At 50.1% G+C, this 69,531-nt stretch overlaps 3 protein-coding genes across 5 annotated transcripts in view; 2 read left to right on the top strand and 1 right to left on the bottom strand.

Moving 5' to 3' along the window:
- Nucleotides 1–8,587, top strand: part of NDRG3 (NDRG family member 3) — a 127,116-nt gene extending 118,529 nt beyond the window's left edge. Inside the window, exons 15-17 of the mRNA XM_033186334.1 lie at nucleotides 3,177–3,212; nucleotides 3,299–3,350; nucleotides 6,651–8,587. Of these exons, the coding sequence (XP_033042225.1) occupies nucleotides 3,177–3,212; nucleotides 3,299–3,350; nucleotides 6,651–6,832 (270 nt within the window). The 3' untranslated portion in view covers nucleotides 6,833–8,587. The remainder of the gene's footprint in view (nucleotides 1–3,176; nucleotides 3,213–3,298; nucleotides 3,351–6,650) is intronic.
- A 6,577-nt stretch (nucleotides 8,588–15,164) lies between these two features.
- Nucleotides 15,165–51,026, top strand: SLA2 (Src like adaptor 2). Its single transcript, XM_033186327.1, has 8 exons — nucleotides 15,165–15,558; nucleotides 21,048–21,181; nucleotides 28,553–28,652; nucleotides 29,616–29,702; nucleotides 30,856–30,959; nucleotides 48,529–48,678; nucleotides 49,452–49,584; nucleotides 49,901–51,026. Exons 2-8 carry the CDS (start codon nucleotides 21,091–21,093, stop codon nucleotides 50,019–50,021), a joined length of 786 nt encoding a protein of 261 aa, XP_033042218.1. The 5' UTR covers nucleotides 15,165–15,558; nucleotides 21,048–21,090; the 3' UTR covers nucleotides 50,022–51,026.
- Nucleotides 51,027–51,641: 615 nt separating this feature from the next.
- Nucleotides 51,642–59,075, bottom strand: RAB5IF (RAB5 interacting factor). 3 transcript variants are annotated; one of them, XM_033186332.1, is made up of 4 exons: nucleotides 58,689–59,075; nucleotides 57,218–57,321; nucleotides 55,066–55,195; nucleotides 51,642–52,204 (listed from the first exon to the last, which is right to left on the bottom strand). In XM_033186332.1, exons 1-4 carry the CDS (start codon nucleotides 58,800–58,802, stop codon nucleotides 52,187–52,189), a joined length of 366 nt encoding a protein of 121 aa, XP_033042223.1. In that variant the 5' UTR covers nucleotides 58,803–59,075; the 3' UTR covers nucleotides 51,642–52,186. The 3 variants fall into 3 exon arrangements, with proteins under 3 accessions (XP_033042223.1, XP_033042222.1, XP_033042224.1); XM_033186331.1 differs by having other exon boundaries at nucleotides 51,642–52,186; XM_033186333.1 differs by lacking the exon at nucleotides 55,066–55,195 and having other exon boundaries at nucleotides 51,642–52,186.
- Between the last annotated feature and the right edge of the window lie 10,456 nt (nucleotides 59,076–69,531).

Here is a 69,531-nt window from a genome sequence, read left to right as displayed (position 1 = left end):
ACGAGGTCAGGAGATCGAGACCATCCTGGCTAACACGGTGAAACCCCGTCTCTACTAAAAAATACAAAAAAAAAAAACTAGCCGGGCGAGGTGGCGGGCGCCTGCAGTCCCAGCTACTCGGGAGGCTGAGGCAGGAGAATGGCGTGAACCCGGGAGGCGGAGCTTGCAGTGAGCTGAGATCCGGCCACTGCACTCCAGCCTGGGCGACAGAGCGAGACTCCGTCTCAAAAAAAAAAAAAAAAAAAATTTTTAAGTTTGTAGTTTCAAACTAGTTTCTCACTTCAGGTTTGAATCAATATTCAAACGCAGAAAACTAAACCCTACAATAACCATAGACATAGTTATTTTTGGGCAAAAATGCCCATCTATAACACCATAGAATAGAGTGGATAACTCCTATGGCAGATTGAACTGATTCTCAAACCATTTTTGATATAGTTTGATATAGAAACTTGGAAATAGTTTCTTCCAGTATTCTCTCTGCATGTGTGAACCGTTCTATATTCCAATCAGGTTTCAGCTCCTAAACTTCATGAAAATACAGCCTGTGCTGGTTTGGTTTTTTGTATGTTTGTTAGATTAAATGTTTGTTTGTAATCTTATGCTTAGAATTTTCAGAGGCCTCTCCCTCGTTAATCTCAAACTTCTGTGTCTTCTGTGGCAGTCTCCTCACTTGTAGTCCCTCCTCATAATAAGTTTTGATGCTAGTGAATTGAAACCATGGGGTTCATGTTCCTTTTTAAAAAAAGCCAGTCGGCCGGGCGCAGTGGCTCAAGCCTGTAATCCCAGCACTTTGGGAGGCTGAGACGGGCGGATCACGAGGTCAGGAGATTGAGACCATCCTGGCTAATACGGTGAAACCCTGTCTCTACTTAAAAATACAAAAAACGCCGGGCGCGGTGGCTCAAGCCTGTAATCCCAGCACTTTGGGAGGCCGAGACGGGCGGATCACGAGGTCAGGAGATCGAGACCATCCTGGCTAATACGGTGAAACCCCGTCTCTACTAAAACACAAAAAACTAGCCGGGCGACGAGGCGGGCGCCTGTAGTCCCAGCTACTCGGAGGCTGAGACAGGAGAATGGCGTGAACCCGGAGGCGGAGCTTGCAGTGAGCTGAGAGCCGGCCACTGCACTCCAGCCTGGGCGGCAGAGCAAGACTCCGTCTCAAAAAAAAAAAAAAATAAAAAAAAAAAAATAAAAAAAAAATAAAAAATAAAAAAAAAAAAAAAAAAAAAAAAAAAAATACAAAAAACTAGCCGGGCGACGAGGCGGGCGCCTGTGGTCCCAGCTACTCGGGAGGCTGAGGCAGGAGAATGGCGTAAACCCGGGAGGCGGAGCTTGCAGTGAGCTGAGATCCGGCCACTGCACTCCGGCCTGGGTGGCAGAGCAAGACTCCGTCTCAAAAAAAATAAAAAAAAATAAAAAATAAAAATTTAAAAAGCCAGTCAGCCTGAATAGGATATCATCTGAGCCCAGAGTGCGTAACAGTAGGAAAAAAGAGAGCAGGCCTGGGGCCAGCATGCCCTAAAAATGCTTTACTGTGGAAAGTAGATTCAGATCACCTGGGAGCTTATTAGAACTGTAAGTTCTATTTTTTTTTTTTTTTTTTTTTTTTTGGAGATGGACTCTCTGTTGCCCAGGTTGAAGTGCAGTGGCATGATCTTGGCTCACTGCAACCTCCGCCTCCTGAGTTCAAGCGATTGTTCTGTGTCAGCCTCCAGAGTAGCTGGGACTACAGGTGTGTGCCACCATGCCTGGTTAATTTTTGTTTTTTTGTTTGTTTGTTTTTGTTTTTTTGAGACAGAGTCTCGCTCTGTCACCCAGGCTGGAGTGCAGTGGCGCCATCTCGGCTCACCACAAGCTCCGCCTCCAGGGTTCTCGCCATTCTCCTGCCTCAGCCTCCCAAGTAGCTGGGACCACAGGCGCCTACCACCACACCTGGCTAATATTTTGTATTTTTAGTAGAGACAGAGTTTCACCGTGTTAGCCAGGATGGTCTCGATCTCCTGACCTCGTGATCCACCCGCCTCGGCCTCCCAAAGTGCTGGGATTACAGGTGTGAGCCACCACGCCCGGCCAATTTTTGTATTTTTAGTAGAGATGGAGTTTCACCATGTTGGCCAGGCTGGTCTGGAACTCTTGACCTCAGGTGATCCCCCTGCCTCGGCCTCCCAAAGTGCTGGGATTACAGATGTGAGCCACCACGCCCGTCCAGAAATGCATGATCATGAACCATACCCCAAACCTATCAAATCAGAATCTCTGGGACAGGAATCCAAGAATCTGAGTTTTAACAAGTCCTTCAGGTAATTCCAGCACACACTAATGAAGCCATATCCTAGAAATCCTTGGACGCATGAGAATAACCAGCTGTAAATGTTTATGAAGTGAAAAGCACGGTGGCTCAAGCCTGTAATCCCAGCACTTTGGGAGGCCGAGACGGGCGAATCACGAGGTCAGGAGATCGAGACCATCCTGGCTAACATGGTGAAACCCCGTCTCTACTAAAAATACAAAAAACTAGCCGGGCGAGGTGGCAGGCGCCTGTAGTCCCAGCTACTTGGGAGGCTGAGGCAGGAGAATGGCGTGAACCCGGGAGGCGGAGCTTGCAGTGAGCCGAGATTGCGCCACTGCACTCCAGCCTGGGCGACAGAGCGAGACTCCGCCTCAAAAAAAAAAAAAAAAAAAAAAAATGAAGTGAAAAGCAGCATTACCAAACCCAGCTATTAGAGGAAAGTAACTGACTGAGCGAGCCGGCTGAATCAGTATCAGCTCCTGATGGCTGAGTGTCCTTACTCATGGAGGAAAGATAATGTAGAGTTGAAATGGGACTTGGAAAGCACGATGCACAGAGAAGTTAGGGTCACACTGTTTGAGGGCTCTGAAAGGAACATTATTCAGGTGCTTTTCATGGTTGAGAATAGTGGTTAACTTCACTATCACCTCAACAGAAAATTCCCACCATGGGCCTGAAAGTCAGGGCTTCAGTCTTATTGATAAATAAGTATGTAATAATGATATCAGATTTTCATCCAAGGTTATAAATGTTTGTATGACTTGCAGTTAAACGTTAAAACCTAGAATTCGATCTTGTTCTGTTTGAAAGGACTTCGGGTGTTCAGAGCAATTCTCTTAAGGGTAAGTCCCAGCTGACTTGCATATTTTTCCTTTTCTAGATGGCAGACTGTGGGGGACTGCCCCAGGTAGTTCAGGTAAGGAAATTTTTTTTTTAAACACCCATTTAATTCTGCCTCTCTGTCTGTGTGAAGATTAATGCCCTCTTGTTTTATCCCCCCAGCCTGGGAAGCTCACCGAGGCCTTCAAGTACTTTTTGCAGGGAATGGGCTACAGTGAGTAGTATACAACTTTCTATCTAGCAACAATTTAGGATTATTGGGGGCCAGTTTCACATCTGGGAGCCCACAATTCCTGGATATAACCTCTGTGGCAGCTAGCCTTAAGCAAAGTAGAAACTGAAATGGTTATGGAACACTGATTTGTCCATATTTATGAGAAGCTAACACTCAGCACTTACTTTTATCAGGCACTATATATTCTTTTGTTTTTTGTTTTTTTGGTTTTTTTTTTTTTGAGACGGAATGTCACTCTGTCGCCAGGCTGGAGTGCAGTGGTGTGATCTCGGCTCACTGCAACCTCCGCCTCCTGGGTTCAAGCGATTCTCCTGCCTCAGCCTCCCAAGTAGCTGGAACTACAGGCACGTGCCACCATGCCCAGCTAATTTTTGTATTTTTAGGAGAGACAGAGTTTCACCATGTTGGCCAGGATGGTCTTGATCTCTTGACCTCGTGATCTGCCTTCCTCGGCCTCCCAAAGTGCTGGGATTACAGGCGTGAGCTACCACACCCAGCCTATATATTCTTAATCTAAGAGGTCATTCTGTTATTAGTGCCATTTTATAGAAGAAGAAACTGAGGCTCAGAGAGACTAAGCACATTACCAAGGGTAAAAATTCAGCTGCAGGGCCATGGTTCAAACCCTGGCAGTCTGACTCCAAAGCCCAATTTTGAACCCCTGCAGCTTAGGCTGTCCTAGGTGTGAATCTGAAATTAGGATTTGCATTTAAACTCAGCTGGTTAATAACTGCTGACCAAGAGAAATGAAACGGAGACGCAGGAGAAAAGGGCAGTATCCTTGGTAAAGTCTCCTCTACTCCAGGAAATGAAGTTGGAGAGTGTTTTAGAGCAAGTCCAAGGGTGTGTCCATATCACATTCCATTGTCCTGGTCTCTTGTATTGTAAGACCCCTGAGCTTTCTCATGGTCACAGAATTATCTACACTTGCTCCTTTCTTGGAGTTTTAAGAAAAACTCTTTCACCAAGGTACAGAGCTCCTTACCCAGTAGGGTGATTTTTCCTCTGTCTTTGGTATTAGTGTGGATAATGGTCATTGGAGAGCTGCCTGGTCAGCTGCTCTGTGCAGCTGGGCCCTGGGTGCAGCCCTGTACCTCCCAGGCAGACCATGTATGTCTTGTCTTAAGTGGCTGTGTCATCCTTGCCTGTGAGCCGCTACCAACCGAGCCCACACCCACAGCCCTGTGGCTCACTGGGAGGACCAGGAGCCCCTCTCCTATCCCATTCTTATCCTTTTCCTATGAAATAGCTGATCTTCCAGCCCACTTCTGATCCAAAGCAAGATGACTGTTGATAGGCAAGGGGAAAACAATTGCCTTTGTCTAGTTGAGGAAAGTAACATTTGAGATGTTATTGAAGTATCTTGTCAGCCTTACCTCCTCTCTGGGAGCTTAAGATAAAAGTTTAGGCCGGGCACGGTGGCTCAAGCCTGTAATCCCAGCACTTTGGGAGGCCGAGACGGGCGGATCACGAGGTCAGGAGATCCAGACCATCCTGGCTAACACGGTGAAACCACGTCTCTACTAAAAATACAAAAACTAGCCGGGCGAGGTGGCAGGTGCCTGTAGTCCCAGCTACTCGGGAGGCTGAGGCAGGAGAATGGCGTGAACCCGGGAGGCGGAGCTTGCAGTGAGCTGAGATCCGGCCACTGCACTCCAGTCCGGGCGACAGAGTGAGACTCCGCCTCAAAAAAAAAAAAAAAAAAAAAAAAATTTATCCCTGGCTTAGAGTATTCTGTCAGTGGCTACCAGGCAGCTGAGGTTGCCACTTGGCAGTCTCGGATCACTAACCTGCCTTTTCCTGTGTCCATCCTGCTTCCAGTCCCGTATGTGCAGCTCAGTCACCTGAGCACCGAGTCAGGTACCTTCCTCTGTGCTGGCCCCGCCCTGCCTTCCAGTCTCTCCTGGCTGCACTGGCTGCCTGCAGCATGTCCGCGGTCTTCCTGTGCAGTGAGAGCCCGATAGAATGTGGCTCAGTACGCCCCAAGAGATGTAGCCTACAGGGCCAGCCCTGGTCTCCCAGGAGGAAGAAAGGATCTAGTTGTAAGGGGCAGCATCCTCTTGTCATCCTAAATCCAGGGTCACAGCAGCAGCTGAAACTTGATAGGCAGGGCCTCTCTTCCACCGCCACCTACTGACCCTTGAATTAACCTCCAGACATAGGAATCCAAGGACAGCCTTGGCTCTAAATAGGAGGGTCAGAGCCTGTGCCCAGAGAACTCTGCAGATGACAGCACCTTTTGACCCCAGCATTGAAATACAGCTAGGGGAGTGGCTGCTGCCCAGGAGGATAGGCAGGGAGGCTATATGCCAGGTAAGGCCCAGTCCTAGCCAAGCTGGAAGGACCTTAGAGTCAAGCAGTGGCAGAACAGGAGTCTGAGTTTAACACCTACCCCCAGAGCTCCTCCATCCCTGGCAACCTGTATCTCATCCCTGTGTCGAGGTCAGCTCCAAGCCAACCCGCCCTCCCCTTCACCTGCACCGTCCTACACATCTCCTCCCTGGTAGCAAGGTAGCCTGTGGACACGGATGGTAGTCTCGTATCGGGCTTGCACTGTGTTTGTGAAACCCCTTCATACTTGTGTGTTTGTCTTTCTTTTCTTTTGGTTTAGTTTTGCATGCACTGTAGGTTTTGGTTACCTGTTTGGGTTCCCAAAGCCTCCATTCTGTCACTGTCTGAATGGTGTGGGCATAGCTAAGAGGCCATACTCTGGACTTAGGGTTTCCCCTTGTTCTGGGGTGACTACAATCAGCTGAGATTCCAACCAGATCTAAAGGATTAAAGTGGCCTCACATATCACCACTCACCTAGAGCAAATAATACAAAATGGGGATGGCAGCCGGGCGCGGTGGCTCAAGCCTGTAATCCCAGCACTTTGGGAGGCCGAGACGGGCGGATCACGAGGTCAGGAGATCGAGACCATCCTGGCTAATACGGTGAAACCCCGTCTCTACTACAAAAATACAAAAAACTAGCCGGGCGACGAGGCGGGCGCCTGTAGTCCCAGCTACTCGGGAGGCTGAGACAGGAGAATGGCGTGAACCCAGGAGGCGGAGCTTGCAGTGAGCTGAGAGCCGGCCACTGCACTCCAGCCCGGGTGGCAGAGCAAGACCCCGTCTCAAAAAAAAAAAAAAAAAAAAATGGGGATGGCTATATCTTGTCCTGGGTGTCATTGTAAATGAGTCGGAAAAGCTAAACATAAAGCCTTTGGTGAGACTCCTAGGTTAGCTGGGCTTAACTGGGGCTTCACCTTCTAGTCCCCTTGGTTCTCTGTTACAGTACCATCTGCCAGCATGACTCGGCTCGCCCGATCACGAACCCACTCAACCTCGAGTAGCCTCGGCTCTGGAGAAAGTCCCTTCAGCCGGTCTGTCACCAGCAATCAGTCAGATGGAACTCAAGAATCCTGTGAGTCCCCTGATGTCCTGGACAGACACCAGACCATGGAGGTGTCCTGCTAAGCAGATGCTCCTCCCCTGGACCATTGCAAGTCCATCCTTCTTCAAATGACCACTCCATAATATAACATTTCATCCATGTAAACTGGCCTCTACTATCTTTAACTCATGCATGGCCACTGACCCTCTCTCTAGTAGCCTGGATTTATCATTCTCTCTGCCTGCCCACCCCCTTTTTTGTATAGCCCAGGAACCACTCCATGCCGTACTGTAACATTCCAACATCTTTAGCCAATCAGATCTCTCCATCTCCCCTCTTGCCAGCTTTTTCCCGTGCTCCCCCAACTATGTATCGGATAAGATTCTTTGATCCCAACTCTGTGTGTGTGCGAGCACGTGTGTCTCTGTGTGTGTGTGCATAGTTCTGTGGTTTTAGACACGCTTTCTTGTAGTGCTTCTGCAAAAAGACAAAAAAGGGACTTACTTTGCATTCTCAATGGTGTTTTTAAGGGAATTAGGCAGAATAGATTTCTAGGTTGGGTAGGCCACTGCGTTCTCTTTTGTTTGCAAATTGGTCAACAAAATTTGCAGAGTGATTTCAGGAGAGAGCAGCTCAGAGGAATGTGGAAAATCATAATTGCCATCTGGACCATTGATTGATTGTGAGCAATAGTAGAAGGGTGCCTATTACATAGAGAGACTCCTTCTGTCCAAATGAATTCCTGTATACTCTTCTATAAATAAAAGGGAGGCATATATTCTGCTGAAAGCCCATGAACCATCGGTGAGGTTCCGATACAACATAGAGTTTTTTCCAAGGAGTGAATGTGGCTTAATTACTGGACTCTCTTAGCACAGGAAGGTGGAAAAAAAATTCCAGGCCTCTGCTCTGAAAAGCAAAACTCCTGTCGCTGCAGTATCTTATACTGGACATCCACATATCCACAAGAAGTGCCTCTTAGGTCTATGATGGAGAGTGTCTCCATTCCTCAGTTCCCAGAGAGGGGAGAGGTATGGCCTAAAAAGCATGTAGATGGTGGAGAAATGGGTAGGGGAAGAGGAACAGTCATTAACATAGTATCGTGTTTAATAAGTATGGCCTTGATTTCAGTAGATGTAATGGAAGCCAAAGTAAATTGATACAGAACCCATTTCTCAGAGTCTTTTTTTTTTTTTTTTTTTGAGACAGAGTCTCGTTCTGTCACCCAGGCTGGAGTGCAATGGCGCAAACTTGGCTTACCCTCTGCCCCCTGGGTTCAAGCGATTCTCTTGCCTCGGCCTCCCGAGTAGCTAGGACTACAGGCACCTGCCACCACGCCCAGCTAAGTTACGTATTTTCAGTAGAGATGGAGTTTCACCATGTTGGCCAGGCTGGTCTCAAACTCCTGACCTCAGGTGATCCGCCCGCCTCAACCTCCCAAAGTGCTGGGATTACAGGCATGAGTCATTTTGCCCAGCCATCAGAAAGACTGTTAATCCCGTGAACTCCCTTTTGCAGGAGGGAAAGGGCCACCCTGTAGGGGCAGCCCTGTCCAGGTAAAGCTGTTTTCAGCCTCCTGTCTACGGTTAAGTGAGGGAGTCACAGCAAGACAGAGAGTATTGCTGGAGGGTGAGAACTGTGGAGACCAACTGCCACATAGCAAGAGCCCAGCTCTTGGGAGCGTTGAGATGTAAGCTCAGGGTTACACAGTTCCAAATCTTGGGAAGGGGCTTTTCAGACACACTGCTTTCTGCCGAGATAAGGAATGCATCACTCTGCCAGAGTATGACTTTTTACAGATTATTAAATAAAGCTGTGTATGTCTCATTGTTACCTGATTGCTGGTGGTATTTCTTTCAAGCCATTCACTGGGGTTCAGGGCGGGACGAGTTGCTGTATGCTGGTTCTGTGTTGGCATTTTCACATGTGCTTGCTTATCCACCAAGCAACACTGTCCATTTATAGGAGGAAATGAAGCCTGATGATAAATCATTTGCCCAAGGTCATACAGTCAGTAACTCCAGCCAGGATCAAATCCTAGGGAATTATGCAGAATTCTATCTCATGTGTCTATATTTCCCTGAAGCCAAAAATCGTGAGAAGCCTGACAGTATTGTTTGTGATGGAGGAGAAGCTGAAGTCTTGAGAAAGTGGTCCACGTCACAGCTCTACCACCTGTGTGGGATTGCTGATTCTCACTTCTCATTTAATCATCTGCAACCACGTATCTGGGTTCCTCTAAGAGACCAGCCTGTGTTTCTCCAGAGATGGCTATATTTGTACCATCAAGAATAATTTCAGACCGGGTGCGGTGGCTCACACCTGTAATCCCAGCACTCTGGGAGGCCGAGGTGGGCGGATCACTTGAGGACAGGAGTTAAAAGACCAGCCAGGCCAACATGGTGAAGCCCTGTTTCTACTAAAAATACAAAAATTAGCCGGACATGGTGGTGGGAGCCTGTAATCCCAGCTACTTGGAAGGCTGAGGTAGGAGAATCACTTGAACCCAGGAGCTGGAGGTTGCCATGAGCTAAGATCACACCACTGCACTCTAGCCTGGGCTACAGAGCGAGACTGTGTCTCAAAAAAAAAAAAAAAAAAAACAGATTACTCCTGTAATCCCAGCACTTTGGGAGGCCGAGGCAGGCGGATCACCGGAGTTCAGGAGTTCAAGACCAGCCTGACCAATATCATGAAACCCCATCTCTACTAAAAGTACAAAAAAAAAAAAAATTAGCCAAGTGTTGTGGCATGTGCCTGTAATCCCATCTACTTGGGAGGCTGAGACAGGAGAATCACTTGAACCCGGGAGGTGGAGGTTGCAGTGAGCCAAGATTACACCATCGCACTCCAGCCTGGGCAACAAGAGTGAGACTCCTTCTCAAAAAAAAAAATAATTTCAGGAGACCACCATCTCAGATGAGTTTTCAATGACCCAGGGGCAAGTGCCAGCAAAAGTGCATGTGGATTGCTACATCTGTAAGAGGCACTCATAAAAAATGACATGGACCACAGAGTGCAGTGGCTCACGCCAGTAATCCCAGCACTTTGGGAGGCCGAGGCGGGTGAATCACAAGGTCAGGAGATTGAGACCATCCTGGCTAATACAATGAAACCCCATCTCTACTAAAAATACAAAAAATTAGTTGGCCGTGGTGGTGGGCACCTGTAGTCCCAGCTACTTGGGAGGCTGAGGCAGGAGAATGGCATGAACCCGGGAGTCAGCGCTTGCAGACAGCAGAGATAGCACCACTGCACTCCAGCCCGGGCAGCAGAGCGAGACTGTCTCCAAAAAAAAAAAAAAAAAAAAAAAAGATGACATGGACCCTGCCCATTCTGGCAGAGGAGTTGAAACAAATGTATGTGAACAGATAAAGTTTACCAAGCTGAAGCCTTACAATGCAGGCCAATGGTCCACAGAATGCTGACATGGGAAGGAATTGATCTGATGGCCTCAGTTGCCCTTTTTTTGTTTTTTGTTTTGTTATGTTTTGTTTTGACATGGAGTCTCGCTCTGTCGCCCAGGCTGGACTGCAGTGGCACGATATCCACTCACTGCAACCTCCACCTCCTAGGTTCAAGCAATTCTCCTGTCTCAGCCTCCCGAGTCCTGGGACTACAGGCATGTGCTACCACGCCCAGCTAATTTTTTGTAGAGATGGGGTTTCGCCATGTTGACCATGCTGGTCTGGAACTCCTGACTTTCAGTGATCTGCCCGCCTCAGCTTCCCAAAGTGCTGAGATTACAGGCATGAGCTACTGCACTGGGACTTTTTTTTTTTTTTTTTTAACGGTGTCTTGCTTTGTCACCCAAGCTGGATGGCGGTGGTGTAATCATAGCTCACTGCAGCCTCAAACTCCTGGGCTCAAGCCATCCTCCCACTTCAGCCTCTTGAGTAACAGACTATAGGCATGCACCACCATGCCTAGCTAATTTTTTATTTTTTGTAGAGACAGGGTATCACTTTGTTGCCCAGGCTGGACTTGAACTCCTGACCTCAAGTGATCTTGCCTTAGCCTCCCAAAATGCTAGGATTACAGGTGTGGGAATCAGCCCTTTATTGAGCATCTATATATAGGCCAGGCCCTTAATGCCTTCCTATAAATTTCCTTCTATTGATCCAGTGAGATACATGCTATTCCCATTTTATGGATGCAGAAACGGGTCCAGAGATAACTAGTTTATAAATGGTCACAAAACTAGTAAGTGGCTGTATGGGAAACAGTTTCCTCCACTACACTCAACAATTCCAACACTCTGTGACCAAATGTATGAGCTTTTTTCCCATACCAACCAATTCTCCAACACCCCAGACACGGAGTAGGTGTCCTAAATTATGACTCCAGCTTCCTGGCGTTAGCACAGACCCTGCAGGTTAAGGGTTCAGGCCCACAAGACCTGCTGCAGATGCCAGTTGCAAGCAGTGGATCCCCAGGTTATTCATACTTCTGTCTACCCTGGCTACAAATCGGACCCCCTCCCTCAGGTTTGATAGTTTGCTAGGATGGCTCACAGAACTCAGGGAAACACTGAATTTACTGATTTATTATTCAAAAGGATATGAGGCTGGATGTGGTGGCTCACACCAGTAATCCTAGCACTTTGGGAGGAGGAGGATCACTTGAACCCAGGAGTTCAAGACCAGCCTAGGCAATAGAGTGATCATGAGGTGATCACTTCTATCATCTTTCAGGAGATGAAAACCATCCTGGCTAACATGGTGAAACCCCATCTCTACTAAAAATACAAAAAATTAGCTGGGCGTGGTGGCAGGCACCTGTAGTCCCAGCTACTCAGGAGGCTGAGGCAGGAGAATGGCGTGAACCCGGAAGGCAGAGCTTGCAGTGAGCCAAGATCGTGCCACTGCACTCCAACCTGGGTGACAGAGCAAGACTCCGTCTCAAAAAAAAAAAGCAGGCCGGGCGCGGTGGCTCAAGCCTGTAATCCCAGCACTTCGGGAGGCCGAGACGGGCGGATCACGAGGTCAGGAGATCGAGACCATCCTGGCTAACACGGTGAAACCCCGTCTCTACTAAAAAATACAAAAAACTAGCCGGGCAACATGGCGGGCGCCTGTAGTCCCAGCTACTCGGGAGGCTGAGGCAGGAGAATGGCCTAAACCTAGGAGGCGGAGCTTGCAGTGAGCTGAGATCTGGCCACTGCACTCCAGCCTGGGTGGCAGAGCGAGACTCCGTCTCAAAAAAAAAAAAAGCATACGATAAAGGATACAACAGGTAAATGCCCAGATAAAGAAGTATATAGGGCCGGGTGTGGTGGCTCACACCTGTAATCCCAGCACTTTGGGAGGCCAAGGCAGGTGGGTGACAAGGTCAAGAGTTCGAGGCTGGTCAACATGGTGAAACCCCGTCTCTACTAAAAATACAAAAATTAGCCGGGCATGGTGGCAGATGCCTATAATCCCAGCTACTTGGGAGGCTGAGGCAGGAGAATCGCTTAAACCCGGGAGGCAGAAGTTGCCGAGATCATGCCATTGCACTCCAGCCTGGGCAACAAGAGCAAAACTCTGTCTCAAACAAAAAAAAATATGTAGGAGGCTGGACACAGTGGCTCAAGCCTGTAATCCCAGCAGTTTAGGAAGCCAACGTGGATGGATCCCCTGAGGTCAGGAGTTCGAGACCAGCCTGGCTAACATGATGAAACCCCGTCTCTACTGAAAATACAAAAATTAACTGGGCATGATGGTGGGCACCTGTAATCCCTGCTACTCGGGAGGCTGGGGCAAGAGGATCGCTTGAACCCAGGAAGCAAAGGATGCAGTGAGCCTAAATTGTGCCACTGCACTCCAGTCTGGGCAACATAGCAAGACTCCGTCTTTTTTTTTTTTTTTTTTTCTGAGATGGAGTCTGGCTCTGTCGCCCAGGCTGGAGTGCGGTGGCCGGATCTCAGCTCACTGCAAGCTCTGCCTCCCAGGTTTACGCCATTCTCCTGCCTCCGCCTCCCAGGTAGCTGGGACTACAGGCGCCCGCCTCGTCGCCCGGCTAGTTTTTTGTATTCTTTAGTAGAGACAGGGTTTCACCGTATTAGCCAGGATGGTCTCGATCTCCTGACCTTGTGATCCGCCCATCTCGGCCTCCCAAAGTGCTGGGATTACAGGCTTGAGCCACTGCGCCCGGCCAAGACTCCGTCTTTAAAAAAAAAAAAAAAAAACATAGAGCAAAATCTGGAGGGGTCTCAGGGAGTTGGAGTGTGCCATCCTTCTGGTGTGCTGGATGTGTTCACCAACCTGGAAGCTCTCTGAACCTTGTACTTTAGGAATTTTTATGGAAGCTTCATCACATAAGCATTATCAATTATTAACTCAATCTCCAGCTCCTCTCCCTACTCCAGAGGATGAGGGTGGGACTGAAAGCTCCAAGCTCATAATGATGGCTTTGTCTTTCTAGTGACCAGTCCCCATCCAGGAGCCCACCAAGTGTTGCCTCATTAGAACAGAAAACACTTCTGTCACCGAGGAAATTAGAAGGGTTTTAAGAGCTCTGGCCAGGAGCCAGGGAGGAACACCAGTGCATATTTCTTTTTTTTTTTTTTTTTTTTTTTTTTTTTTTTTTTTGAGATGGAGTCTCGCTCTGTCACCCAGGCTGGAGTGCAGTGGCGCGATCTCCGCTCACTGCAAGCTCCGCCTCCCGGGTTTATGCCATTCTCCTGCCTCAGCCTCCCGAGTAGCTGGGACTACAGGCGCCCGCCATCTCGCCCGGCTAATTTTTTTGTATTTTTTTAGTAGAGACGGGGTTTCACCGTGTTAGCCAGGATGGTCTCGATCTCCTGACCTCGTGATCCACCCGTCTCGGCCTCCCAAAGTGCTGGGATTACAGGCTTGAGCCACCGCGCCCGGCCCCAGTGCATATTTCTTAGTGGAAGACCTAGGATTTTAAATTTTGTAATTCTTAGGTGCTTCCCTAAGTAGAAAAGGAGAGTTATGTGGTGGGATTGTTTTAAGAAGAGACCAGAGATTCCCTACTTCCTGCCTCATTCATGAACTGCACCTTGAGGCTTGTTTTGGAAATTTGCCTGTCGTAAGAAGACGGGCATTAGAGTTGTATGGCAGCAGGAGTGGGAAGGTGGGCTCAAGCCAACGCCTACGTCCCTGAGTGGCTGTCACCCATTCTAACATCCTGATTAGAACTTTCGTGCAGAAGTGTGCCTCCACTCTGGCTCCTTCAGCTCGCTATGCCAAGTGCCTACAAAGATAAAAGTCAAACCAGCCTTCCCCAGGATCAAGGGAGAACCTGAGCAGGAGTGCTCTAGCTGGCAAGGCCCCAGAAAAGGCTGCATGGGCTGAGCTGGAGTCAGGAGTCATTTCAGTGCAGTGGGCCCTTTGTCTCCAGGAGTACTAATCCCCCTAATGGGGAAGCAGCAAGAGGGTGTGGTTAAATCTTAATGAAAGGTGGGACTGAAGGTAACACACTGATCAAAGACAATTCAGCCGGAGTCACATTCTTTATCCTAGACTCTCAAGCTTGGGCATGGACTGTGGCTCATGCTTGTAATCCCAACTTAGGGAGGCGGAGGCAGGAGGATCAATTGAAGCCAGGAGTTTGAGACCAGCCTAGGCAGCACAGTGAAACCTCATCTCTACAGAAAAATGTTAAAATTAGCCATGAGTGCTGGTGCACACCTGTAGTCCTAGCTACTCAAGGCTGAGAAGGGAGGATTACTTGAGCCTGGGTCAAGGCTGCACTGAGCTATGGTTGTGCCACTGCACTCTATCCTGGGTGACAAAGCAAGACCCTGTTAAAAAAGAAATCAAGCCTGGGCATGCATTGGAATCACCCGGAAGCATGAAAACAGATTGCCGGGCCTACCCCCAGAGTATGATTCCGTGGATCTAGGATGCAGCCTGAGAATTTGCATGTGTAACAAATTCCCGCTGAGGCTGCTGGTCTAGGGACCACACTTGGAGACCACTGTCCAGATACTGCTATTCAAAGTGTCCCCAGACTGGCAACATGGGGGTCACCTGGGAGCTTATTAGAAATGCAAAATATTGAACTCCGCCCCAGACCTTCTGAATCAGAGCCTGCAGTTTAACAAGATCTCCAGGTGATTTCTATGCACACTAAAGGTTGAGAAGGCACTGCTTCCCAAACTCGGCAGTCAAGGGAATCTCTTGGTTTAAAAGTTAGATTCCTGGGCTCCCTGTCTGGTGACTTGGACTTAGAAGGTTTGGGAGATCCCAGAAATTACTACAATTAAGCCCGGTTGAGTGATTGTTATGGTCAGGCCAGCATGGGAACTCCTGCTCATTTTCCTCAGTCCTGTGTTCCTTGGACAAGACCATGCCACAAAGCCAGAGAAAAACCTTTTGCTCCAGGATCATGACAAGGCAGCAGCTGCTCCCCTAGAAACAGGAACTCGGGGAAGGTGGCTCCTCCATGGTCTGTGATGCCGTCAGAGGAAACGGGTGGTTGTGAGAACCACAGAGTCTGCAGTCGGAGCTAGAGCTCCAAGGACCCCACGCCTGTGTCTCTGTGACAGAGCTCAAAGGGCCCTGGGCCTTCCTTCCCTGGCTCGGCTGTGCTTGGGAGGGTTCCCCAATCCAGAATCCCTCAGGAGCATGGGGCAGCTGATCCATCCCTGCTGTACAAACTGCTGACTGCAGACGGATGCTGAGCTACCCAAACCGACACCTAGCCTCTCCCTGAAGCTCCTTCCAGGCTGAGAGAGTTCTGGGTGTCCTAGGACCAAGGACACTGGCAGGCTTCCAGAAGGGGCCCCAAAGCCCTAACCTGTCCAGCCAGAGCATGCGTCTCAGCAGAGCCGTCTTCCCAAGCCTGTGATGACAAACCAGTAAGTATGCTTGCTTTTGTTCTCGGATGGCCTAGAGCCAGTGAGGAAGAATGGTCTCCCCGGCTCAGACTGGGTCTGGGCTTTATTTGCCATTGGGAAAAAAACAGCTGAAGGAGAAGGGAAAGTGGCTGTAAAGAGGGGTGTTTTCTGGGGGTCCCAGAAGAACCAAGACCCACCTGCTCCACCTTTGACTGCCTCTTGGAGCTTACGCTCTTCCCTGCAGCTTGTCTTCACCCCCGTCCTAGTCCCATCTCAGTTGCACATTTGCTGTGTGACTTTGGGCCCCTCTCTGCACTGCAGTGAGACTCCAAAGGCAGGAATGTGAGGGCTATCATCTCTCAAGACAGTTCAGCTAGAGAGCCTACAGTGAAATCTCACTCTCAAAAGGGTGATATTTCTCAGTGGAAAAAAAGGGAGAGATCTCCCTTTAACTCGATCCAAATTCATTATTATTTTTTGTTGAGTTGGGGTCTCGTTCTGTCACCCAGGCTGGAGTGCGGCGGCATAATCATGACTATAGACTTGAACCCCTGGGCTCAAGTGTAGTGGTGTAGTCCTAGCTCATTGCACCCTTGAACTCCTGGGTTCAGGGGATCCTCCCACCTTAGCCTCCCAAGTAGCTGAGACTACAGGCATGTACCACCATACCCAGCTAATTTGTTATACTTTTGTAGAGATGGCGGGGGCCGGAGGGAGGTCTCACTATGTTGCCCAGGCTGGTCTCAAACTCCTGGCCTCGAGCAATCCTCCTGTCTCAGCCTCCTGAATTGCTGGGATTATAGGCATGAGCCACCGTGCCTGGTCAAATTCATCACTCTTACACCCACTACTGAAAAATGATCTTCAGAAGCACAAAATACACATGACAGCAGGCCCAGCCCTGCACGAATGGGCTATGTGACCAGAAGCACAAGGTTGTCCTCTCAGGGAGTTGGTCACTGTATCTGAAATGGGGCCCAAATGAGACATTGAAAAAAAAAACAACAACCAATATTCTGGGCAGTGAGCTGATCTTGGCTGCCGTTGACTAACTTTTTCCTTTCACCTGATACCTCATGTCCTCCGGAAAGTGCCTGGCACACAGTAAGATTTTCAAAAATTTGTGTAGTTAATGATTAGATGCTGTCTTATAAAAGTTGTGGCTAATACTGCCTCCTCCTAGGCTGGCCTATCACATGGTCTTTATTTTGCCCCCAGGGGCTTATTGGCCTTGACCTGACCAAGTCCTTGACCAGGTGAAGGGAGCTGCAGAGACTGTGGGGAGGCTTCCAGCCTGAGTACAGCTCCCCTGTCTCTGTCTGCCTTTGGGCCCAGCCCCCAGCTCCACCTGCGGCAGGAAGGAGTCCCTCGGTCTATTGCAGGTGGTGACTGTGGTCTTCCTGAAGGAGGGGAAAGGAAACTAAGCCTTACTGAGCACCCACTCTGTGCCGGACTCCTGCAACTCTCCCCACAGCCCTGTGGCGCCTGTGGTGCACCTCATTCACAGATGAGATGCAGGAAGCTTGCATGCTTTGCCTGAGGCCACACAGCTCCAACCAGGTTCAAGTGGGTACTCACGCTACCCAAGCCAGAGGTTCTCTCCGTGGGGTTTCCTGGTCTTGGGTTTGTAAAATTCCTCCTCAGGAGGATCGCTTGAGCCCAGGAGTTCAAGACCAGCCTGGGCAACACAGCAAGACCCCAATAATGTAAAACAAAAACAAAAAACCTCCTCAAGAACAGCAGCAACATTTCAGTGTACCCAGGCTGCAGGATCCTAAAACTCTGAGCAGGAAGTGGCTGTCAGGACTCATTTCCATGCCATATGCCCATTCTGTGTTCAAGAGCTCCCTTCCAGATGAATGCTGGACTCCCCATAGGGAGGCAGCAGCAAGCAGGTATTGGGTGTTTGTTTGTTTGTTTGTTTGTTTTGAGGCAGGGCGGGTAGAGAGTCTCACTCTGTCACCCAGGCTGCAGTGCAGTGGCACAATCTCGGCTCACTGCAGCCCCTGCCTCCCAGGTTCAAGCAATTCTTTTGCCTCAGCCTCTCAAGTAGCTGGGATTACACGCACCCACCACCACACCCGGCTCATTTTTTTTGTTTGTTTGTTTGTTTTTTTTGAGGCGGGGTCTCGCTCTGTCGCCAGGGCTGGAGTGCAGTGGCCGGATCTCAGCTCACTGCAAGCTCCGCCTCCCGGGTTTACGCCATTCTCCTGCCTCAGCCTCCCGAGTTGCTGGGACTGCAGGCGCCCGCCACCTCGCCCGGCTAGTTTTTTTGTATTTTTAGTAGAGACGGGGTTTCACCGTGTTAGCCAGGATGGTCTCGATCTCCTGACCTCGTGATCCGCCCGTCTCGGCCTCCCAAAGTGCTGGGATTACAGGCTTGAGCCACCGCGCCCAGCCCATTTTTGTATTTTTAGTAAAGACAGGGTTTCACCATGTTGGCCAGGCTGGTCTCAAACTCCTGACCTCATGTGATCTGCTTGCCTCAGCCTCCCAAAGTGCTGGCGATTACAGGAGTGAGCCACCGCACCCGGCCCAGGTATTGTTATTCCCATATCAACGACATGAGGCTGAAGAACAGAGAGGCTGTTCCATCCGCTAAGGTAGGATCTTTACTCCCCAGACAGGACTGGCCCAGGAGGCCACAGAAGTCACTCCATGATATTGACAGACACCCAGCAAGGAGCCCACTCTGTCACCACCCCATTCACTGAGCTCCTCCAGAGTAAGGAGCATGGGTTCCCCTCCAGGGACTGCCAGCCCTTGGCAGGTGCCTGACACAGAGCAGGAACTCCATGAATACCAGCTGAACTGGGCCAAATGTGTAATTGTGCCTTGTCCCTACTGAAAAGAATGAAACCATCCGAAAAGAAATACAAAGCTCTGCCTCCCACTCCCCAAACACTTTAATACAGTGTTTGGAAAAATCAGCACTACCCTGGAAATCTGGGGATTTAAACTATTCTAAGGATAAGACACCTGTCCGAAGAGCTAACAGTCTCATTTAGTTAATGTGTGCTGAGTGCTTCCCTAAATGCTGAGTAATAGGCAAACAAAAGAAGTTCTTGTCCTCATGCAGTTACAGGATAGTGGCAGATTAAAGAAGTAAACTCTAAAATGAATGATGAAAACTTCCCAAGAGGCTGGGTCCCATGGCTCACACCTGTAATCCCAGGTCTTTGGGAAGCTGAGGTGGGAGGATTGATGGAGCCCAGGAGTTCAAGAACAGCCTAGGCAACATGGTGAGAGCCTATAACTTAAAAAAAAGGAAAAGGGCCGGGCGCGGTGGCTCAAGCCTGTAATCCCAGCACTTTGGGAGGCCGAGATGGGTGGATCACGAGGTCAGGAGATCGAGACCATCCTGGCTAACACAGTGAAACCCCGTCTCTACTAAAAAATACAAAAAACTAGCCGGGCGTGGTGGCGGGCGCCTGTAGTCCCAGCTAATCGGGAGGCTGAGGCAGGAGAATGGCGTAAACCTGGGAGGCGGAGCTTGCAGTGAGCTGAGATCTGGCCACTGCACTCCAGCCTGGGCGACAGAGCGAGACTCCATCTCAAAAAAAAAAAAAAAAAGTAAAAGGGCTGGGCGCAGTGGCTCGCACCTGTAATCCCAGCACTTTGGGAGGCTGAGGTGGGCAGATCGCCTGAGATCAGGAGTTCGAGACCACCCTGACCAATATGGAGAAACCCTGTCTCTACTGAAAATACAAAATTGGCCGGGCGTGGTGGCGCATGCCTGTAATCCCAGCTACTCGGGAGGCTGAGGAAGGAGAATCACTTGAAGCCAGGAGGTGGAGGTTGTGGTGAGCCGAGATCACGCTATTGTACTCCAGCTTGGGCAACAAGAGTAAAACTCTGCCTCAAAAAAAAAAAAAAAAACTTGCACAGAGGCTGGGTGTGGTGGCCAATGCCTGTGATCCCAGCTACTTGGGAGGCTGAGGTGGGAGGACCCCTGAACCCAGGAGTTCAAGGGTGCAATGAGCTAGGACTGCACCACTACAATCTAGCCTGGGTGACGGAGCGAGACCTCCTGGGGAGGCTCCCAGGAGAGGCCTCTGATGAAGTGACATTCAGGACGTGGTAAAGGAAACAGGGGGCTGGCCAGGGTTTTCATGTGCGTTATCTCTCGGACCTGTATGTTGAGTGTTGTTATCCCCATTTTTCAGATGAGGAAAAGGAGGCACAGAGAGGGGAAGTGGCTCAACAGTCAGTCCCCCAAAGCCTTGCAAGTCATCACTGCATCATACAACCCTGGTACTTTTTTTTTTTTTTTTTTTGAGACAGCATCTCACTCTGTTGCCCAGGCTGGAGTGCAATAGTATGATCTTGGCTCACTGTGAACTCCACCTCCCAAGCTCAAGCAATCCTCCCGCCCTCCCACCTCAGCCTCCCGAATAGCTGGGATTACAGGTGTGCACCACCACAGCTGGCTAATTTTTGTGGTTTCTTTTATAGAGACTAGATTTCGCCATGCTGGCCAGGCTGGCCTGGAACTCCTAAGCTCAAGCAATCTACCCTCCTCAGCCTCTTAAAGTGCTGGGATTAAGTACTTGGCCTCTTAAAGTACGGGCCCTGGTGGCTCAGGCCTATAATCCCAGCAACTCAGGAGGATGAGACAGGTACTCTTACTTGGCCCTGTGACACCAATAAGTGTATCCGTGTCACTGTGGCCTGCTGTGACACCATCTCTCAAGCCTGCTCAGATCCTCTTTGCAGACCTCTTTTTTTTTTTTTTTTTTGAGAGGGAGTCTCGCTCTGTCACCTAGGCTGGAGTGCAGTGACTTGATCTTGGCTCATTGCAACCTCTGTCTCCCAGGTTCAAGCAATTCTCCTATCTTAGCCTCCCTCCTGAGTAGCTGGGACTACAGGTACATGCCACCACGCCCAGCTCATCTTTGTATTTTTAGTAGAGATGAGGTTTCACCATATTGGTCAGGCTGGTCTTGAACTCCTGACCTCAGGTCATCCACCTGCCTCAGCCTCCCAAAGTGCTGGGATTACAGGCATGAACCACCACACCCAGCCCTCCTTGCAGACCTCTGATCCAAGCCACAGGTCCTGGTATGCCTGGAGGGAGCTCACTGTCCTGTCATTGTCCCCTCCCACCCATAGCAGAGTGTGATCCCTGGTCAGAGAAAGGGTTCTAAGTGAGCCATAGGAAGTCAAAGGAGTGATCAACAAAGGCTAGGGGCTGGGAAGGCTTCCTGGGGAACGAAGAATAGGATCCAAACAGGACTGAAGGAGAGGAGAGGGCATAACTGCCCATGGGAGGGACCTAAGCAGGGCCCCAGAAAGAAAAAGTTGAGCCTGTTGCGGCATAAAAAAGATGAGATGTGGAGAAAACAGTGTCCAATGTGCAGGAAGCCTTCAGAGGCTGGAGCCTGGCCCTACAGGAGGGAAGTCATTCACATGCTCTGTGAGGAGATAGCCAGGGCCGATCTGGGGAGGGAGAGTTATCTGAGATTGGGCCAGAAGCCTCGGCTCTGTCCCCATCACTGTGTCTCTTTCAGATTTCCCTCGATGATGTGCTTCTGAGTGCTCTGCTGAGGAATAATGGGAAGTCTGCCCAGCAGAAGAAAATCCCTGCCAAGCCCAAGCTTGAATCCCTCTGTCCAAGGCCAGGGACCTGTGACCATGGAAGCAGGTAGGCCTCGGGGCCTGTGACAGCCAGGCCCTTCCCACACAGTACTAGACTTCACTGCCTCTGTGGGCCTTCCTAGCCAACAGCTCCAACACAGCATAAGCACCACTGAGGGCCTACTGCATACCAGACCCTGCCTACTGAGCCATACAGCAGGGTCCCTGTTCCTATAGAGCCCACCTTAGCAGTAAGAATAGTAAACAATGGGGTAAATGAGAAAATAGGAGAAAGCAATAGGCACTGACTAGAATATTAAACCAGGAGGCATGATAGACCCCCAGGCATTTCCCAAGGCTTCCCTCCTTCTCAACAAGTTGTTTATCCAAACACCGAGCCGGCCAGCCCCACCTCTGCAGCCCCCTAGAGCTGCACTGTCCATTGCAGTAGCCACCAGCCACACGCAACTGCTTAAATTTAAAATTTTAGGCCGGGGTCAGTCACGGTAGTTCATGCCTGTAATCCCGCACTTTGGGAGGCCAAGGCAGGCAGATCACCTGAGGTCAGGAGTTCAAGATCAGCCTGGCCAACATGGTAAAACCCTGTCTCTGCTAAAAATACAAAAATTAGCCAGTCATGGTGGCAGGCACCTGTAATCCCAGCTACTTAGGAGGCTGAGGCAAGAGAATCCCTTGAACCTGGGAGACAGATGTTGCAGTGAGCCGAGATCATGCCACTGCACTCCAGCCTGGGCCACAGAGTGACAATCTGTCTCACCAAAAAAAAAAAAAAAAAAAGTCTTTCATCACCCCAGCCACATTTATTTATTTATTTATTTATTTATTTATTTTTTGAGACGGAGTCTCGCTCTGTCGACCAGGCTGGAGTGCAGTGGCGGGATCTCAGCTCACTGCAAGCTCCGCCTCCCGGGTTCCCGCCATTCTCCTGCCTCAGCCTCCCGAGTAGCTGGGACTACCGGCGCCCACCACCTTGCCCGGCTAGTTTTTTGTAATTTTTAGTAGAGACGGGGTTTCACCGTGTTAGCCAGGATGGTCTCGATCTCCTGACCTCGTGATCCGCCCGTCTCGGCCTCCCAAAGTGCTGGGATTACAGGCTTGAGCCACCGCGCCCGGCCCCCAGCCACATTTATTTTAAGTAAGTGCTTGATAGCACATGTAGCACGTGACCACCTTGTTAGGCAGCACAGCATTACGGAACATTTCTATTGTTGTAGAAAGCTCTGCTATGCTGCTCTAGTGGACCTGACAGGGCCTGCGAAATTGCCTGAAGTGACATTAGGGCTGTCTTTGTCATTTTTGTGCTTTTTTTTTTTTTTTTTTTTTTTAATGCATGATCTTGCTCTGTCACCCAGGCCAGAGTGCAGTGGCGTGATCATGGCTTACTGCATCTTGAACCTCTCAGGCTCAAGCGATCCTCCTACCTCAGCCTCTCAAGTAGCTGGGACTACGGGCACATGCCACCATGCCTGGCTACATTTTAAATGTTTTTGTAGAGATGGAGTCTCCCTATGTTGCCCAGGCTGGTCTTGAACTCTTGGGGTCAAGTGATCCTCCTGCCTTGGCCTCCCAAAGTGCTGAGATTTCAGGCATGAGCCACCATGCCTGGCCCTTGCCAGGACTGTCTTAATGGTAGAAAAATAGCATAGACAATGCATATGCTGAGTCTGTAACCATGAATTTCTAATATAGTCTTGACTAAAACTCCCAGTTTCTAGGACAGTTGAACAATAAAAATATCCTAGCAATTCTGGTATTTTGATGTTGGAACTATGGCCCCAGGTCTATTTCTTGTTCCCCCAAACAGGCCACAAATCCTTTCTCAAGTCACACCTTGATTGGGATTTCAATAATGTATTAGGGTTCTCCAGAGAAATAGAACCAATAGGTGGTGTGTGGGGGGATGTGTGTGGTGTGTGTGTGTGTGTGTGTGTGTCTGTATAGAGATTTTGTTTTGAGGAGCTGGCTCACACGATTGTGGAGGCTGTAAGTCTGAAATCGGCAGGGCAGACTGGAGACCCAGGGAAGAGCTGATGCTGTGGTCCTGAGTCCAACCACAGTCTGGAGGCAGAATTCCCTCTTCCTCAAAGGACGTCAGTCTTGTTCTTTTATGACCTTCAGCTGATTGCATGAGGCCCACTCACATTATGGAGGGTCATCTGCGTTACTTGGTCTACTGATTTAAATTCAATCTCGGCTGAGCGCAGTGGCTCACGCCTGTAATGCCAGCACTTTGGGAGACCGAGGTGGGTGGATCACCTGAGGTTGGGAGTTTGAGACTAGCCTGACCAACATGGTGAAACCCCATCTCTACTAAAAATACAAAATTAGCCAAGCATGGTGGCACACACCTGTAATCCCAGCTACTTGGGAGGCTGAGGCAGGAGAATCACTTGAACCTGGGAGGCAGAGGTTGCAGTGAGCCAAGATCGCACCACTGCACCTGCACTCCAGCCTGGGCAACAAGAGCGAAACTTCGTCTCAAAAAAATAAATAAATTCAATCTCATTCACAGCAACATCTAGACTGGTATTTGACCAAATATCTGGGTTGTGTGGCCTAGCCACAATGACACATAAAATCAACTAGCACAGATAACAAGATCACACTACTTCACGGTGTATTTCCTCGCTTCCCTGGACAGAGCCTAGGGACATGCGCCTTATATGGCTTTTGTGCAAGATTTGCTACTGGGACTTTGGTTAAATCACCTAAATTGGCTAGGGGTGGTGGTTCATGCCTGTAAATCCCAGCACTTTGGGAGGCTGAGGCAGGTGGATCACCTGAGCTCGGGAATTTGAGACCAGCTCGACCAATATGGTAAAACCCTGTCTCTACTAAAAATACAAAAGTTAGCCAGGCATGGTGGCATGCACCTGTAGTCCCAGCTACTCTGGAGGCTGAGACAGGAGAATTTCTTAAACCTGGGAATCGGAGGTTGCAGTGAGCCGAGATCGCACCACTGTGCTCCATCCTGGGGAACAGAGCAAGACTCTGTCTCAAAAACAAACACAAAAACAAAAAACAAAGCAAAACAATAAATCGCCTAAATTCCCCATCTCAAGTTTTTCTTTTTTTTTTTTTTTTTTTTTGAGGCGGAGTCTCGCTCTGTCGCCCGGACTGGAGTGCAGTGGCCGGATCTCAGCTCACTGCAAGCTCCGCCTCCCGGGTTCACGCCATTCTCCTGCCTCAGCCTCCCGAGTAGCTGGGACTACAGGCGCCCGCCACTTCGCCCGGCTAGTTTTTGTATTTTTAGTAGAGATGGGGTTTCACCGTGTTAGCCAGTGTGGTCTCGATCTCCTGACCTCGTGATCCGCCCGTCTCGGCCTCCCAAAGTGCTGGGATTACAGGCTTGAGCCACCGCGCCCGGCCAAGTTTTTCATTTGTAATGTAGAACTCTCCTCAACCATGTGATAATTAAAGATGTGAAAATCTTAGCACACTGTTTTATGGAGCTGACTAAAAAAGGCACACTTCAGGCCAGGCGTGGTGGCTCATGCCTGTAATCCCAGCACTTTAAGAGGCCAAGGAGGGCAGATCATGAGGTCAGGAATTCGAGACCAACCTGGCCAACATAGTGAAACCCCATCTCTACTAAAAATACAAAAAATTAGCCAGGCGTGGTAGGGGGTACCTGTAATCCCAGCTACTTGGGAGGCTGAGGCAGGAGAATCGCTTGAACCCAGGAGGTGGAGGTTGCAGTGAGCCAAGATCATGCCATTGCAGTCCAGGCTGGGTGTGAGACTCCGTGTCAAAAAAAAAAAAAAAAAAGAGGCCAAGGCAGGCAGACCTGAGGTCAAGAGTTTGAGACCAGGCGCGGTGGCTCAAGCCTGTAATCCTAGCACTTTGGGAGGCCGAGACGGGCGGATCACGAGGTCAGGAGATCGAGACCATCCTGGCTAACATAGTGAAAGCCCGTCTCTACTAAAAAATACAAAAAAAAACTAGCCGGGCGAGGTGGCGGGCGCCTGTAGTCCCAGCTACTCGAGAGGCTGAGGCAGGAGAATGGCATAAACCTGGGAGGCAGAGCTTGCAGTGAGCTGAGATCCGGCCACAGCACTCCAGCCCGGGCAACAGAGCGAGACTCCGTCTCAAAAAAAAAAAAAAAAAAAAAAAGAGTTTGAGACCAGCCTGGACAACATGGAGAAATCTGTCTCTACTAAAAGTACAAAAAAAATTAGCCAGGCATGGTGGTATGTGCCTGTAATCCCAGCTACTCAGGAGGCTGAGGTCCTCGAGGAGAATCGCTTGAACCTGGGAAGTCAAGATTGCAGTGAGCCTAGATCGTGCCACTGCACTCCAGCCTCGGCGACAGAGCGGGACTATCTCAAAAAAAAAAAAAAGCAAACTTCACAGTATATGAGCCTACATTGAAGAAATAACATCACTGTGCCTACAAATATGTAGCAAAGTTTACAGCTGGACATTTCAAACAAGAGTACTGGGCTCAGAACGATTAAAACCTTAGAGGTAGGCTGGGCGCAGTGGTTCACGTCTGTAATCCCAGCACTCTGGGAGGCCAAGGCAGGCAGATCACAAGGTCAGGAGTTCGAGACCAGCCTGACTAACATGGTGACACCTCATCTCTACTAAAAATACAAAAAGTAGGCCGGGCGCGGTGGCTCAAGCCTGTAATCCCAGCACTTTGGGAGGCCGAGACGGGCGGATCACGAGGTCAGAAGATCGAGACCATCCTGGCTAACACTGTGAAACCCCGTCTCTACTAAAAAATACAAAAAACTAGCCGGGCGAGGTGGCGGGCGCCTGTAGTCCCAGCTACTCGGGAGGCTGAGGCAGGAGAATGTAGTGAACCCGGGAGGCGGAGCTTGCAGTGAGCTGAGATCCGGCCACTGCACTCCAGCCCCGGCGACAGAGCGAGACTCCGTCTCAAAAAAAAAAAAAAAAAAAAAATACAAAAAGTAGCCGGGCGTGGACTCAGGAGGCTGAGGTAGGAGAATCGCTTGAACCTGGAAGGCAGAGGTTGCAGTGAACCAAGATTGCACCATTGCACTCCAGCCTGGGTGACAGAGCGAGACTCCATCTCAAAAAAAAAACCAAACAACAACAAAAAAAACACGCCTTAGAGGTAGATCTTGACTAATAGAACAAGGGTCACCTCACTCCTATTTCAGTTACAGAAAATGCTGACAAGCAAACACTGATGAGCCAAGACAATTCCAAGCAGATTTACTTACCTCAAAGAAAAATTATTTAAATTGTGAGTAAATTCTGCCAACCAAGCTATTAATCTGTCACTGCAGTAAAACAGATTGAAGCACATTTTCTTTTCTTTTTTTTTTGGAGACGGAACCTTGCTGTGTCGCCCACGCTGGAGTGCAGTGGTGCAATGTCGGCTCACTGCAACCTCCGCCTCTCCTGTCTCAGCCTCCTGAGTAGCTGGGATTACAGGCGCCCGCCACCATGCCCGGCTAATTTTTGTATTTTTATTAGAGACAGGGTTTCTCCATGTGGGCCAGGCTGGTCTGGAACTTCTGACCTCAGGCTATGTGCCCGCCTCGGCCTCCCAAAGTGCTGGAATTACAGGCGTGAGTCACCACAGCCGGTCAGTCTTGCAACCTTTTTTTTTTTTTTTTCTTTTTGAGATGGAGTTTAGCTCTTGTTGCCCAGGCTGGAGTGCAATGGTGTGATCTCGGCTCACTGCAACCTCTGTCTCCCAGGTCCAAGTGATTCTCCTGCCTCAGCCTCCAAAGTAGCTGGGATTACAGGCATGCGCCACCACACCGGGCTAATTTTGTATTTTTAGTAGAGATGAGGTTTTACCATGTTGGTCATGCTGGGCTCAAACTCCCAACGTCAGGTGATCCACGTGCCTCGGCCTCCCAAAGTGCTGAGATTGCAGGCGTGAGCTCCCACGCCCAGCCTCTCGCAACCACTTTATATCTACCACATGCCAGGCCTTGTGACAGGACCTGGGGACACAGGAGTAGACAAGACTGGCACAGTCCATGCCTTCAGGGACAGTTGAGCCCCAGGGACAGGTGCTAAACCAATAACCAACTAGAACTTAGATTTTGGTGGCAGTATGTTTTAAGGGATTCTGACCAAGAGTGTGTGGAGAAGTGGCTGGTCAGGGAAGGCTTCCTGGAAGAAGGGACGTTTCAGTTGGGAAATGGATGAAGGTAAGTCAGCCAGGCAGAGTGAGACCATTCAGGGGGACAATGTAGTGTATGCAGCTAGGTGGCTGCCCCCAGGGGTGCAAGGCCAGGGCTTCCAGGAGGGGAAGGGGCCCTCTCAGGCCACATTTTCCCATTCTCATCAGAGAGCACCTGTCATAAGATGTGCATCATTTGTCCAAGCATCAGACATTTCCCTGCACTGTGGAATGGCCAGGCCTTATGCTGCAAAGACCTCAGAGGAGAGACCCCTGGGGAGCTCTCCAGGCTGGGTTCACTGCAGGGGTCTCCACATGTATCTGGGAGGATGTGGAGGAACTAGTCCATTTCCACATTCAGCCTCACTCTTCCCATGCCCACCTGGAGCACAGGCCCTTCAGCCCACATGGTGCCCCCACCCAACCCCCACATCCTTGTCTGCTCATTTGCATCCCCTGCCCCACTTCCTGGGGTCCCAGCTCCATCTTACAGGACCAGAGTCCTCTAAGACCTTGCTTCCTACAGGGCGTCTAGGATGCAGATGGACCCTTCTTGCTGACCCTGGCTGCTTCTCATACTTAATGCGTTCATGTGCTACAAGTGTCTCAGGAATCCTTACAGAGAAAGGACGTCGGGGAAGAAGGGAGGGACACTAGGGTACAGTGAGGTGGCCTTCAGCAGCTGCTGAAAGCTGGATTTTCAGGCTACAAGGCTCGGCAGTCATACGGAGTCTGGCTGGCCTGAGCAGGCTGCCCTCTGGGGTGGGTGAGGGCATGGGTCCTGTGCTGAGGGTGCCCTTGCCGCCTGAGGCCCAACCTTGAAATTGGGCCTTATGGTCACCACATCCTGAGCCTCATGGCCATCATGTCCTGGGCAACAGAGCGAGACCTCATCTCTACTAAACAATTGTTTTAAATTAGCCGGGTGTAGTGGTGCACACCTGTAGTCCCAGCCACTCAGGAGGCTAAGGCTGGAGGATTTGCACCCAGGAGGTCAAGGCTGCATCGAGCCTAATTTTTAGAGATAGGATCTTGCCCTATCGCTCAGACTATGTGCGGTGCTGATGGAGCACAACCCAATTGCTAATTTTTTTCTTTCTTTCTCTCTGTCTGGGCACTGTCAGGGCCCTGCAAAGCTCTGCTGGAAAAGCTTGATTCCAGGGTGGCCCTCTTAGGAAGTGGATGGAACTCCGTCAGGGTGCTTGTGGAGGGCTGATGCTGGGAGCCAGACCCAGGCCAGACTCCACTAGACCTCACGCATGGAGCAGGGCTAGCTAAGTGAGTGACCATTTCTGTCCCTCCATCTAGAGAGAAGCAAGGCCACAGCCGTGGCCCTGGGCAGTTTCCCAGCAGGTTGCCCAGCCGAGCTGTCACTGAGACTCGGGGAGCCATTGACCATCATCTCTGAGTAAGTCCATGGGCACTGGGTACCTGAATATGCACTAATTGAGCCAGGCATAGTGGTGCATGCCTGTAGTCCCAGCTGTCACTAATAGAGCTAGGCATGGCGGTGCATGCCTGTAGTCCCAGGTGTCACTAATAGAGCCAGGCATGGTGGTGTGTGCCTGTAGTCCCAGCTGTCTGGAAGGCTTAGGTGGGAGAATCGCTTGAACTCGGGAGTTCAAGACTGCAGTGAGCTATGATCAAGCCAGTGCACTTCAGCTTGGGTGACAGCAAGACTCTCTCTTTAAAAATAAATGAATGGGCCAAGTGTGGTAGCTCACACCTGTAATCCCAGCACTTTGGGAGGCCGAGGTAGGCAGATCACCTGAGGTCAGGAGTTTGAGACCAGCCTGGCCAACATGGTGAAACCCTGTCTCTACTAAAAATACAGAAATTAGCCAGGTTTGGTGGCGGGCGCCTGTAATCCCAACTACTCGGGAGGCTGAGGCATGAGAATCGCTTGAACCTGGGAGGCGGAGGTCGCAGTGAGCTGAGATCACACCACTGTACTCCAGCCTGGGCGACAAGAGCAAAACTCTGTCTCAAAAAATAAAAATAAATGAAGGAAGGAAGGAATAGAGATGCTGTCCCGGGAGAAGGGGCCCTTCCCCAGGTAGAAAAGCACGAGCCTTTGCTCAAGTGCTCACAGAAACCCTGTGGTGGAATTTCAGGCGGCTGGACACCCCCACAGGGAGAAGCGTGGGTGGGCAGTGCCCTGTAGCAGGGAGCCTGGAGTCGTGCCATTTACCACTGGCCCCAGCCCTGACTCAGGAGCTACCTGGACAGGCTAGTGCAGGGAAGCCTGGGAAACAGGCAGGACAGGTGGCTGCAGGACCCAGCCTGAGAGGCTCCTTGCCAACCCTGAATGTGCAGTTCTTGGGGCCTTGGCTCATCTGAAAAAGGTACCCCAACTCTTTTCTCTCTCCAGGGATGGAGACTGGTGGACGGTGCTGTCTGAAGTCTCAGGCAGAGAGTACAACATCCCCAGCGTCCATGTGGCCAAAGTCTCCCATGGGTGAGTTCCCACCCCAGGCCCGCCTTGCGGAGCTTCCTGCTTTCTCTTCCCACAAGAGCTCCCCTTTAAGCGCGGCTCTGTGCTGAGCAAAGCTGAGGATAGAGGAGAATTGAACTGAGGCCCTGCCCTCAAGAGGGGCAGACAGCTCATCCTAGCACAGGTTGGCCTGTGAGACGTGGGAACCAGGGGAGGGGCCTGGGAAGGCCCATAGAGGAGGTGTGGAGCTCTGGGCTTTGGAGGTTGCCAGGATCTCATGGTGGAAAACGCTGAAAAGTCCAAATAGGAGATGGGAGCACGCCCTGTGAGGGCCTGGCACAGTGGTGCGCACCTGTGGTCCCAGCTACTAGGGAGGCTGAGGTGGGAGGATCGCCCGAGCCTGGAAGGTCAAGGCTGTGGTGAACCATGATTGCACCACTGCACTCCAGTCTAGGCCACACAGCAGGAGCCTGTCTCAATTAAAAAAAGAAAAAATCGGCCGGGCGCGGTGGCTCAAGCCTGTAATCCCAGCACTTTGGGAGGCCGAGACGGGCGGATCACGAGGTCAGGAGATCGAGACCATCCTGGCTAACACGGTGAAACCCCGTCTCTACTAAAAATACAAAAAAAAACTAGCCGGGCGAGGTGGCGGGCGCCTGTAGTCCCAGCTACTCGGGAGGCTGAGGCAGGAGAATGGCGTAAACCCGGGAGGCGGAGCTTGCAGTGAGCTGAGATCTGGCCACTGCACTCCAGTCCGGGCGACAGAGCGAGACTCCTCCTCAAAAAAAAAAAAAAAAAAAAAAAATCAGAGGGGCAGCTCTTGGAAAGGTGGGGCTTAGAAAGGTGAGTGGATAGAATCAGGGTGCTGGGGGCACTGAGCAGGGATAGCAGAGAGGCTGGGACCAGCCCAGGTTACTTGGGAATGAGGTCTCCAGGCAGAGAAAGCTGAGGCTGTCCCCATGAGTTTGTCCTGCCAGGGCCCTGGAGCCAGGACTAGGAGGACAAAGATGGTGTGGGCCTCTGAGACCCTGAGCCCAGCTCTTTGTGGAACAGGTAGAACTTTGAGGCCCAGAGAGGGAGGGCCTTGTGAGGGTCACTCAGAGGCGGTGGTAAAATCCTGGCTTCCCTCTTCCTCCAGGCTGACCCTGTCCCTTGTCCCTCTTTCTCACTCCTCCAGGTGGCTGTATGAGGGCCTAAGCAGGGAGAAAGCTGAGGAACTGCTGTTGTTACCTGGGAACCCTGGAGGGGCCTTCCTCATCCGGGAGAGCCAGACCAGGAGAGGTGGGTAAGCTCAGCGCCAGCCCAGGCCCTCCCTGCGTGGAGGTCTCAGAAAGGAGCCCTGAGGCCGGGCGCGGTGGCTCGAGCCTGTAATCCCAGCACTTTGGGAGGCCGAGACGGGCGGATCACGAGGTCAGGAGATCGAGACCATCCTGGCTAACACGGTGAAACCCCATCTCTACTAAAAAATACAAAAAACTAGCTGGGCGAGGTGGCGGGCGCCTGTAGTCCCAGCTGCTGGGGAGGCTGAGGCAGGAGAATGGCGTGAACCCGGGAGGCAGAGCTTGCAGTGAGCTGAGATCCGGCCACTGCACTCCAGCCTGGGTGACAGAGCGAGACTCTGTCTCAAAAAAAAAAAAAGAAAGAAAGGAGCCCTGGCTGGGCGCGGTGGCTCAAGCCTGTAATCCCAGCAGTTTGGGAGGCTGAGGCGGGCGGATCGCGAGGTCAGGAGATCGAGACCATCCTGGCCAACACGGTGAAACCCCGTCTCTACCAAAAATACAAAAAATTAGCCGGCAGTGGTGGCGGGCGCCTGTAGTCCCACTACTCGGGAGGCTGAGGCAGGAGAATGGCATAAACCCGGGAGGCGGAGCTTGCAGTGAGTGGAGAACTGGCCACTGCACTCCAGCCTGGGCAACAGAGCGAGACTGTGTCTCAAAAAAAAAAAAGAAAGAAAGAAAGGAGCCCACAGATATATGACTGCAGGTGCGGCCCAGAAAATAGGCTTTGCCTGACTCCTCAGTCAACTAAGATTTCCTGAGCCCCAGCTCCATGTCCTGCCCATATGAGCCATGTGGGGCCCAGGCTTGCGGAGATGGAGACAGGCCATGAAAGCAGAGGAGAGGCAGCTAACTTTCAAGCAATCAAGGGAGGCTTCATGGAGGAGTGGGCCATGAGTGGAAACTTGAAGGATGTTCCCACAGGATCCCAGGCAACAAGACACATTGGTGCTGGGGTGGGCCAGGGGGCTGCACCTCAGGATGATAGGAGGTTAGACGTGAGCAAGGCTCCAGCATAGAGGCCTTGGATGGCGGGCTGAGAAGCTTGGGTTTTCTCCCAAGGCACTGGGGCTGCTCCTCAGCAGAGACACAGTGCTGGGCATGTGCTTTGGGGGAGACGAGAGGATTCATTACAGGGACTCTCTGAGTGTGTTCTGTGGGCCACCTGCTTAGAAATAGAGGAGATGGGGGGTCAGTTTAGGGGATACCGAAAATCATCCTTCTCTGAGAGGTTCATAATTCGTGTTAAGACAAGACTTCTTAAGGCGTCGCGCTTGCCTAACTGGGCATTTCCCAAGTGTTTCTGAACGCAGGAGCGTTTCATCATGCAGCACCTGTAATATTCACTGTATGTTCGTTCATTCAGCAAATGCTTCTCCAGCACCTATGATGTGGGGAGCCTTCAGGGAAGGACAAGACCTACTGTATATGTCAGGCCTTAGGCATCTCTGCTGAGGGAGGTGGACATGGTCCCTGCTCTGAGAGCTCCTAGGTCACTGGAAGCCAGTGTTCCATGGCACAGAATCTCTATTTGAGATTCACAGTGATGCCAGGGCTTGCCCCTCCAATGCCAAGAGCCAAGTGTGATATGACTTGAGGGCGGGGCAGGCAGAAGGCCAGATGTGAAGGGCTAGAGTTCCTAGCCTTGGTGTGGAGCAGTCTGGCCGTTGTCTGCCATGTTGCTACCATGAGAGCCTATCAGCAATAGAGCAAAAATCTGCATTTCTAAAAATGAATACAGGCGGGGCACTGTGGCTCACACTTGTAATCCCGGCACTTTGGGAAGCTGAGGTGGGAGAATCACTTGTGCTCAGGAATTTGAGACCAGCCTAGCCAACATAATGAGACAACTTCTCTACAAAAAAATTTAAAATGTAGTGAGGCATGGTGGTGCCTCCCTGTAGTCTGAGCTACTTGGGAGGCTGAGGCGGGAGGATCGCTTGAGCCCAGGAGTTCCAGGATGCAGTGAGCCATGATTGCATCACTGCACTCCAGCCTGGGCAACAGAACCAGACTCCATCTTCAAAAAATAAAACTGAATGTGAATGGCCCGCAATAGGTATCTAGGCTCAGCCAATATATTGGCAACTAGGATTTTATAGTCACAGAATTTCCCTGCGCTGACTAGCGGGATTCCTCCCTCCCCAAGACACAACATGATTCTGATCTCTTGGCAAAACGTTAAAACAGTGACAGGATCGCTTGGGTCAGTAGCCAGTCAGAGCTAGAAACCCACTAGAAGTCACCTCATGGATCCTCCTCTCCCCACTGTACAGACTGAAAAACAGGCCCACAGAGGGGTAGGGACGTGCCACATCACACATTCATGTGGGATGTCTCCCACCCCAGGTGCAGGGCCTTTTGCAATGAAAACACAAAGTTGATTGATAGTCTCTTTGATGACCCTGCCTCCCTCTGAGCTGCTGCCCGAGTCCCTTAAGGTAGAGGCAAGGAGGGACGTTGAAGGAGCAGCAGCACCCACATTTGTGTTAAACCCTTTAAGTGACTTAAAACAATATGTGGGGATTGTACTCCCATTGTCTTCATTTTACAGATGGAAGAACTGAGGCTTAGAGAAGAGAAATAGTTTGCCTGGGGAAACACAGCTAGTAAGTGCAGAGCCAGGATTCAAACTCAGCCACAGCTCCTGTCACTCCAGGCCCCCAAGAAAGGCCCACATGGGGCAGTAATGTTGGCACTGCAAGCACAGTGACAGACCAGGAAAGGAGGTATCAGGAGCGGACAGACCTCCTGGTGCCCACCTTGATAGGAACCAACTGTGAGAGTCTGTCGGGACCCTTTGTTCTCTGCCTCAGTCTCCCCCCCAGGACCCTCTCCAGCTTCTTTGCGTCTCCTCCCTTGCCCTTGGGCGCTCCTGGGTTGACCTCTCCGAGGCCCCTCCTGCTATTTTCTAGGTAGCATCAGCACCCCCACCTCACATACATCCATATGCTGGTAGAGGGGCTGGGGAGGCCAGCCCAGCACAGCAGCTGCAAACAGGAAACCACAGCAGCGGTGCGGAGTGGAGCAGGGCCCCACTGCAGACTGTCCCCCGGAGCTTGAGAAGCCACAGGAAGTGCTCAGTGCTCAGCTGCCCCACCCCTGGCCCATTCTCTGGCCTGGTTCAGCCCCAAGAATATAGTGGCCGGCCTTTATGGCCACTCTGCCCCTTACCTAAGAAGGCACAGACGCAAAGACAAAACCGTGTGAGTGATAGAGGAGAAAGCCGTATGGATCCATGAATTTTTTTTTTTTTTTTTTTTTTTGAGACAGAGTCACCAGGCTGGAGTGAAGTGGCACCTTTTGGCTCAGTGCAGCCTCCGCCTCCTGGGTTCAAGTGATTCTCATGCCTCAGCCTCCCTGGTAGCTGGGATTACAGGCGTGTGCTACCACACTGGGGTAATTATTATTTTTTTGAGACAGAGTCTTACTCTGTTGCCCAGGCTGAAGTGCAGTGGCACGATCTCGGCTCACTGCAACCTCTACATTTTGGGTTCAAGTGAGTCTCCTGCCTCAACCTCCTGAGTAGCTGGGATGACAGGCACGTGCCACCATGCCCAACTAATTTTTGTGTTTTTAGTAGAGACAGGGTTTTATCATGTTGCTCAGGCTGGTCTCAAACTCCTGACCTCAGGTGACTGACCCGCCTCAGCCTCCCAAAGTGCTGGGATTATAGGCATGAGGCACCATATCGGGCTATTTTTTTTTTTGTATTTTTAGTAGAAATGGGGTTTTGCCATATTGGCCAGGCTGGTCTCAAACCCCTGACCTCAGATGATCCGCCCACCTTGGCCTCCCAAAGTGCTGGGATTGCAGGCGTGAGCAGCCTGCCGTGCCCGGCTGGATCCAGGAAGATCTTTAAAGACCCATAAGATCCACATAAGGCCGGGCACGGTGGCTCACGCCTGCAATCCCAGCACTTTGGGAGGCCAAGGTGGGTGGATCACCTGAGGTCAGGAGTTTGAGACCAGCCTGGCCAACATGGCGAAACCTCATCTCTACTAAAAATACAAAAAAATTAGCCGGGCGTGATGGCGAGTGCCTGTAATCCCAGCTACTCAGGAGGCTGAGGCTGGAGAATTGCTTGAACCTGGGAGGTGGAGGTTGCAGTGAGCCGAGATGGCACCACTGCACTCTAGCCTGGGTGACAGAGTGAGACTGTGTCTCCAAAAAAAAAAAAATCCACATAATTACTGGGACTAATTATCCAGGTCCCCATAGTCAACTCCAAAAGGGGATGGATCAATATGCAGCTCTTCTTATCAAAGAGGAAGATGAAAAACGTGAACAGGGAAAGAAAAAAAGGATTTGCCAATTTTTCAGGAAAGGTAAAGTTTTCCTGCAGGTCATGGTCAATTTGTGGGACAAGAATCAGTTTCGGGGCCATGTGCAGTGTCTCACACCTGTAATCCCAGCATGTTGTGAGGCCAAGGCAGGAGGATCACTTGAGCCCAGGAGTTCAAAACCAGCCTGGGCAACAAAGGGAGACCCCCATCTCTTAAAAAAAAAAAAAAATTTTTTTAAGTTAGCCGGGTGTGGCGGCATGTGCCTGTTGTCTCAGCTACTTGGGAAGCTGAGGCAGGACAATTACTTAAGCCCAAGAGGTCGATGCTGCAGTGAGCTATGATCACACCACTGGACTCCACCCTGGGTGACAGACCAAGACCCTGTCTCTAAAAAATAAATACATAAATAAATAAACTCAATAAATCAACTACTGATGCCTGTACCCCGCCTCCAGGGTTTCTGACTCACTGATCAGGGCTGTGGCCTGCACACTGTAAAAGCTGCCCAGGTGATTCTGATGGGTAGCCAGGGTCAGAACCCACTAATTTAGTGGGTCTGGACCAGTGCGTGTTTGTAGGGAAATTGAGCAGAGAACATGACCATGGTTGGGGTAAATACTGCGTCATAAAACTTTTGTTTCAGATTTTTTATAAGGTGTGTCCTGGGTCACAGTGTAAACTTCTATACTGTGGTTTGACACCGCAGTGACTCTAGGGGCCCAAGTGACCTCAGAGAACAGTGGTTCTCAGACTTGAGTGTACAGAAATCATCAGGGAAACTTGTCGACACTGTCGACTCGTGGGCCCCACTGCAGACCTAACTGAATCAGACTTTTGGGGGCAGAGGTCAGAAATCTGCTTCTTGGACAAGCTCTCTGGATGGTTCTACTGTTCTCTTGAGTTTGAAAACAGAGTTCCAATCTAGGGAACCCAGAATGAAGTAATAAGAGATAATGTATTTTACAGTATGCTCTTGTCTTATATAATGGGAATTAGCCACTGACCGAATGAGTGAGCGATGCCAGGATCAGCTTTTCATTGGCCCAAAGGCACTGATTCCACAGGGGCTTCAAGCCTGTGTGTGGACCAAGGAGGAAGGCCTGGGGCCCTGAGCTACCAGGAACACTACTCAGAGTCCAGAGCAGGAAGACCCCATCTTCCCCAGTCCTTCTGGTATACCTGGCTACATGACAGGCCTCGGGACAGCCATGGCCAGGCTCTAGTCAGGCCCCAAATCTTGGTCAGTGAAGGGTGCCTGGAAGACTTCGTGGAAGTCACAGGATTGTGCAGAGGTCAGCACAGGGTTGGGGACAGGCCCCAGCAGCAGCCCCACCTGGCTGTCCTGCTGTATATCTGTTCTGCGTCAGGCACTGTGAGGAAGATTGATGAGCAAGACGTCGTTCCTGCCCCCGTGGGGCTCACCTCTGTCCACTTTCAGTTGGGAAAACTTACTGAGCATCTCCTCTGAGTCAGTCCCCGCTAAGTCATGGCTTTTGTCCTCAGGGTGCAGACAGTGGAGGGTGCAAGATTCAGCATCCCCAAAGCTTCTCAGAGGCTTCAGCAGAGAAGGTTCAGGAGGGTCCTGCTAGGCCCACTTCCCACACGCAGCTCCTGATCTGATCTCTCATAGCCCCTCCCAGCATCGTCACTGGAATACCTGACCCCAGAGGTCCCAGAGGTGATGTTGCCTACGTCTGCCGGAGCTTTCTGAAATCAGAAACTTATACTTTGCCTTTCTTTCTGGTGGGTCCTCCTCTAGGCCCCGCATCCAGCCACAGCTTCCACTGTTCCCTCTGGACCCTCTGCCCACCAGCCACTCTGTAAACATACCTTGTTCTTTCTACCACTGCATCCTTACACATACCCCTCCCTCCATCTGGAAAGCCTGCCCTCTGCTTCTCCTCACGGCAAACTCACACTCATCCTTCGCCATTCGCTCCAATGGGACCTTCCCAGACCATCGCCGTCTCAGACCATCGCCTACCCAGACCATCGCCTTCCCAGACCATCGCCTGCCCAGACCATCGTCTACCCCGACCATTGCCTTCCCAGACCATCGCCTTCCCAGACCATCACCTGCCCAGATTATCGCCTGTCCAGACTATGTCAATCTTTGTTCTCAACTCCCATAGCATCTTGAAAAGACCTCTTCTGTAGCTATAATAGGTTTATTTATTTTCTTTTCTTTCTCTCTCTTTTTTTTAAAGACAGGGTCACCCAAGCTGGAGTGCGGTGGCACTATCTTGGCTCACTGCAACCTCCGCCTCCCAGGCTCAAGCGATTCTCCCACCTCAGCCTCCTGAGTAGCTGGGACTACAGGTATATATGCTACCATGCCTGGCTACTTTTTGTGGGTTTTTTTGAGACAGAGTCTTGTTCTGTCATCTGGCTGGAGTGCAGTGGCACAATCTCGGCTCACTGCAACCTACACCTCCCGGGTTCAAGCAATTCTCCTGCCTCAGCCTCCCGAGTAGCTAGGATTACAGGTGCATGCTACCACACCCAGCTAATTATTGTATTTTTAGTAGAGACAGGGTTTCACCATGTTGGCCAGGATGGTCTTGATCTCTTGACCTTGTGATCTGCCCGCCTTGGCATCGCAAAGTGCTGGGATTACAGGCATGAGCCACTGTGCCCAGCTGTAATTTTTTTTTTTTGAGACGGAACCTCTGTCACCCAGGCTGGAGTGCAGTGGCACAATCTCAGCTCACTGCAAGCTCCGCCTCCCGGGTTCACACCATTCTCCTGCCTCAGCCTCCCTAGTAGCTGGGACTACAGGTGCCCGCCACCACGCCTGGATAATTTTTTGTATTTTTAGTAGAGATGGGGTTTCACCGTGTTAGCCAGGATGATCTCAATTTCCTGACCTCGTGATCTGCCCGCCTCGGCCTCCCAAAGTGCTGGGATTACAGGTATGAGCCACCGCGCCCGGCCTGTATTTTTTTTTTTAAGACGGAGTTTTGCTATGTTGCTCTGGCTGGTCTTGAACTCCTGACCTCAAGTGATCCACCCACCCTGGCTTCCCAAAGTGCTAAGATTACAGGTATGAGCCACCGTGCCTGGCCCAGGCAATTTTTGTATTTTGAATAGAAACAGCATTCTGCGATGTTGCCCAGGCTGGTCTCAAACTCCTGACCTCAGGAGATCAGCCACCTTGGCCTCCCAAGTGCTGGGATTACTGGCATGAGCCACCACACCCAGCTTTTTTTTTTTTTTTTTTTTTTTTGGAGACAGGATCTCACTCTATTGCCTACGTTGGAGTACAGTGGCACAATCATGGTTCACTGCAGTCTTGAACTTCTGGGCTCAAGTGATCCTCCCACCTCAGCTTCTTGAGTAGCTGAAACTACAGGGGGTGCACCACCATGCCTAACTTTAAAATTTTTGTAGAGACAGGATCTCACTGTGTTGCCAGGCTGGTCTTGAACTCTTGGGCTCAAGCGATCTTCCCACCTCAGACTTCCCAAGTGCTGGGATTACAGGTGTGAGCCACCACAGCTGGCTAAATTTATTTCCTGAAACAAAATCATGGCTGGGCACGGTGGCTCACGCCTGTAATCCCAACACTTTGAGAGGCCAAGGTGGGTGGATCACCTGAGGTCAGGAGTTCGAGGCCAGCCTGGCTAACATGGTGAAACCCCGTCTCTATTAACAATACAAAAAAATTAGTCAGGCATGGTGGCAGGTGCCTATAATCCCAGCTACTCAGGTGGCTGAGGCAGGAGAATTGCTTGAACGCAGGAGGTGGAGGGTGCAGTGAGCTGAGATTGTGCAATTGCACTCCAGCCTGAGGAACAAGAGCAAAACTCCGTTTCAAAAAAAAAAAAATCTGGGGACATAGTCTGATGAGAATACAGAAACTACATACTTGAAATGAGGACCATTACGGAAAATCCTAGCTGTGGATGTGCTGACAAGACAGCACTTATTTCCCCCGAGTGTGATGATTTCATACCTGTGTCTGGGCCCAGAGCAGAGTGTCCAGCATGTAGTGGGTGCTCAGCAGATGTTTACTGAATAAATGAATGAGCAGGTGCGCACACCTATGCACGTTGAGAGGGGGAGAGAGGATGAAGAGCTGGGGGAGACTGCCCCCCAAACAGGAAGATTCAGGCCGTTTGTAGCATCAGTTCCAAAGACAGAACCAAAGTCACCTCCCCATTACCCCTAGTGACCTGCTCCCCCATCAGTCACCTGGACCTGTGTGCCCCACAGCACTCCGTCTTCAGCTGAGGGCTGGCTCTGGGTGGGCCTTCTGTCCCCAGGGCAGGGTAGGGCTTAGTAAATGCTCAATATGTGTTTGCTGCAAATCGTGCAATGATAGGCCTTCAATAATCATTCCCAGCACCATCTGTGCTCACAGACAGTAGGAGTGCAAATGGTGATGCGCTCTCCTTTAAAACTGCTTGTCATCGTGGCTCCATCCGAGTGTTTATCACAGAGAATCAGTCATTCATTCAACAAACAGATACTGTGTGCTGACTCTGTGCCAGGCACTGTTCAGAAAACCAGAGATTCTGCAGTATGAAAAGCAAGATTCCTGCCCACAATCTAGTTGGCAAGGTGGACAATAAACAAATAAGAAAAGAATGTGAGAGTGGTAAGTGCCAAGAGGAAATAAAGCAGTGTTCAGAGGACACGGAGTGCCAGGGTGTGAGTGTGAGCACAGGCCTCAGGGAGGCGCGTGCGTCCTCAGCAGGCGGCCACAGGAGACAGGACGAGGGGAGTGGGGAGTTGGGAGTCAGGTCACACAGAGCCTTTCCAGGGAGAGGACTTGGGATTGACTTGAAGTGTGACAGGGAGGATTCTGAGCAGGGGAGTGAGACGACCTGACTCCTGCCTGCTGCGAAGAGAGGAAGCCACGCAGGAAGCTGCAGCAGGCTCTGTCCAGGTGAGAAGTGGTCGGTTCTTAGCTGTTCTTATTGTGTGTTCTGACCACACCCAATAGGGCTTTCTGTTGGGCTGGATGTAAGGCTGAGAGAGAGGAAGCAATCAGGGATGGATGACCCCTGACCTCTTTATCCCTGAGACCAGATCCCAAGTGTAGCCACCCTTTCTGATTCTAGTAACTGGTGACAGTGGCTGGGGTGGGGTGGTTCAAGAACCATGCAAAAGATATAAGGTCTTGGTCACTAGTTCAGCTGGGTTGGTTGGCCTTCTGGGCCTATTTTCAAATATTTAGCCCATTCCCAACCACAGAATTTTTTCAGGGTTACAGCACAGTTCAAGAAGAGACTCTTCTCAAAGGTACAGAATACAGGCCGGGCGTGGTGGTGCACACCTAGAGGCCCAGCTACTTGGGAGGCTGAGGCAACAGGATCACTCGAGCCCAGGAGTTTGAAGCCTGCCTGAGCAACATAGTGAAACTGTCTCTAAAAAAGAAAAAGAAAAAAAAATTAAAGGTACAAAGGTCAAAGAGCTCTCAGTCAGGCAAAGATAACAAAGAAAAGGAAGCAGAGACCCTGCTGGGGTCACTGCACTTCTCAAAGCATATTGACTCTGGGCCACCTTGCTAAATCTACTTTCAGTTGTAGTAGCTTTTTGGCAGATTCCTTAGGATTATCTGTATATGATTGTGTTATCTGTAAGTAAACGTAGCTGTATTTTATTTTCCAATCCATATACTTTACATTTCTTTTTCTTGTCTTACTGCACTTGTTAGGGCCTTTGGTGCAACACTGAGTAGACGTGGTAAGAACATTGTTGCTTCGTTCCCAATCTTAGATGGAAAATAATCCCATGAAGTATGTTATAGATTTTTTTTTTTTTTTTTTGAGATGTAATGTCACTGTGTCACCCAGGCTGGAGTGCCGTGGCCCGATCTTGGCTCACTGCAACCTCTGCCTCCTGGGTTCAAACAATGCTCCTGCCTCCGCCTCTGGAGTACCTGAGATTACAGGTGCCCACCATTATGCCCGGCTAATTTTTCTATTTTTGTACAGATGGGGTTTCACCATGTTGGCCAGACTGGTCTTGAACTCCTGGCCTCAGGTGATCTGCCTGCCTCGGCCTCCCAAAGTGCTGGGATTACAGGTGTGAGCCACCGCACCGGCCAATGTTTAGTTATTGATTGATTGAGCCAGGGTCTTGCTCTGTTGGCTAGGCTGGAGTGTAGTGGCACAGTCATGGCTCACTGCAGCCTCAATGTCACAGGCTTGAACAATTCTCCTGCCTCAGCCTCTGGAGTAGCTGGGACCACAGGCATGCACCACCATGCCTGACTAATTTTTATATTTTTTGTAAAGACAGACTCTCACCATGTTACCCAGGCTCGTCTCAAATTCCTGGCTGGCCTTAAGTGATTCTCCCACCTCAGCCTCCCAAAGTTCTTAGATTACGGTCATTAGCCATTGTCCCTGGCCAATGTTCAGTTCTTATTTTGTAAATAAATTTTAATTTTACATTTATCCTTATTGTTAAGCAAGTGATGTTCGGTTTTTGTTTTTTGTGGGTTTTTTTTTTCTTTTTTTTTTGTTGAGATGGAGCCTTGCTCTGTCACCCAGGCTGGAGTGCAGTGGCGCAATCACGGCTCCCTGCAACCTCTGCCTCCCGGGTTCAAGCGATTCTCCTGCCTCAGCCTCCCCAGTAGCTGTGATTACAGGTGTCTGCCACCATGCCCGGCTAATTTTTTTATTTTTAGTAGAGATGGGGTTTCACTATCTTGGCCAGGCTGGTCTCAAACTCCTGACCTCGTGATCCACCTGCCTCGGCCTCCCAAAGTGCTGGGATTACAGGCGTGAGCCACCGTGCCCGGCTGTGATGTTCAGTTTTTACGTCAACTCTGCATTCCTGGGAAAAAGCCAATTTGGTCGTCATGTTCTCTTTTTCTTAATTTGAAAAGTTAAAAATTCCTTAATTTTTGGCCGGGCGCGGTGGCTCACGCCTGTAATCCCAGCACTTTGGGAGGCCGAGACGGGCGGATCACGAGGTCAGGAGATTGAGACCATCCTGGCTAACACGGTGAAACCCCGTCTCTACTAAAAATACAAAAAACTAGCCGGGCGCCGTGGCGGGCGCCTGTAGTCCCAGCTACTAGGGAGGCTGAGGCAGGAGAATGGCGTGAACCCGGGAGGCGGAGCTTGCAGAGAGCTGAGATCCGGCCACTGCACTCCAGCCCGGGCGACAGAGCGAGACTCCATCTCAAAAAAAAAAACAAAAAACAAAAAAAAAAAACATGGCACTGTAATCCCAGCACTTTGGGAGGCCTAGGTGGGCAGATCATGAGGTCAGGAGTTCGAGACCAGCCTGACCAACACAGTGAAACCCCATGTCTACTAAAAATGCAAAAATTAGCTGGGTGTGGTGGTACACACCTGTAATCCCAGCTACTCAGGAGGCTGAGGCAGGAGAATCCCTTGAACCTGGGAGGCAGAGGGTGCAGTAAACCTAGATTGCACCACTGCACTCCAGCCTGGTCGACAGTCCGAGACTCTGTCTCAAAGAAAAAAAAAAAAGTGATATTTCTGAACAGTTTTATCAACTGTATCTTGATTATCAAAAGTTACAAAAGCAAATCCTTTTTTCCACTCTGCCTGTCTTCCATAATTTCTATGGTTTTAATCTTGCCATATTTTTCAAAGGTCTCTCAAATTATATTCTTCTGTATCTTCTTTATTTTATCTTTTTTTTTTTTTTTTGAGACGGAGTCTCGCTCTGTCGCCCGGGCTGGAGTGCAGTGGCCGGATCTCAGCTCACTGCAAGCTCCGCCTCCCGGGTTTATGCCATTCTCCTGCCTCAGCCTCCCGAGTAGCTGGGACTACAGGCGCCCGCCACCTCGCCCGGCTAGCTTTTTGTATTTTTTAGTAGAGACGGGGTTTCACCGTGTTAGCCAGGATGGTCTCGAACTCCTGACCTCGTGATCCGCCCGTCTCGGCCTCCCAAAGTGCTGGGATTACAGGCTTGAGCCACCGCGCCCGGCCTATTTTTTTTTTGAGATGGAGTCTCGCTCTGTTGCCCAAGCTGGAGTGCAGTGGCGAGATCTTGGCTCTCTGCAACTTCTGCCTCCCAGGTTCAAATGATTCTCCTGCCTCAGCTTCCTGAGTAGCTGGGATTACAGGCACCCACCACCATGCCCAGCTAATTTTTGTATTTTTTAGTAGAGACGGGGTTTCACCGTGTTAGCCAGGCTGGTCTTGAACTCCTGACCTCGTGATTTGCCCCCCCTCAGGCTCCCAAAGTACTCGGATTACAGGCATGAGCCACCATGCCCAACCTTGTTTTTATTTATTTTTTATTGAGGTGGAATCTCGCTCTGTCTCCCAGACTGGAGTGCAGTGGCATGATCTTGGCTCACTGCAACCTCCCGCTCCCAGGTTCAAGAATAAGCCATTCTGGCCGGGCGCGGTGGCTCAAGCCTGTAATCCCAGCACTTTGGAGGCCTAGGTGGGCAGATCATGAGGTCAGGAGTTCGAGACCAGCCTGACCAACACAGTGAAACCCCATGTCTACTAAAAATGCAAAAATTAGCTGGTGTGGTGGTACACACCTGTAATCCCAGCTACTCAGGAGGCTGAGGCAGGAGAATCCTTGAACCTGGGAGGCAGAGGGTGCAGTAAACCTAGATTGCACCACTGCACTCCAGCCTGGTCGACAGTCCGAGACTCTGTCTCAAAGAAAAAAAAAAAAGTGATATTTCTGAACAGTTTTATCAACTGTATCTTGATTATCAAAAGTTACAAAAGCAAATCCTTTTTTCCACTCTGCCTGTCTTCCATAATTTCTATGGTTTTAATCTTGCCATATTTTTCAAAGGTCTCTCAAATTATATTCTTCTGTATCTTCTTTATTTTATCTTTTTTTTTTTTTTTGAGACGGAGTCTCGCTCTGTCGCCCGGGCTGGAGTGCAGTGGCCGGATCTCAGCTCACTGCAAGCTCCGCCTCCCGGGTTTATGCCATTCTCCTGCCTCAGCCTCCCGAGTAGCTGGGACTACAGGCGCCCGCCACCTCGCCCGGCTAGCTTTTTGTATTTTTTAGTAGAGACGGGGTTTCACCGTGTTAGCCAGGATGGTCTCGAACTCCTGACCTCGTGATCCGCCCGTCTCGGCCTCCCAAAGTGCTGGGATTACAGGCTTGAGCCACCGCGCCCGGCCTATTTTTTTTTTGAGATGGAGTCTCGCTCTGTTGCCCAAGCTGGAGTGCAGTGGCGAGATCTTGGCTCTCTGCAACTTCTGCCTCCCAGGTTCAAATGATTCTCCTGCCTCAGCTTCCTGAGTAGCTGGGATTACAGGCACCCACCACCATGCCCAGCTAATTTTTGTATTTTTAGTAGAGACGGGGTTTCACCGTGTTAGCCAGGCTGGTCTTGAACTCCTGACCTCGTGATTTGCCCCCCCTCAGGCTCCCAAAGTACTCGGATTACAGGCATGAGCCACCATGCCCAACCTTGTTTTTATTTATTTTTTATTGAGGTGGAATCTCGCTCTGTCTCCCAGACTGGAGTGCAGTGGCATGATCTTGGCTCACTGCAACCTCCCGCTCCCAGGTTCAAGAATAAGCCATTCTGGCCGGGCGCGGTGGCTCAAGCCTGTAATCCCAGCACTTTGGGAGGCCGAGATGGGCGGATCACGAGGTCAGGAGATCGAGACCATCCTGGCTAACACGGTGAAACCCCGTCTCTACTAAAAAAATACAAAAAACTAGCCGGGCGACGTGGCGGCGCCTGTAGTCCCAGCTACTCGGGAGGCTGAGGCAGGAGAATGGCGTGAACCCGGGAGGCGGAGCTTGCAGTGAGCTGAGATCCGGCCACTGCACTCCAGCCTGGGTGACAGAGCGAGACTCCTTCTCAAAAAAAAAAAAAAAAAAAAAAAAGAATAAGCCATTCTAGCTTACTTATGGTTGTCTGAATACTTTTTTCTATCTTTTTACTTTTAGCCTTTAATTTTTTTTTTTTTTTTTGAGACAGGGTCTCACTCTGTCATCCAGACTGGATGACACAATCTTGGCTTACCGCGACCTTTGCCTCCCGGCTCAAGTGATCCCCCTGCCTCAGCCTTCTGAGTAGCTGGGACTACAGGCTTGACACTCTGCCTGCCTGGCCTTGTTTTTATTTTATTAATTTTATTATTTTTATTTATTTATTTATTTTGAGACGGAGTCTTGCTCTCTCACCCAGGCTGGAGGGCAGTGGCATGATCCTGGCTCACTGCAAGCTCCATCTCCTGGGTTCACACCATTCTCCTGCCTTAACCTCCCAGCAGCTGGGACTACAGGCGCCCACCACCACACCCGGCTAATTTTTTGAATTTTTAGTGAAGACAGGGTTTCACTGTGTTAGCCAGGATGGTCTTGCTCTCCTGACCTGTGATCCGCCCACCTCAGCCTCCCAAAGTGCTGGGATTACAGGCATGAGCCACTGCACCCGGCCTTTTTTGTTGTTGTTTAATTGAGAGGGAGTCTTGCTGTGCTGCCCAGGCTGGAGTGCAGTGGTGCAATCTTGGCTCACTGCAACCTCTGTCTCCCGGGTTCAAGCAATTCTCCTGCCTCAGCCTCCCAAGTAACTGAGACTACAGGTGCACGCCACCACAGCTGGCTAATTTTTTTTTTTTTTTTTTTGTATTTTTAGTAGAGACACGGTCTCACCATCTTGACCAGGCTGTTCTCAAACTCCTGACCTCAGGTGATCTGCCCACCTCGACCTCCCAAAGTGTTGGGATTACAGGCGTGAACCACCGTGCCTGTCACCAGCCTTGGTTGGTTTGTTTGTTTATTTATTTGAGATGGAGTCTTGCTCTGTTGCCAAGGCTGGAGTGCAGTGGCACAATCTCAGCTCACTGCAACCTCCACCTCCTGGGTTCAAGTGATTCTCCTGCCTCAGCCTTCCGAGTAGTTGGGACTACAGGTGTGTGCCACCACACGCAGCTATCTTTGGTATTTTAGTAGAGACACGGTTCACCACGTAGGCCAGGCTGGTCTCAAACTGAGATTACTGGGGTGAGCCACTGTGCCCAGCCTGTTTCAATATTTTAAATGTGCTTATATGGCCAGGCACAGTGGCTCACACCTGTAATCCCAGCTACTCAGGAGGCTGAGGCAGTAGGATTGTTTGAGCCCGAGAGCCGTCATCATGCCACTGCACGCCATCCGGGCAAGAGAGCGAGAGCATGGCTCTAAAAATAAATTAAAATCTGATTGGGCACAGTGGCTCACACCTGTAATCTCGAGGCAGGTGGATCACAAGGTCAGGAGTTCCAGACCAGCCTGGCAAATATGGTGAAACCCTGTCTCTACTAAAAATACAAAAAATTAGCCAGGCATGGTGGCGGGCGCCTGTAGTCCCAGCTACTCAGGAGGCTGAGGCAGGAGAATCGCTTCAACCTGGGAGGCAGAGGTTGCAGTGAGCCGAGATTGCGCCACTGCACTCCAGCCTGGGCGACAGAAGAAGACTCTTGTCTCCACACACACACACACACACACACACACAAATAAAAAATGAAAAAATGAAACACGCAAAACTGGCAAAACTCTGTCACATGCATCAGTATATGTAATGTATACATATGGGTTGAGGAGCAGTAATAAAACTGACATCCATGTGCCTACTTGCCAGCCAAAATTACCTAACAAGCCCTTTGTAGCCCCCTCTCATGCTGCACTGTGTTAATCATACAGTTGCTTTTCTTCAGAGCTTTGCCGTGTGTGCCTGTACAACATATAATGTCAGTTGGCTGTCTTTGAACTTTTTTTTTTTTTTTTTTTGAGGCGCAGTCTCGCTCTGTGGCCCGGATTGGAGTGCAGTGGCCAGATCTCAGCTCACTGCAAGCTCCGCCTCCCGGGTTTACGCCATTCTCTTGCCTCAGCCTCCCGAGTAGCTGGGACTACAGGCGCCCGCCACCTCACCCGGCTAGTTTTTTTTGTATTTTTAGTAGAGACGGGGTTTCACCGTGTTAGCCAGGATGGTCTCGATCTCCTGACCTCGTGATCCGCCCGTCTCGGCCTCCCAAAGTGCTGGGATTACAGGCTTGAGCCACCGCGCCCGGCTGTCTTTGAACTTTAAATAGAATCAGGCTGAATGTATGCTCTGTAATGTTTTTCTGCTTATTTCCAAGATTTCCTTATGCCTATATATGTAGCAGTTATTAATTTTAACTGCTGTATAGTACTACACTCTATAATCCACAGTTCTACTCTTGAGCACAAATGGGTTGTTTGCAGTTTTTGACTTTTGTTTTGAGACAGAGTCTCCCTCTGTCGCCCAGGCTGGAGTGCAGTGGTGTGATCTCGGCTCGCTGCAAGCTCCGCCTCCCGGGTTCATGCCATTCTCCTGCCTCAGCCTCCAGAGTAGCTGGGACTACAGGTGCCCGCCACCACGCCCGGCAAATTTTTTGTATCTTTTCATAGAGACAGGGTTTCATCGTGTTAGCCAGGATGGTCTCAATCTCCTGACCTTGTGATCCGCCCGCCTCGGCCTCCCTAAGTGCTGGGATTACAGGTGTGAGCCACCACACCTGGCCCGTTTTTGACTTTTACAAACAATGCTGCTGTGCATATTCTTACCTGTGTGCTTCTGAGGTAATGTGCCTGGGTAGAACTGCTGGGTTGTAAGGTACGTGCATGTTCAGCTCATCTAGCTAATGCCAAACTATTTCCAAGATGGCTTGTACTAATTTCTCTTCCACCAGCAGGGTGGGAGGTCCTACTTCTCCACTTCCTTGCCAGCATCTTGATAGTGTTTTTGCATCCTAATAATCTGCCACCTGAGCCTTTGTAAGAACAGCCAACACACGCCGGGTGCGGTGGCTCAAGCCTGTAATCCCAGCACTTTGGGAGGCTGAGACGGGTGGATCACGAGGTCAGGAAATCGAGACCATCCTGGTTAACACGGTGAAACCCCGTCTCTACTAAAAAAAAATACAAAAAACTAACCGGGCGAGTTGGCGGGCGCCTGTAGTCCCAGCTACTCCAGAGGCTGAGGCAGGAGAATGGCATAAACCCGGGAGAGGGAGCTTGCAGTGAGCTGAGATCCGGCCACTGCACTCCAGCTCGGGCGACAGAGCAAGATTCCGTCTCAAAAAAAAAAAAAAAAAAGAACAGCCAACACTGAATGTTCATTCACACGGTGCCAGACCCTGTACTGAGGGCTCTGTGTGTGATTTGATTTCACCCTCACAAGACCCCCATCTATTATGAACATGTTATTGATGACCGAGAGAGCAAGTCTTTGTCCTGCTTCTGCCCAAGACACTTCTCTTCTGCCGGGGCCCCATGGCCATGTTGCCTATCGTTTCCCAACCTGGGTGGGGCTGAGTCCCAGCAGGGCCTCAGCGCCACCCCAGACCTCTTTCTCCTCAGGCTCTTACTCCCTGTCAGTCCGCCTCAGCCGCCCTGCATCCTGGGACCGAATCAGACACTACAGGATCCAGTGCCTTGACAATGGCTGGCTGTACATCTCACCGCGCCTCACCTTCCCCTCACTCCAGGCCCTGGTGGACCATTACTCTGGTATGGCCTTTCCCTGCCCCCAGGAGTAGGCTGGGATAGTCTGCGGGGAGGAGCAGGCAGTGGTGTCCTCCGATATTTTACCTGCTATGGAGTATTCAGACAGACAGAAGAGAGGCCTCCCCTATTTTCACACCAGTCCCCATGCCAAGAAATGCAGGCTGGGAGCCTTGTCTTCACCTCATGCCCTAGCAGAAAAGCCACATACCTCCTGTGTAGGCTCAGGTCAGTATCTTGCCTACCACTCTGGTTCTGATTCAAAGCCCCTGGCAGCAGGTAGAGTTCTCTCCACAGGAACTGGATCCAGAGCTGCTGCTCTGTGGGGTTCAATCCTGACTCTCCTTAGTACTTCCTGATGCCGGTCCTTCAATGGACACTGGAAGATGCAGTCACTGGGTACAGCGTCAGGGGGCAGAGAGGGAAGAGCACTCTCGTGAAAACTCAGGGGTTTTCTGTAGGTCACTCCGTGCGGGAGTAGACAGCAGTAAACTGAGCATTCCTTAGCTTTCTTCTTCCCAAAGCAATTTCCTAACCAGAAACTTGAGCTCAAGAGGTCCATGAACTCACCCTAAATCATACAGTGATTGTCTCCCAAAAGTTAGCCCAGAAAGACCTTTGCATCTGTCTCCATGAAACCAACAGCTTGGGGCTCATGTCCTGTCACTCTTTGGTAACCATGCCCCCTCCTGCCAAGTGTGGAGGGCTGTCAGGATGAGGGCTGTTGGGGAGAAGTAGGGTGGAGTCGGCCATGTCAGGGATGGAGGTCTCTTCCTCAGAGCTGGCGGATGACATCTGCTGCCTCCTCAAGGAACCCTGTGTCCTGCAGAGGGCTGGCCCGCTCCCTAGCAAGGATATACCCCTACCTGTGACTGTACAGAGGACACCACTCAACTGGAAAGAGCTGGACAGGTAAAGTCGGGGACTCCTGGAAACATGAAAGCAGGACCAAGAGTTAGAAGGACTCACTCCTGGGAACCACAACCCGAATGTACCTGTCACACTCAGGGACACCTGGCAGCTGAAGCCAGGGCACACCGACTCAACTCCTGGAGCAGAGCCCAGGCTCGGCAGGTGGGGCTGGGGAAGCTGATCTGATAGGGAACAGGGGAGCCCCATTAGGTCCTCATCAGGAGTGAGGGGTTTTGAGAACAGTGCATTTTTGTGTGTAGTGAGTGCAGGGAGAAGGAATAGGCTCCTTGACCCAGTTCTCTTCCTTTGTCCACAGCTCCCTCCTGTTTTCTGAAGTTGCCACAGGGGAGGAGTCTCTTCTCAGTGAGGGTCTCCGGGAGTCCCTCAGCTCCTACATCAGCCTGAATGAGGAGGCTGTCTCTTTGGATGATGCCTAGGCCCAAAAGAGAGGCCGAAAGGGAAACCAAGACTGCACACCTAGAACCCCAATTCAGCCCAGCCACCTGAACACCCCAGAGGCAAGGCTGTGCACTCAGTTAGGGAGGGCTGGGACACAGAGGTGCATCCAGGGTCCCACCTATACCCTTGCTCTTTCCTCTCTTGGCCCTAAGAAGTCACCTACCTCCTCCCAGTGCCATGATCCCACCTGCGACCTCTAGTCCAAATGCAGAGAAGTTGGGACCAGGGCCAGGGTTCCAAAAAGAGAGTAAGTCTCCTGGGGGTCTGACCTAGTCAGTTCTTGAGTTTGTTTCCAGTACCATCTGGATGCCCTGCCTGCTGAGCCCCGTTCTACATCCCCCCGTTAACCAGGCCCCACCCACAAGGTAGAAACAACCCCTAGCTTCTGTGAGAAAATCATTTTCAGGAAATTTACAAGTCTCGTTGAGACCACCACCATACCTCAGAAGATAGGACTGTGGCCTAGAAGGGAAAGGAAAACTGAGATGGTGTCTTATCGTAGCAGATCGTAGGTGCTCCAGCCTCTACTTGACCTCCAGAGCAAAGAGAAAGACTTCTGACAGTCTAAGTCCTCAAAATGTCCCCCACTGAGGACAACAGCCCCAGCTCTTTTTTTTCTGAGACGGAGTCTTGCTCTGTTGCCCAGGCTGGAGTACAATGGCACGATCTCAGCTCACTGCAACCTCCATCTCCTGGATTCAAACAATTCTCCTGCCTCAGCCTCCAGAGTAGCTGGGATTACAGGTGCACACCACTATGCCTGGCTGATTTTTTTGTATTTTTAATAGAGATGGGGTTTCACCATGTTGTCCAGGCTGGTTTCAAACTCCTGACCTCAGGTGATCCACCCGCCTTGGCCTCCCAAAGTGCTGGGATTACAGGTGTAAGTGACCGCACCCAGCCTAGCTTTCAGATCTCTATTTCATTTTGTGGCTTACTATTCCCTAGCACACTGGCCTTGCCATCTTGTGGCCAAATACAAAATACACCTCTTTTTTTTTTTTTTTTTTTTTTTGAGACGGAGTCTCGCTCTGTCGCCCAGGCTGGAGTGCAGTGGCCGGATCTCAGCTCACTGCAAGCTCCGCCTCCCGGGTTGACGCCATTCTCTCGCCTCAGCCTCCCGAGTAGCTGGGACTACAGGCGCCCGCCATCTCGCCCGGCTAATTTTTTGTATATTTTAGTAGAGACGGGGTTTCACCGTGTTAGCCAGGATGGTCTCGATCTTCTGACCTCGTGATCCGCCCGTCTCGGCCTCCCAAAGTGCTGGGATTACAGGCTTGAGCCACCGCGCCCGGCAAAATAACACCTCTTAAGTCTAGCACACTGCAGTGAGGCCAGGCACCTCAGTGCTGGGCAGGGGCATCAGAATGTGCTAAGCCCTCTCTCCACAATGCCAAGACTGAGGCCACAGCCTACACCAAATCCAGCCCTTGATTTCCCTGCTGCCCCCATAAAGAGAAAGAGGTCTGCTGGATCTGCTAAAGGAGCACGGAGAGGAAGAAAGAGGGATGGGGTGGGAGGTACCACCTCGAGTGTTCCTACTGGGTTCCCAAGCTACAGGTGGGGTGGGAAAGGCTTTATCAGGTATCATCAACAGGTTCTCAATTAAAGATTTGATTTATTCAAGTATCTGAAAACATTCTACAATGGAAACTGTTATTAGATGCTGCCTGTACTGTGCTATGGACCACACACATACAGTCATGCTGTTTCAGAAGACTTGAAATGCCACTGATAGTTTAAAAACTGTACACCTGATGGAGAATCGAGGAAGACAATTTAATGTTTCATCTGAATCCAGAGGTGCATCAAATTGAATGACAGCTCCACTTGGCAAACAGCTGTTACTTGACGGTATCCAAGAAGAAATGGTTGGTGACGGATAAATTCAGAAATGCTTCTCCAAAGGTGGGTGGTTTTTAAAAAGTTTCAGGTCACAACCCTTGCAGAAAACACTGATGCCCAACACACTGATTCGCAGTCCAGGAAACATGGGTCTTCCAAGTTCCAAGGGGCTGGGGTTCCCCAACTATCAAGTTCCTGTGCTGTAATCAAGAGGGTCCTTTGGACTGGATAGGGAGCAGCTGGGAGCTGTACACCATCAGTCATAATGAATGGCAGTGTAAAAGATGATCCAGATGACCTAGTGAGGAGACAAGCACTGTTCATAGGTCACCTGGGTTAATACAGGACCTGATCCCACAAAACAAAAATGCCAGATGAGAATGTAAACACGGGGCACTCTCCCGGGGCTATCCATTGCACAATCGGCTTGGGGAGTCTAAGTTAAAATTTCACTGAAATCACACTGTTACTAACAGAGCCCAGGACTGCCCACCTGCAATTGCAAAGGAACTCCTGATAAGCTCCTCCCCTACCAAATGGCAACCCCAGGCCCAGGGAATTGAGATACAGAAGTGGAAATGATTCAAGTAAAGCATACTACCCTGCTAGCAGGTGCTGCAACTACCAGTATGAAAATACCATCATAATTTGTCAGCTGCATATCAAAGCAGGGATTCTCAGACCTTGGCTACCCATTGTAATCTCCTGGTTCTTTAAAAAACATATAGATGCCCCAGCAATACCACTCAGAAGATTTTATTGGTTTGGATTAGAGTCTGGACACATAAGGTTTTTTTTTTTTTTTTGAATCCTGCTGGGACTCAACAGGTACACACCACCCGTCCTGGCTAATGTTTTTTCCCCCCTGTAGAGATGGGTTTCACCATATTGTCCAGGCTGGTCTCAAACTCCTGGACTCAAGCAGTCTGCCTGCCTCAGCCTCCTATAGTGCTGTAATTACAGGCATGAGCTACCATGCCAGGCCATGAGTATAATTTTGAAAAAAATGGGCCGGGCGCGGTGGCTCAAGCCTGTAATCCCAGCACTTTGGGAGGCCAAGACGGGTGGATCACGAGGTCAGATCAAGACCATCCTGGCTAACACGGTGAAACCCCGTCTCTATTTAAAAAAATACAAAATACTAGCCAGGCGAGGTGGCGGGCACCTGTAGTCCCAGCTACTCGGGATGCTGAGGCAGGAGAATGGCGTAAACCTGGGAGGCGGAGCTTGCAGCTAGCTGAGATCCGGCCACTATACTCCAGCCTGGGCGACAGAGCAAGACTCTGTCTCAAAAAAAAACGGGCTGGGCATGGTGGCTCACACCTGTAATCCCAGTACTTTGGGAGGCGGAAGCAGGCGGATCACTTGAGGTCAGAAGTTTGAGACCAGCCTGGCCAACATAATGAAACCCCATTTCTACTAAAAATACAAAAACTATCCAGGCATGGTGGCTCACGCATGTAGTCCCAACTACTGGGGAGACTGAGGTGGGAGGATCACTTGAGCCCAGGAGGCGGAGTCTGCAGTAAGCCAAGATTGTGCCACTGCACTCCAGCCTGGGTGAAAGGGTGAGACCCTATGTCAAAAAAAATAATAGTATACAGTTCAGAAGTTTTCTGTATGGGCACAGGTGTGCAAACATCACCACTGATTTCAAAACATTACTCCAAAAAGAGCCTGTTTCCTTTATCAGCTCCTCTCCCTCCCCTCCTCCCAGCCACTGGCAAGCACTAATATACTTTTTGCCTCAATGGATTTGCTCACTGGGAGATTTTGCATATAGAATCACACAATATGTGGTCTTTTGTATCTGGATTCTTCCACTTAGCATAATGTTTCAAGGTTCATCCATGCTATACAGCATGTATTGGTACTTCATTCCTTTTTTTTTTTTTTTTTTTGAGATAGTCTTGCTCTGTCTCCCTTGGCTCTGTCTCTCTTGGCTCACTGCAAGCTCCGCCTCCCGGATTCACACCATTCTCCTGTCTCAGCCTCCCCAGGAGCTGGGACTACGGGCACCCACCACCATGCCTGGCTAATTTTTTTAGTAGAGACAGGGTTTCACCTTGTTAGCCACGATGGTCTCCATCTCCTGACCTTGTGATCCGCCTGCCTCAGCCTCCCAAAGTGCTGGGATTACAGGTGTGAGCCATCGTGCCCGGCCACTTCATTCCTTTTTAAGACCAAATAACATTCTACTGTATGGATATATATTATCCTATCCATTCATCAAGTGATGGTCATTTGGATTATTTGTACTTTTTAGTTATTATGAAAAATATTTCCTAGTTTCTTTTTGGAGGTGGAGTTTCCCTCTTGTTGCCCAGGCTGGAATGCGATGGCGTGATTTCAGCTTGCTGCAACCTCTGCCTCCCAGGTTCAAGTGATTCTCATGCCTTGGCCTCCCAAGTAGCTGGGATTACAGGTGCCCACCACCACGCCCAACTAATTTTTTTTTTTTTTTTTTTTTTTTTTTTTTTTTTTTTTTTGAGACGGAGTCTTGCTCTGCCACCCAGGCTGGAGTGCTGTGGCTGGATCTCGGCTCACTGCAAGCTCCGCCTCCCGGGTTTACGCCATTCTCCTGCCTCAGCCTCCCGAGTAGCTGGGACTACAGGCGCCGCCACCTCGCCCGGCTAGTTTTTTGTATTTTTTAGTAGAGACGGGGTTTCACCGTGTTCGCCAGGATGGTCTCGATCTCCTGACCTCGTGATCCGCCCGTCTCGGCCTCCCAAAGTGCTGGGATTACAGGCTTGAGCCACCGCGCCCGGCTTAATTTTTTGTATTTTTAGTAGAGATGGGATTTCACCATGTTGGCCAGGCTGATTTTGAACTCCTGACCTCAGGTAATTTGCCTGCCTTGGCCTCCCAAAATGCTGAGATTACAGGCCTGAGCCACCGTGCTCGGCCCTCCTAGTTTCTAATATGTAGCCAGGGTTGAGAATCAGATGTAGAAGCTGACGATGGGCCCTGGATTTACACATTACAGGGGACTGTACAGTATTTCAGACCACATCTTCTGGGATGTGGCTCAACACAGGCCATGGCCCTAAGCCTCAGAAGCCTTTAGAAAAACAGCACCCTGTTCACATAGTGTAACTCAATCAGTGGGGTCCCCTCCTGTAAGTGACACCTCATGAAATGAACAGTACCTGTTGTAAAACTATCAGCTACACATACCATGAACAAGGCAAAAGAGGTCATAAACCCTTCTTTCGTGAGCTCCCACGTGCCTCCATATTCTTCCTCATCAATCTGTAGATAATTGCTGAAGTAGAGGTACAGGACTCCTGCATTGATCAGGCAGAATCTAGAGCAAGAGAGAACAAGTACCAAACATAAACTGTAAGATTAGAAGACTCAGAACTTGGGGCCAGGCATGGTGGCTCACGCCTGTTATCCCAGCACTTTGGGAGGCTGAGGTAGGTGGATCACTTGTGGTCAGGAGTTCGAGAACAGCCTGGCCAACAGGATGAAACCCTGTCTCTACTAAAAATACAAAAACTAGCAGGGCATTGTGGTGGGCACCTGTAATCCCAGCTGTTCAGGAGGCTGAGGCAGGAGAACTGCTTGAACCCAGAGGCAGAGAGGTTGCAGTGAGCCAAAATTATTCCACTGCACTCCAGCCTGGGCAACAGCGAAACTCCATATACAAGTATATAGTGTGTGTGTGTGTATTATATAGTTCTCAAAAGCCCCTTGAAGTAAGACAGAATGGCTGCTGAGGAGGCCGGGCGCGGTGGCTCAAGCCTGTAATCCCAGCACTTTGGGAGGCCGAGACGGGCGAATCACGAGGTCAGGAGATCGAGACCATCCTGGCTAACACGGTGAAACCCCGTCTCTACTAAAAAAATACAAAAAATTAGCCGGGCGAGATGGCGGGCGCCTGTAGTCCCAGCTACTCGGGAGGCTGAGGCGAGAGAATGGCGTCAACCCGGGAGGCGGAGCTTGCAGTGAGCTGAGATCCGGCCACTGCACTCCAGCCTGGGCGACAGAGCGAGACTCCGTCTCAACAAAAAAAAAAAAAAAAAAAAAAAGAATGGCTGCTGAGCTGTCCAAATAGGACCTGACATGGCCTCCAGGTAGCTCCAGCTAGGGGGAGGCTATGGGAGAAACACACGTGAAGCCGCTGCTTCACAGCCTAGTTGAGCAGGCAACAGCATACCCCCGTACAGCTCCCCATGGGAGACCATTTCTGGATATCCACTGTCTGTTACTGCTACGGGATGCAGATGTGAAGATGACTGTTCCTGCTCTCAGCTCACCATCAATTACGGGGCTAGGAACAGCAATGAGCTAGGCACGGTGGCTCACGCCTGTAATCCCAGCACTTTGGGAGGCCAAGGTAGGCGGATCACCTGAGGTCAGGAGTTCAAGACCAGCCCAGCCAACATGGCGAAACCGTCTCTACTAAAAATACAAAAAAATAAGCCGGGCATGTTGGCGGGCACCTGTAGTCCCAGCTACTTGGGAGTCTGAGGCAGGAGAATCGCTTGAACCTGAGAGGTGGAAGTTGCAGTGAGCCGAGATCATGCCAGTGCACTCCTGCCTGGGCGCCAGAGCAAGACTCCGTCTCAAAAAAAAAAAAAAAAGAGGGACCTAGGCCAGACATTTTGACTCATGCCTGTAATCCCAACACTTTGAGAGGCCGAGGAAGGAGGATCACTTGAGCCCAGGAGTTCAAGACCAGCCTGGGCAATGTAGAGAAACCTTGTCTCTATAAAATTTTAAAAAATCAACCAAGTGTTGTGGCTCACGCCTAAGTAGTTCCAGTTACTTAGGTGGCTGAGGCAGGAAAATCATTTGAAACCAGGAGGTCAAGGCTGCAGTCAGCCGTGATGGTGCCACTGTGCTCCCACCTGGGCGATAAAGTGGGGCCCTATCTCAAAAAAACAAAATGAAGGGACCTGAAATAACTTCTGCCAAAGCCAAGGTTTAGCACATTAAGCATAGTGCCAGGCACAAGGGAAATGGTCGTCAAATACATAAGTTCCTACTTCCCAAACTTGCACAGGAACAAAGGTCACAGCAGAATTAGAGGGCATGCCACCAACAAGTAATGTGATAGCCTCTTGCAGGAGGTCACTTTACACCCATGAATGAATGGACTGGCCCAGCCTTCAGGAAGGCAGGAAGGTAACCTGCCCGACCTGAGATGCTCCTGAGGAGTGGTGCACCAGACCCAGGAGTGCCATTGTAGGGCCACTGCTTTGCTCTATTCATCACACACACACACAGCTCCAGAGCAGCAATGGCCTTTCCTATAACAGGAAAAAAAGCCTCTATTTAAAAAGAAATGATACCATGAAAATGTAAGATACCCAAGACTTACCCTGCTATTCCCAAGAAACCTCGTAATGGTAAAACTCCCCAAATGACACCCAGGACCACAGCAATGATCTGTCGGAACCAGTAGATCACATCTAAAAATTCATCCTGTAGAAAAGACAGAAAATGCAAGAATTATCTGGGGGTGGGTGCCACAGTACAGCCAGAGGGGGGAATATTAAACCTTTCTGCTAAACACATCCAGGAAATTTGTCTCCCCCAAAGGCAACGGTATGTGTTTCCTGCTTCACCACTTACTTACACTAAAATGTGGTAGAAATGATACATTCAGACATCATTAAGCGATCACTTCCAGAATCTATGCTCTAAATTAAAATTCTAGAGCTGCATATATAATATGACCTGTAATGAAATGATTGTTATAGTAATCGTGCTACTGGCCGCACATATGGATTAGAAGCAAAAATGCTGGAGTCAGGTGCCAGCATATTTAAGTTTCATGGAAGAACACAGAAGACGACTCAGGTTTCTGATCTGCCCTGGATTCCAGAAACCAGTCCTTATACAAGAAAAGAAAGAAATGACACAGCAGATTAGAGACTGCAGGTTTTGCAAGAGTTGGGCAGGGCTGGGGGCAGAGCAAGGGCACCTTCAGGAAGTGCCTCCCATCCCCCCTTACAGGAACTTCAGGAAGGAAAATCCCACTTCAGCAGCCCAGAAAACCAAAGAAATGACTGCAAATATAATACTCTTTCCAAACTACCTGGAATCAAGAGGTTTGTGATTACCCCTTCCCGATCATGGAGCAGAGTTACGAAGCATCCTCCGAATGGGACGAGTAAGAACGTCCTGAAGTCCCAACCAATTCTCGCACGTATTTGGTGGCATTTCTCTACCCTGACACCTCACACTCACCCAGTGAGTGGTCTCAGTCTCCCCTCTTGACTCATGCTTATCAAAGTATTCGGTCCTTTTCATTCAACAGGCAACAACAGCTCAAGATTAGCGAGCCTCACTATGTGCAAAAGGCTTTAACGCACCACAGTACCCCCACTTCAGAGCTATTCTGACTTAGATTCCGCAAGAAGAGCACCTGGCACGTAGAAAGCATTCTCAGTAGAAGTCTGTTAGTGTTAGTTTGTGCTAGTTAATTCGAAAGAGACAAGTAACTTACTCAAAACCCTACTGCACATAAAAGGCAGAGGCCGAATCGAATTCAGCTCCCTTTCCCCGTTCAGGCACAAGCCCTGCCCGCGGATGACAAAGCCTCTCCCCGCTCCTCGTCAGTTCCGCATAACTAGGGGGCTTCAGCCTTAGGCCACCCTTCGGGGAGCTTCAAGCCCAGCTGTCCGCCCAGTGCCCGCCAAGTTTGTTCTGACACCCTTGGGCCACCCGCCCCACTGCCCTACTCGATAGCGCCGTAACGGGGACGAGGGCAGGCCCAGGCCAGTCTTCCCGTTCCCCGAGTCCCAGCCGGCTCCTCGCGCCCGCGCCCTGTTCGGGCTTCACCGTACCTTGTCCTCCCAGGCCGCGTCGCTCCGCAGAACCTTGCTCCAGACGGAGACTTTGAGGGCCCCGTTGGCCAGCTGCGGCTGAGGCGGCTCCTCCTTCCGCCGCCCGCCGCTCATCCTCCCGTCGCGCCGCCCGGGCCGGGCCTGGGGCGCGCGGGCTGAGCCAAAGGGAGTCGGGGTCTAGGGTCGCGGGTCGGCTGCAGGCTCAGCGGTCCGGTCCTGCGGCGCGCCGCGGTTCCCCTCACCTGGCCAAGCTACCCGGCTCCGCTGGCTCTACAGAGCAGGCGCCGCGAAGGGAGGGGCGGCACAGTGTCGTGCGACCTCTCGCCGACGTGCTCACGCAGCCAATCGGCAGCCGCGCAGCCGTCCGAGGAAAGAGCAACCACCGCCTTGGCGCAAGCGCGCTACTCGTGGCGGAAATGACGTCAGCCTCTGCCAGGCTCGCGGTAAGGTGTGAGGGAAGGGACAATCTTGATAGAACGGTGACATGGGCGCCAGGAGGCGCTGTGGAGACTGAGGAGGTAGGGGAAAACCGAGGCTGGACGTCAGCGTCGCACAGTCGGCCACAGCTGCCCCTCGAGCAGCGAGTGGGGCAGGAGCGGCTCTACCTTTCCTTGCGATCTACACGCCAGCTGAGCCCAGACCTTGCTCCAGGGTAGCCCCAAGCTGCCCCGCAGGATTTAGCCCGTTTATTTTCTCCCCTAACCCTGCAAGTTCTGTAGGGCCTTGTTCAAGATGTTAACTCTTCTGTAATACCTAAGCGTCTCATCTTGCCCAGCACACTCTTTTGGCACACGAGAGCCCTGAGACCCCAAAAGAGGAAATGAGTTTCTGAAGCCGTATAGCAATGTGGACCCAACCGGGGACTCCTGAGCGGCAAATACAAGAATTGGTTAGGTGTCAAGATATCTGAGTGTTCACATACAGCGTCCTCACCATGTGCTGCGTCAGTGCTTCACAAAATGAGCTTCCAGAGCAGCAGCGGCCGCATCACCTGGGAACTGGATAGGGTGGCAGGTTCTCGGCCCCCATTCCACACTTCTGACTCAGAACCCCTGGGGATGGGGCTCCTTCCGATGTTTGAACAAGCCCTCCAGGTGGTGCCAGGCGCACTGTGTTGGTAAGTCCAGAGACCAAGGCACATCCCTTCTGGACAGTGGATTTTTTTTTGAGACAGCACGGTCTCTGCTCACGGCAATCTCCACCTCCCAGGTTCAAGCGATTCTCGTGCCTCAGCCTCCCACGTAGCTGGGATTATAGGCGCCCGCCACCACGGTCCACTGATTTTTTTTTGTATTTTAGTAGAGAGGGGGGTTTCGCCATGTTCCCCAGGCTGGTCTCGAACTCCTGAGCTCAGGCAATCCGCCCATCTTGGACTCCCAAAGTGCTAGGATTACAGGCATGAGCCACCTCACCCGGCCTCTGGACAGTAGATTTATAGAGGCAAGTAATGTATCTGGACCTGGGCGTGTCTGACTCCAAAATCTGTGCTCTTAACTGTTAAACTTTAAAGCTTAAAGAGTATCAATGAGGTCAGAGCATCTTTTGCATACCTATCAACATTCACCTGTAATTCTTCACTTTTCGTGAGTAATAGAACCTCCTAGGGAGGCCAGGCGCAGTGGCTCACTCCTGTAATCCCAGCACTTTGGAAGGCCGAGGTGGGTGGATCACTTCAGGTCAGGAGTTAAAGACCAGCCTAGCCAACATGGTTGAAACCCCGTCTGTACTAAAAATACAAAAAAAAAAAAAAAAAAAAAAAAAAGCCAGGCGTGGTGGTGGGGACCCATAATCCCAGCTTCTCAGGAGGCTCGAGGCATGAGAATTGTCTGAACCTTGGAGGCGGAGGTTGCAGTGAGCCAAGATCACACCATTGCACTCCAGCCTTGGCAACAGAGCAAGACTTGGTCTCAAAAACAACAAAAAACAAACAAACAAAAGAACCTCCTAGAGAGCTTTTCCAGAATACCATAGCTGCTGTTTTCCACCCCAAGCCTACCCTGACGTTGTTTCAGTAGATTAAGTGGGGCTGGACCCCCAAGGTGAAACATACTGCGATCACATTACTGTCTGGAACTGGTGGAAGGGCCGTATACGTTGTATGGGTGCACACCTTTTGTCCTAAGTTTCCCCATGGGTCTTGTTCTTTTCAGCCCTGCCTCTTTTCTGATCCAGTTTCCCTCCCATATGAAATGGTAAAGCTTAGCCAGTTGAAGGAAATCAAAATATTTTGCCCCAAAATATGGCTCCCTCATATAATGACTATTTTAGTTTCGTTTCTGAGACAGGGTCTCGCTCTGTTGCCCATGCTCAAATGCAGTGGCATGATCAGGGCTCACTGCAGCTTTGATCTCCTGGTCTCAAACGATCTTCCCACCTCAACTTCCCAAGTAGCTGGAGCTACAGGCACAGGCACATGCCACCACGCCTGGCTAAGTTTATTTATTTATTTATTTTGATTATTATTATTATTTTTTGAGACAGAGTCTCACTCTGTCACCCAAGCTGGAGTGCAGTGGCATGATCTCAGCTCACTGCAACCTCTGCCTCCCAGGTTCAACCAGTTCTATTGGCTCAATCTCCCCAGAAGCTGGGATTACAGGTGCGTGCCACCACACCTGGCTAATTTTTGTATTTTTCAGTAGAGATGGGGTTTTGCCATCTTGTCCAGGCTGGTCTGAAATTCCTGACCTCAAGTGATCTGCCTGCCTTGGCCTCCCAAAGGGCTGGGATTACAGGCATTAGCCACCATGCCCTGCCATGTTTTTTCTTTTTTCTTTTCTTTCTTTCTTTCTTTTTTTAATTTTCTGTAGAGACAGGGTCTCACTATGTTGCCTAGGCTGGTCTTGAACTCCTGGGCTCAAGCAATCCTCCCATCTCAGCCTCCCAGTGTGTTGGGATTACAGGCATGACCCACTGTGCCTAGCATAATGAATATCTGAAATTGAAAACCTTTAGAGATCGGGGGCTGGAAGAGACTTTTCCCCTATCTACATAAAGATATGACTGACCCACCAAGGAGAAGAGTTCTTGTTCCTTTCCCTGTTATCTCACTTTCTATTGCAGAAGGTAAGACAGTGTAACCACACCTGAACAGATCCTTTTTCAAGGTAGTGACTGTCTCCAAAAATAATTTAAATTCCAAAGATAACTATTTACAAGTTAACTTCTGCTTCTCAACCAATCATTCTTCCTAATAATCATTTGTTGTCCCTCAATAAAATTCCTGTGCTCCCCCTTCCCATAACCTGTTCTACCAGGATCCAAGTCCCCATTCTTTCTGTAACCTCAAGATAGTACAGAAACTTCTGTACCTGGCGGGGTGCAGTGGCTCACACCTGTAATGCCAGCACTTTGGGAGGCCGAGGCGGGTGGATCACCCGAGGTTAGGAATTCGAGACCAGCCTGACCAACATGGAGAAACCCCATCTCTACTAAACTTACAAAAACTTAGCCAAACATGGTGGTGTGCACCTGTAATCCCAGCTACTCAGGAGGCTGAGGCAGGAGAATCGCTTGAACCTGGGAGACGGAGGTTGCAGTGAGCCAAGATTGTGCCATTGCACTCCAACTTGGGCAACAAGAGCAAAACTCCGTCTAAAAAAAAGAGGCTTCTGTACCTTACTGGGGAGTTGGGGAGCTGGGTCTTCATTCTGAAGACTCCTGTGTATACGTGTCAAATCAAATTGTATGCCTTTTCTCCTGGTAATCAATCTGCCTCATATTACTGATTTTCAGGGAAAGTTCAGGGGGCCAAGAGCTTCCAAACTGACTTGTTGGGAAGTGTACCATTGTAACAAAACCTCTTTTACAGACTCCCTGCTAGCATGTAGTTCAGAAGGCAAACTAATGAATCTGTCATGGAACGAAGGAAGAATGACTAGCCCTTGGCCTAAAGGTAAGTTTTCACTCTGCCAGGTCTCCTCCTGGTGAAGATATATAATGGGGAACCTGATCTGGCGGGATTAAGGAAGGCTAAACTCTGAAGGAAGAGATTAGAAGGAAAAGAGGGAGGTGAAGGTGGGAGAGAACATTCAGGGAAATGAAACCGTGTGGGCTAATGGTAAGGAATGAAGCCACCAGAGGGGAAGCATGGGAAAATCATGCCGAAGAGCTTGCTTCTTTTCCCAGGGGTAGGGGAAGCCATCAGGTTTGCATCTTAGAAGGATCATGCTTGCTGCTATTTGGGGGACTGGATCAGAATGGGGGACTAGTTAAAAGTCTACTAAAGTCATTTAGGTGAGAGTTGGTGAGGGCACTGAAGATGCAGAAAACTGGATTCAAAAGTTCTTTTTGTTGTTGTTGTTGTTTGAGAAAGAGTCTCATTCTTGTTGCCCAAGTTGGAGTGCAGTGGCGTGATCTCGGCCCACTGCAACCTCCACCTCCCAGGTTCAAGTGATTCTCCTGCCTCAGCCTCCTGAGTAGGTGGAATTACAGGCGCCCACCACCACGTCTGGGTAATTTTTTTTGTATTTTTAGTAGAGATGGGGTTTCACCATGTTTGGCCAGGCTGGTCTTGAACCCCTGACCTCAGGTGATCCACCCGCCTCAGCCCCCCAAAGTCCTGGGATTACAGGCATGAGCCACCATGCCCAGCCCATTCTTTTTTAAATTAAACATTATTTATTTATTATTTATTTATTTATTTATTTATTTTGGAGACAGAGACTCACTCTGTTGCCCAGGCTGGAGTTCAGTGGCACCATCTCAGTTCACTGCAGCCTCTGCCTCCCAGGTTCAAGTGATTCTCATGCCTCAGCCTCTGAGAGTAGATGGGATTACAGGTGTGTGCCACCACATCCGGCTAATTTTTTTTTTTTTTTTTTTTTTTTTTTTTTGAGGCGGTGTCTCGCTCTGTCGCCCGGACTGGAGTGCAGTGGCCGGATCTCAGCTCACTGCAAGCTCCGCCTCCCGGTTCACGCCATTCTCCTGCCTCAGCCTCCCGAGCAGCTGGGACTACAGGCGCCCGCCACCTCGCCCAGCTAGTTTTTTTTTTTTTTGTATTTTTAGTAGAGACGGGGTTTCACCGTGTTAGCCAGGATGGTCTCAATCTCCTGACCTCGTGATCCGCCCGTCTCGGCCTCCCAAAGTGCTGGGATTACAGGCTTGAGCCACCGCGCCCGGCCTAATTTTTTGTATTTTAGTAGACGTGGGGTTTCACTGTGTTGCCCAGGGTAGTCTTGAACTACTGAGCTCAGGCAATCTGCCTGCCTCAGCCTTCCAAAGTGCTGGGATTACAGGTGTGAGCCACCACACCCAGCCAAATTAAAAATATTTTTTAAGGGCCTGGCATGGTGGTTCATGACTATAATCCCAGCAGTTTGGGAGGCCAAGACAGGAGGATCACTTGAACCCAGGAGCTCACGACTAGCCTGGGCTACACAGGGAGACCCCATTTCTACAAAAAAAAAAAAAAAAAAAAAGACAGAAAGAAAAGAAAAGAAAAAAACAATTAGCCAGACATGGTGGTGCACGCCTGTAGTCCCAACTATTTGAAGGCTGAGGTGGGAGGCTTGCTTAAGCCCAGGAGGTAGAGGCTGCAGTGAACTGTGATCATCACACCACTACACTCCAGCCTGGGTGACAGAGAGACTCAGTCTCAAAAAAAAAAATGTTTTTTAAATTTTAGTAAAAGATATCTAACAAAGTTTATCATTTCAACACTTAAGTGTATAGTTCAGTGGCATTAAGTGCATTCACTTTGTTCTGCAGCCATCACCACCATCCATTTTTCAGAACTTCGTGATCTTATAAAATTGAAACTCTGTACCCATTAAAAATAACTCCTCATTCTCCCATTTCCCCAGTCCCGGGAAACCAGTTCCATTCTACTTTCTCTGTAGGAATTTGACTATTCTAATGGGTATCTCATATGAGTACAGTATTCGTCCTTTTGTGACTGGTTTGTTTCAGTTAGCATTGTGTCCTCCAGGTTCACCCATACTGTAGCATGTGTTAGAATTTCCTTCCTTTTTTTTTTTTTTTTTTTTTTTTTTGAGACGGAGTCTTGCTCTGTCGCCCGGTCTGGAGTGCAGTGGCCGGATCTCAGCTCACTGCAAGCTCCGCCTCCCGGGTTCACGCCATTCTCCTGCCTCAGCCTCCCGAGTAGCTGGGACCACAGGCGCCCGCCACCTCGCCCGGCTAGTTTTTTTTTTTGTATTTTTAGTAGAGACGGGGTTTCACCGTGTTAGCCAGGATGGTCTCGATCTCCTGACCTCGTGATCCGCCCGTCTCGGCCTCCCAAAGTGCTGGGATTACAGGCTTGAGCCACTGCGCCCGGCCGAATTTCCTTCCTTTTAAAGCTGTTGTATGTGTATACCACATTTTGCTTTTACCCACGGACAGACACTTGGGTTGCTTACACTTTGACTATTCTGAACAATGCTGCTATGGATTGGAGCGCACAAATATCTGTTCGTGTCCCTGCTTTGTTATTTTGGGCACATTCTCAGAAGTGGAATTGCTAGATCATGTTGTAATTCTATTTTTAATTTTTTGAGGAACTGTTGTTTTCCACAGCAGCTGCAGCATTTCGCATTTCTACCAGCAGTGCACAAGGGTTCGGAGATACATGATTTTGATTGTTGTTGTTGTTGAGAAGGAGTTTCGCTCTGTCGCCCAGGCTGGAGGGCAATGGCGCAATCTCAGCTCACTGCAACCTCCGCCTCCTGGGTTCAAGTGATTCTTCTGCCTCAGCCTCCCAAGTAGTTGGGATTATAGGTGCCTGCCACCATGCCAGGTTAATTTTTGTATTTTTAGTAGGGATAGGGTTTCGCCATGTTGGTCAGACTGGTCTGGAACTCCTGACCTCATGATCCGCCTGCCTCGGCCGCCCAAAATCCTCCCTGGGTTACAGGCGTGAGCCACTGCGCTCAGCCTTTTTCTGTTGTTAATCATCATCCTACTAGGTGCAAAGTAGTATTTTCATTGTGGTTTTGATTTGCACTTCCCTAGTGATTAGTAATGATTGAGCATCTCATTAGGCAGTATTTTTTTCTTTTTATGTCATGTTTTCTTTTCTTTTTTTTTTTTTTTTTGAGACAGAGTCTCACTCTGTCACCCAGGTTGGAGTGCAGTGGTGTGATCTCGGCTCACTGCCACTTCCACCTCCCAGGTTCAAGGGATTCTCCTCAGCCTCCCAAGTAGCTAGGATTACAGGTGCCCACCACTATGCCCAGCTAATTTTTGTATTTTTAGTAGAGACGGGGTTTCATCATGTTGGCCAGGCTGGTCTCAAACTCCTGACCTCAAGTGATCCACCCACCTCAGCCTCCCAAAGTGCTGGGATTACAGGCATGAGCCACTGCATCCCGCTCTAGGTCATGTTTGTATTACATTGTGAAGCTCTGACCGTAACTCCAAGAGCCATTATGTTTGCATGGGATTGGGAGAGGTCACAGAAAGTTCTAGTTAGAAGGGTCCTCAAATCCTGCAGTGTAGCCCAAGGTCATATACAGGAAGTTAGAAGTTCAACAGGCATCTGAAACCTGCTCCCTGTTCCTCCTACCTTTCTAGGATCAAAGCTAAGCTTGCAGGCAGAGTGGAAGCCCTTCTCTAGAAGGTATTTTTGGGATTCAGACTTGTTCCCTTTTTGCTTTTACACAAGGCTTTCCTTATCTTAGGAAGCGGGGAATCTGGCTGAATCTCAGTGAATCCATCTGGTTAAAATAAACATCTTGGGTGGTCTGAGATGGAAAATAACTTGATGAAGGGTCAGATTTGGAAGTGGGAGAGACAGATTTGGAAGTAGGACAAATTTTGTCTTTGTGAGTTTGTAGCTTTTCCGCACTAGTTGAACACGAGCTCAGCCTTAGGGCTATTTCCTCCCAGCTGAATGCCCGATAGCACTGCCAGCTGCTTGGAGTGGGGTTTGGAGAGGAAGGTATGTTCTGAGACATAAGACTGGCCCCTCACAGGCACTGATGGATCACAGGTATCAGAAATCCTGGGGGCAACTACCAGCCATGGAAAGAGCACCTGTCGTTGGAGTGGAGGTCTGAGATTGCATCTGGGCCTTTTTTTTTTTTTTTTTTTTTTTGGCCTACAATAAATGTCATACTAGTACTTAATGAACGCTTACTAGCTACCAGTCACTTTACTAAATGTTTTACATTCATTTGTTATCACTCTGTCATCCAGGCTGGAGTGCAGTGGGACAGTCTCGACTCACTGCAACCTCCACCTCCCAGGTTCAAGCGATTCTCCTGCCTCAGCCTCCTGAGCAGCTGGGACTACAGGCACCTGCCACCATGCTCAGCTAAGTTTTGTATTTTTAGTAGAGATGGGGTTTTGCCACGTTTGCCAGGCTGGTCTCGAGCTCCTGACCTTGGGTGATCCACCCGCCTGTCTTTCCAAAGTGATGGGATTATAGGTATGAGCTGCTCCATCTGGCCACATTTGTTTTCATCCAAAACCTGGCTGGGCTTCTAACCATTATACTAAACTCTTCTCTTTTTATACCTTTACTTGCAATTTCTCTATATTGAGTGTGGATTACTTTGGTAATTAAAATGGTAGGGCTACACTTGACGTTCAAGTTACCATAGCCTCCTGAGTGCAGATGTCAGATGGTTCAGAGACACTTCTTCCTCTCATCTTGTAACTTTGAAAGACAAAGTTTCTACTTTCCCAGCCCAGCAGTTTCCTGGGGATAGGTCAGTGTCCTGACAATGATCAAGGTCTGTGGAGCAAGATCATCAGAATCTCCTGTGGCATCAGTGAGGAATGCAGATTCCTGCCCAGACTCTCTGGGCGTGAGGTCTGGGAATATGCATCTTTATAAGCTTTCCTGATGATCTTGATGGATATTTAGGCCTGAGAATCACTTCTCTGGGTAATTAGGCCCAATTCCGCCACTTACAAGCTGTGTGGTATGAGGTAAGTTATTTTACAGGTTGTTTTTCCCTCAGCTGTGTGCTAAACAAGGTTAGATAGTAACATATAGATTATCCCATTTCATCCTCCCAAGAGATATTACTATTCCCACGTTATTGATGATGAAAACTGACATCTGGAGTAGTGAACTGTCTTGTCTATGGTCATGACAGCTAATCTGTGACAGACCAAGAATTTGAAACCGGGCTTGGGTCATAGAGAAATGCCTTTGAAATCAGTAACTGACAGCAGTGATGGTTATTTCTGCATCCTTCTTGAGTGCCACACCTTATCCTCTGCAGCTGGTAGTGCATAACATAGCAAGGATACACCCATACAAGGCAGACCTGGCCTCTGCCTTATGGGAGTTTTCATGTAGCAGCGTTCCTTTTTTTTTTTTTGAGATGGAGTTTTGCTCTGTCGCCCAGGATGGAGTGCAGCAGTGCGATCTTGGCTCACTCCAACCTCTGCCTCCCAGGTTCAAGTGATTCTCCTGCCTCAGCCGCCCGAGTAGCTGGGATTGCAGGCGCCCGCCACTGTGCCAGACTAATTTTTGTATTTTTAGTAGAGATGGAGTTTCACCATCTTGGCCAGGCCGGTCTCGAACTCCTGACCTCGTGATCTACCCGTCTTGGCCTCCCAAATTGTTGGGATTACAGGCGTGAGCCACCGTGCCCAGTCCATGTAGCAGCTTTCAAGCTAGACTGTACTTTTAAAATCCAGAGTCCTGAGTCTTACCCCAGAGATGCTTATTCATAGGGCTGAGTCAATGCAAAAAAAAAAAGGTTCTAAGCCTGGGGGCCATGGAGAAACTACCATTCAAAAACAGTGGAAAGAGGACTTCCCTGACCACTGGTCTAGAGGATGGCATACACCCTCCCCACCAATCACTACCACTACTTTTATTTTATTTTATTTTAATAAAGAGTGAGACTATCTCAAAAAAAAAAAAAAAAAAGAAAAGAAAAAAGAAAAGAACAAGGGTACAGAGAGGCAGTCAGGCAATCCATAGCCAGCCCAAAGAGACAGCAGGTATTCACGACCCGGGCAGATGCATTTAAAAGCTGTTTCCTGAATAAGACTATAGTAAGAAAGGTGGGGCCGGGCGCGGTGGCTCAAGCCTGTAATCCCAGCACTTTGGGAGGCCGAGACGGGCGGATCACGAGGTCAGGAGATCGAGACCATCCTGGCTAACACAGTGAAACCCCGTCTCTACTAAAAATACAAAAACTAGCCGGGCGAGGTGGCGGGCGCCTGTAGTCCCAGCTACTCGGGAGGCTGAGGCAGGAGAATGGCGTAAACCCGGGAGGCGGAGCTTGCAGTGAGCTGAGATCCGGCCACTGCACTCTAGTCCGGGCGACAGAGCGAGACTCCGCTTCAAAAAAAAAAAAAAAAAAAAAGAAAGGTGGACGTCCTTAGATCATGTTCCCAACTTCAGAGGAGGGGCCCCTGCCACAGTATCCCGCGGTTCACTTTCATTATCTAGAGTGCTTGCTCACTCCAGGGCTCGTTTGAAGCTTGATGCAGAAGACACTTTTGGTTTCAGTTCCTTTTATTTTTTTTTGAGACAGAGTCTCGCTCTGTCGCTCAGGCTAGAGTGCAATGGCGCGATCTCGGCTCACTGCAACCTCCACCTCTGTGGTTCAAGCGATTCTCCTGCCTCAGCCTCCTGAGTATTTGGGATTACAGGTACATGCCACCACACCCACCAATTTTTGTATTTTTAGTAGAGAGAGGGTTTCACCATGTTGGCCAGGCTGGTCTCCAACTCCTGACCTCAAAAGTGATCTACCCACCTCAACCTCCCAAAATGCTGGAATTACAAGCATGAGCCACTACCCCCGGCCAATGTGAATTATATATTAAACTTACTTTGAAAAGGTGTAACAGCACGAGCCTATTCTGCTGAGCTCCAGGGCCAAGTGTGCAGTTTGAGAGATACTGAGAGAGAAGTGGGGGAAAATCAGGACCA

Source organism: Trachypithecus francoisi, unplaced genomic scaffold, assembly GCF_009764315.1.
Source record: "Trachypithecus francoisi isolate TF-2019V2 unplaced genomic scaffold, Tfra_2.0 Lachesis_group21, whole genome shotgun sequence".
In the NCBI taxonomy this organism is placed as follows: Eukaryota; Metazoa; Chordata; class Mammalia; order Primates; family Cercopithecidae; genus Trachypithecus; species Trachypithecus francoisi.
Note: the sequence above shows the minus strand (reverse complement) of the source record. Positions and strands in the feature narration are given on the sequence as shown.

What these genes read in the sequence shown, in the direction of transcription:
- SLA2 (XM_033186327.1), top strand. Translation starts at nt 21,091, where the DNA reads ATGGGAAGTCTGCCCAGCAGAAGAAAATCCCTGCCAAGCCCAAGCTTG. An exon ending in ACCTGTGACCATGGAAGCAG is followed by an intron (nt 21,182 to 28,552) that starts GTAGGCCTCGGG and finishes CCCTCCATCTAG; the next exon opens with AGAGAAGCAAGGCCACAGCC. An exon ending in CCATTGACCATCATCTCTGA is followed by an intron (nt 28,653 to 29,615) that starts GTAAGTCCATGG and finishes TTCTCTCTCCAG; the next exon opens with GGATGGAGACTGGTGGACGG.
- RAB5IF (XM_033186333.1), bottom strand. Translation starts at nt 58,802, where the DNA reads ATGAGCGGCGGGCGGCGGAAGGAGGAGCCGCCTCAGCCGCAGCTGGCC. An exon ending in ACGCGGCCTGGGAGGACAAG is followed by an intron (nt 57,322 to 58,688) that starts GTACGGTGAAGC and finishes TCTTTTCTACAG; the next exon opens with GATGAATTTTTAGATGTGAT. An exon ending in GGTTTCTTGGGAATAGCAGG is followed by an intron (nt 52,187 to 57,217) that starts GTAAGTCTTGGG and finishes TCTCCTCACTAG; the next exon opens with GTCATCTGGATCATCTTTTA.